The sequence below is a fragment of the Cornus florida genome, unplaced genomic scaffold, assembly GCF_030987335.1.
Source record: "Cornus florida cultivar Cherokee Brave unplaced genomic scaffold, ASM3098733v1 CherokeeBrave_3.0.0_Hap2_Chr07, whole genome shotgun sequence".
Taxonomy (NCBI): Eukaryota; Viridiplantae; Streptophyta; class Magnoliopsida; order Cornales; family Cornaceae; genus Cornus; species Cornus florida.
Window position 1 is genome coordinate 10629832 of NW_026775577.1, and position 72089 is coordinate 10701920.

General features: G+C 39.0%; 5 protein-coding genes across 5 annotated transcripts; 2 read left to right on the top strand and 3 right to left on the bottom strand.

The window, feature by feature from the left end:
• Positions 1–11582: 11582 nt before the first annotated feature.
• LOC132316255 (uncharacterized) lies at positions 11583–13619 on the bottom strand. Its single transcript, XM_059814765.1, has 2 exons — positions 13562–13619; positions 11583–13419 (listed from the first exon to the last, which is right to left on the bottom strand). Exon 2 carries the CDS (start codon positions 12837–12839, stop codon positions 11769–11771), a length of 1071 nt encoding a protein of 356 aa, XP_059670748.1. The 5' UTR covers positions 12840–13419; positions 13562–13619; the 3' UTR covers positions 11583–11768.
• Positions 13620–22980: 9361 nt separating this feature from the next.
• Positions 22981–26450, top strand: LOC132316261 (glycerol kinase-like). The gene is made up of 4 exons (XM_059814772.1): positions 22981–23264; positions 23371–23592; positions 24812–25778; positions 26010–26450. Exons 1-4 carry the CDS (start codon positions 23131–23133, stop codon positions 26253–26255), a joined length of 1569 nt encoding a protein of 522 aa, XP_059670755.1. The 5' UTR covers positions 22981–23130; the 3' UTR covers positions 26256–26450.
• Positions 26451–31028: 4578 nt separating this feature from the next.
• On the top strand, positions 31029–32315 carry LOC132316243 (uncharacterized). Its single transcript, XM_059814752.1, has one exon. The coding sequence runs from the start codon at positions 31029–31031 to the stop codon at positions 32313–32315; it is 1287 nt and encodes a 428-aa protein (XP_059670735.1).
• Positions 32316–39576: 7261 nt separating this feature from the next.
• Positions 39577–41277, bottom strand: LOC132316244 (uncharacterized). The gene has a single exon (XM_059814753.1). The coding sequence runs from the start codon at positions 41275–41277 to the stop codon at positions 39577–39579; it is 1701 nt and encodes a 566-aa protein (XP_059670736.1).
• Positions 41278–58113: 16836 nt separating this feature from the next.
• On the bottom strand, positions 58114–60705 carry LOC132267458 (uncharacterized). Its single transcript, XM_059768618.1, has 3 exons — positions 60607–60705; positions 60159–60355; positions 58114–58872 (listed from the first exon to the last, which is right to left on the bottom strand). Exons 1-3 carry the CDS (start codon positions 60678–60680, stop codon positions 58430–58432), a joined length of 714 nt encoding a protein of 237 aa, XP_059624601.1. The 5' UTR covers positions 60681–60705; the 3' UTR covers positions 58114–58429.
• Positions 60706–72089: the final 11384 nt, after the last annotated feature.

A 72089-nucleotide genomic window follows, 5' to 3' on the forward strand; every position in this document is an offset into this window, starting at 1 on the left:
GTGTGACTTATTTGGAGGCCTTGGTGGGTGCTCCACAATCTGACGATGTTGTTGCCTTGACGTAACAGATAGAATTGTTTGCAGTTGAATTGCAGACAATACGATCAATGCTTGAAGAGTTTGTGGGGGAGACAAACTGTAATACCCCGTAATTTTAAAGAATGTATTTAAATAAATTTTGTGTTAGGTTAATTAATTTTATTTATTTGTGCATACTACATTATTTTATTAAATTCATTTAATTGTGCATGTAAATTAATTGTGTATGTTAAAATAGTAAATGTATTCATTTAATTGTGCATGTATTAGTTTAATTACTTTTATTTGTTGATTATGTTTAATTAAGCAATATTAGTTAATTAGAGTATTATATTTGTGTTATAAAGTATTATGATGATATAATATATTATTTTGTAATAACAATAATAATAATTATATTAGTTTAATAATAATAATAATAAGAATATAATAATAATAATAATAAAAGTTTATTAATAATAATATTAGTAATAATAATAATAATATTTATAATAATAATAATAGTATTAAACCAAAGTCATGATGAAATTAGAGATTAGGATAGGATTGCATCAATGGTTATGGTTGGAATTAAAGCCATATAGGTAGGAATATGAGAAATGGGTGAGAAGTTATTATAAATTAGATATTTGTAATATTTATATTATATATTTTGTCTATAAATTAACTAGCTTGCCTTAGAAAAAAAAAAAATAAAGGGAGTTAGAAGCAAAGTATAAATTCTAGAGAGCTATTTTATAAGAGTGAAAGGAAAAGAGAAAGAGAAAGAAGCTTGGACCGGTGTAGGCAATTTTACCTGACTACGCGCAGACCGGCGGATTTATTTTAAATCCAAAAAGGCAAGTTATTATCTACTTTTCCCCTTTGAATTAATAAATTAATTGTTTAGTTTAGTTTTATGCATAGAGCCAAGGTTTAGAGGTTAATAAATTATTAATTTTATTTTATTCAAATTAATGGAATTTTAATTATATAGGATGGTATATATTTATTTAATGTCCTATGAAATTAATAATGGCTAAAAATAATTAAATAAGACTTTAGGGATTTTTCTAGAATTTTCTAGATTTTTCCGGGCATTTTCTGCAATTTCCGGCGACCTTCCGGCGAGTTTTCCGGTCGCCGGCAGTGGGGGAGACGACCGGAGTGATCCGGTGCGACGCGGCGCACCATAGGAGGTGTACGCGCGCATCCTGGCCATTAGTGGAGTCTGATTGATCCGGTGCATCGCGGTCCATGATACCGCGGTACACCCGGATCTGTGGGCGTTGGATGGAGGGAAGATAGGGTGAGATGATCCGGTGTGACGCGAGTACGGAGTCCGGATGCAGCCAACCAACCAGGAAGTGACACGTCAGCAAGGCACCCTTAGTGCGCGCGTGGCAGCGCGTGCGCGCGCGTGGGAGCGCGTGGCTGATGCCAGACGCGCGTGGAGGCGCGTGGGAGAGTGGGGAAGGTTGGGCTGCGCGTGGGGAGGCTCTGGGAGGCGCGTGAGGGCGCGTGTGGGGTCCCTACAGCTGCTGGAAATTACCAGAATACCCCTAGGGCCTGTTTTGTAAATTCCAGAACCTTAAACTTGGATTTTTAGGTACTGTGTTGGTAATTACGGGTTTAACGGGCCACGAAATTATTATTTTAATACCCGTTACTTATTCTTATGGCCGATTAATCTTTTCTAAGCATTTATTGGCTCGTTCACAGTACAGATACTAATGTGATTTATTTAACGACATTGTTAAATATAAATAGTGTTATTATCGTATTTAATGGTATCAAACATTACTGTTAAATTAAATAAGGCCATGGTTTTAGTCAGATAAATTATCCATGATATCTTATAGGATGTTTATACTGTTAATTGATCTATAAACCATGATTATTATGCTGTGTGCATTTCAGGAAATAAATGGACTGTTTAATTATGTCGCATTTATATTATATGGATGTGTTGCCATATAGAACCATATGAGCTGGCTAATAAGTTTAGACTCATTTATACCTTATGCATTCGTTGCGATAGACAGATGTGTGGCTGTCGGGGTATGTGGTTTAATATTATTGGCATGTGTTGCCTAATTGACATACTCGGTATATTTCTTAATATTGTTGGCATGTGTTGCCTAATTTATATGCTCAGTATATTCATCAGTACTTTGCGAGGTGTTATCACTGTGTAGTTCGTTATAGTCTGTGTTGTCAGTACCGTGCACCATGTATAATAGCTGATTTCCCGGGTAGGGAAAGGCGACACTTAACCACCTAGTGTGAGTCTAAGTGATCACCGTCTATTCTGGTTGAGGTCATGTTATACATCGGATAGTTCCCATAGGATGTATACAGATATAGTACTCATCCGATTCATAATGATTAATTTATTGGATTCTCTGATTTGGGTCATAGTAGAGAGGACTTGCTCGTGGGGTTGACCCACCATTGTTGTTATTTCAGGATACGGTCAGTATCCGTTTCAAGGCTGAGGTTAGCAGTGTGGGACCATCATCCGAACTCATCTACTCCTACGATCCAGTGCAGGGTAGAAGTTTTATGTAGTATTTCAGTTTCAGTTTTTATTTACTTTTGACGTTGAACTCTCAGGGTTATATTTAGGGATCCCTGACGTAGGATTTCCAAGTTGTAATGAAGTACTGTATTAAATAAAGGATGGATGGATGTTGTATTATTTAATGTTTCTTTCCTGTCTAAATTCTTTTATTTCCATCATTTTGTATTCCATGCTTGTATATTGCCAATTGTTTTTGATATCCCTCGTTTTTCGTGTATAAGCCTGATCAACTTATGCGTGGAAAATGTGGGGGTGTCACAGTTGGTATCAGAGCATTCCAGGTTCGAGTGTCTTAGGGATCTGTGATTACTATACTTCCGCGTTGTGTATTCTGATAATTAGAGCCTAAGTATTAGGGTTCTTCGTATTCTTTTAGTCGGTCCATTATAATGTACTGACGTTAGATTTTTCTAAATTTAATAGAAGGATGTCTCGGCGTGGGACAAGGAATGCGAACCGTCATCGCAGTATTTCCCCAACTCAAAATGAGAATCAGGAATTTTCTCCTCAAGTTGCTGATATCATTGCACGAGCTGTAGCAGCAGGAGTAGCATCTGCTCTACGAAACCAGCAACCTCCTCCGATAGTACCTGTTCCTGAACCAGTGGCACAGCCAATGTCATGGGACAAAGTTCGTCACTCGTTCATCCGGGGAAATCCACCGACATTTGCGGGGTCCACAGATGTCCTGTTAGCATATCAGTGGAAACAGGAGAGCGAGCGTCATCTTCGGATGGTAATCTGTACCGAAGTGCAGAAACAGATGCTGGCTACGTTTATGCTGATAGGCAATGCATTGCAGTGGTGGGAGTCTATTACTACTGTCGATGAGAGGACCAGATTGACGTATGCTGAATTTCAGACTCGCTTTGACGGCAAGTATTTTCCTATGTCAGTAAGATCAGCGATGAAGACCGAATTTCTGGATCTGCAACAGGAAGATATGACTGTGGCTGAGTATGAACAGAAGTTCATAAATTTGTCATTATTTGCACCAGAGGAGGTCAATACGGAAGAAAAGAAGAGAGACCGCTTTGTGAAGGGATTAATATGGCCGATTAAAGTGGTGATCTTAGGTAGTCCTGCATATACTACTTATATCCAGGTGGTTAATGCCGCCTTACAGCACTGCCAGATGAGAAGTGATTACCGGAAGTCCAAGGGAGATAAGCGGACTAACCGAGACTACCAGACAATGGAGAAAGGAAGCAGCAGTGGTACCAGGTCCAATGATCGGGGCAGATTTCAAGGACATCAACCTTGGAAGAAAAACAAAGGAAACCTAGATGTGCAGAGGGATGGAGTCCCTAATCAGGGTAGACAAGGTGGGATACCTCAGACCGGACAGGAACAGTGGTCGGGAAATCAACAGAGAAGGCAGGCAGGTCCTTTTACGGGACGTTGTTATCACTGTAGAGAGATTGGGCATCCGGCCAAGATGTGTCCCAAAGCTAAACAGGGACAGTATGGGCAGCCGAGACCTAATCAGCCGTTACCTCTACCGGCCCCACCGATGCCACGTGGGCAAGTTCAGAATTTTCCGGCACTTCCAGCACCACCATTTCCTCCGGGACAACCTCCACAGCAGTTGCATCATGGCAGAGTTTATAACTTCATGCCACATAATGCGCAGGATCCTCAGGCTATTGAGGATATGTTTTCTATACATGGTAGAACTGCTCGTATACTATTTGACACTGGTGCATCACATTCTTTTGTGTCTAGATCTTTTGTTATCTTATCTGGTATGACGACTCAGTTATGTGACCAACCTCTTAATATTTATACACCATTGGGAGTTGGCGCAATTTTACGAGAGTATAGCGGTGATATCCTTATAGATATGGGCCGGCTTCGATTTCTTGCAAATTTGTTAGTGTTAGATATGCATTCGTATGATGTTATACTTGGGATGGACTGGTTATCTCAGTACCATGCTCAGGTTAACTGTTACGAAAAGTCTATTGTATTTTCCATACCAGGACAGGAGATGTATCTTCTTGTTGTACCACAACCTGATAGAGGGCCTAGCACTTATTTATTCGTTCTTGAGGAGGACTCACAGGAAGCGACTGCGGTATCTCTTGACAGCATCCCGGTAGTACAGGAATTCCAGGATGTATTCCAGGAAATTCCAGGCTTGCCACCGAGTCGAGAGATAGATTTCGTTATTGATTTAGCTCCAGGCACTACGCCTATTGCTAAGGCGCCGTACCGAATGGCACCAGTGGAGATGCGAGAGTTGAAAGATCAAATTCAACAGTTGCTCAGCCAGGGATTTATTCGCAGAAGTACTTCACCATGGGGAGCACCAGTACTGTTTGTAAAGAAGAAGGATGGATCTCTTCGTCTTTGTATTGATTACAGAGAACTGAACAAGGTCACTATTCGCAACAAGTACCCGTTGCCCAGAATTGATGACCTGTTTGATCAGTTGAAGGGAGCTACTTACTTCTCAAAGATCGATTTGAGGTCTGGTTATCATCAGCTACGAGTCAGAGAACAAGATGTTCCAAAGACAGCATTCCTCACAAGGTACGGATCTTATGAGTTTCGTGTTATGCCTTTCGGTTTGACGAACGCTCCAGCTGTCTTTATGGACTTGATGAATAGAGTATTCAGAGAATACTTAGATCAGTTTGTCATTGTTTTCATTGATGATATTCTGGTTTACTCTAAGTCGGAGAAGGACCATGCCAGACATTTACGCACAGTATTGCAGACACTTCGAGAACATCAGTTGTTTGCGAAGTTTGAGAAGTGTGAATTTTGGCAGAAAGAGGTCAAATTTCTAGGTCATGTAGTGTCAGAAGAAGGGTTAGCAGTAGATCCAGCCAAGGTTGCGGCCGTTATGGAGTGGGGACAGCCTACCTCACCGACAGAGATTCGCAGTTTTCTGGGATTGGCGGGGTATTATCGCCGATTCATCCAGGGATTTTCCAAAATTGCGGGTCCACTTACTCATCTAACTAAGAAGAATGTACCATTTGTATGGGATGATTCTTGTCAGACTGCTTTTGCTGAATTGAAGAGCAAGTTAACTTCTGCACCTGTCTTAGCCACACCTCAGAGTGGAATCGAGTATTTAGTATTTACCGACGCTTCTCTGAAGGGTTTGGGTTGTGTGTTGATGCAAGAAGAGCGACCAGTTTCTTATGGGTCTAGGAAGCTTAAGCCTCATGAGCTTAATTACCCGACTCACGACCTAGAGCTCGCCGCAGTGGTTTTTGCCTTGCGTATTTGGAGACATTATCTTTTGGGGGAGACTTTTCGATTGTTTAGCGATCATAAGAGTCTACAGTATTTGTTCACACAGAGGGAACTGAATATGAGACAGCGCAGATGGTTGGAGTTCGTGAAAGACTATCATTTCTCTATTCAGTATCATCCAGGGAAGGCGAATGTTGTAGCAGACGCACTCAGCCGCCGACCCTATGTCAGCCTTTCAGCTTTGTTTACAACAGAGTGGGATGCTTTGAAGACGGTTGATGAGTTAGCAGACGCTTTTATGGCATGTGTGGTAGTAACTCCTTCTATCATTCATCAGGTCATTCAAGCGCAACTCTCAGATCAACAATGTATTGATCGGGTTTCGGAGTTAGCCTCCGGAGATGTTCCTTTTTATTCTATAGGGACTGATGGAGGATTGAGGTACAAGGGACGTTTAATTGTGCCTTCAGCTGATAATTTGAGAAATGTTGTGATGAGAGAGACACACACTTCTCAGTTCTCTGTACATCCAGGGGGAGACAAGATGTATCAGGACATGAAACGCCAGTTTTGGTGGGCCGGCATGAAAAGAGATATAGCTATCTTTGTCTCTAAATGTAGCACCTGTCAGATGATTAAGATTGATCATCAGAGACCGCCAGGATCGTTACAGCCACTTCCCATACCAGAGTGGAAATGGGAAAGTATTTCCATGGACTTTATAGAGGGATTACCTACTTCACAGCATAATCACAACTCTATTTGGGTCATTGTTGATAGATTGACCAAGTCCGCTCACTTTCTGCCTGTTCGGTCAAACTTTACGTCAGAACAGTATGCTAAGCTGTATATTGCAGAAATGGTGAAACTTCATGGAGTACCATTGTCCATCGTATCAGATAGAGATCCGAAGTTTATATCGGGATTTTGGAGGAGCTTTCAGCAGGCTTTGGGTACAGAACTATATCTTAGCACTGCTTATCATCCTCAAACAGATGGACAGACTGAGCGAGTTAATCAGATTTTAGAAGACATGTTGCGGGCATGTGTTCTTGATTTTAAGGGCAATTGGGAGGAATATTTGCCGCTTTCAGAGTTTGCTTATAACAATAGTTATCAGAAAACTATTGGTATGGCACCATTTGAGGCTTTGTACGGTAGACCGTGTAGGTCTCCTGTCTGTTGGCTTGGAGTTGGTGAGAACAGCTTTTTGGGTCCTGAATTTATTAAGGACACGTCAGAAAAGATCGCTATTATTAGGGATCGGATGCGTACAGCTCAAAGCAGACAGAAAAGTTATGCTGACCGTCGAACTCGTGCTTTGGAGTTTAAGGTTGGTGATCAGGTTTTGCTTAAGGTTTCTCCTATGAAGGGAGTAATGCGGTTTGGGTCAAAGGGTAAGTTATCGCCTCGTTTTGTGGGTCCTTTTATGATTACAGATCGGATTGGGGCAGTAGCTTATCGTCTGGCTCTACCCGATAATCTTCATAGGGTACATAATGTTTTTCATGTATCTATGCTGCGAAAATTTCTACGGGATGAAGATCGATACCAACACATTGATGTGGGTGAGATTGAGTTGCAACCCGATGCAACCTATTTGGAACAACCTTACTGTATTCTCGATCGTAGGAATCAGATACTGCGCACGAAGACTATTCCATTAGTACGTGTACAGTGGAGTCATCATAGTGCTACAGAGTCTACTTGGGAACGGGAAGATATTATCCGTGCCAAGTATCCAGAACTTTTTTAAGACAGGTATGTAGTGAATTTCGGGGACGAAATTCCTTTATTAGGGGGGGAGAATGTAATACCCCGTAATTTTAAAGAATGTATTTAAATAAATTTTGTGTTAGGTTAATTAATTTTATTTATTTGTGCATACTACATTATTTTATTAAATTCATTTAATTGTGCATGTAAATTAATTGTGTATGTTAAAATAGTAAATGTATTCATTTAATTGTGCATGTATTAGTTTAATTACTTTTATTTGTTGATTATGTTTAATTAAGCAATATTAGTTAATTAGAGTATTATATTTGTGTTATAAAGTATTATGATGATATAATATATTATTTTGTAATAACAATAATAATAATTATATTAGTTTAATAATAATAATAATAAGAATATAATAATAATAATAATAAAAGTTTATTAATAATAATATTAGTAATAATAATAATAATATTTATAATAATAATAATAGTATTAAACCAAAGTCATGATGAAATTAGAGATTAGGATAGGATTGCATCAATGGTTATGGTTGGAATTAAAGCCATATAGGTAGGAATATGAGAAATGGGTGAGAAGTTATTATAAATTAGATATTTGTAATATTTATATTATATATTTTGTCTATAAATTAACTAGCTTGCCTTAGAAAAAAAAAAAATAAAGGGAGTTAGAAGCAAAGTATAAATTCTAGAGAGCTATTTTATAAGAGTGAAAGGAAAAGAGAAAGAGAAAGAAGCTTGGACCGGTGTAGGCAATTTTACCTGACTACGCGCAGACCGGCGGATTTATTTTAAATCCAAAAAGGCAAGTTATTATCTACTTTTCCCCTTTGAATTAATAAATTAATTGTTTAGTTTAGTTTTATGCATAGAGCCAAGGTTTAGAGGTTAATAAATTATTAATTTTATTTTATTCAAATTAATGGAATTTTAATTATATAGGATGGTATATATTTATTTAATGTCCTATGAAATTAATAATGGCTAAAAATAATTAAATAAGACTTTAGGGATTTTTCTAGAATTTTCTAGATTTTTCCGGGCATTTTCTGCAATTTCCGGCGACCTTCCGGCGAGTTTTCCGGTCGCCGGCAGTGGGGGAGACGACCGGAGTGATCCGGTGCGACGCGGCGCACCATAGGAGGTGTACGCGCGCATCCTGGCCATTAGTGGAGTCTGATTGATCCGGTGCATCGCGGTCCATGATACCGCGGTACACCCGGATCTGTGGGCGTTGGATGGAGGGAAGATAGGGTGAGATGATCCGGTGTGACGCGAGTACGGAGTCCGGATGCAGCCAACCAACCAGGAAGTGACACGTCAGCAAGGCACCCTTAGTGCGCGCGTGGCAGCGCGTGCGCGCGCGTGGGAGCGCGTGGCTGATGCCAGACGCGCGTGGAGGCGCGTGGGAGAGTGGGGAAGGTTGGGCTGCGCGTGGGGAGGCTCTGGGAGGCGCGTGAGGGCGCGTGTGGGGTCCCTACAGCTGCTGGAAATTACCAGAATACCCCTAGGGCCTGTTTTGTAAATTCCAGAACCTTAAACTTGGATTTTTAGGTACTGTGTTGGTAATTACGGGTTTAACGGGCCACGAAATTATTATTTTAATACCCGTTACTTATTCTTATGGCCGATTAATCTTTTCTAAGCATTTATTGGCTCGTTCACAGTACAGATACTAATGTGATTTATTTAACGACATTGTTAAATATAAATAGTGTTATTATCGTATTTAATGGTATCAAACATTACTGTTAAATTAAATAAGGCCATGGTTTTAGTCAGATAAATTATCCATGATATCTTATAGGATGTTTATACTGTTAATTGATCTATAAACCATGATTATTATGCTGTGTGCATTTCAGGAAATAAATGGACTGTTTAATTATGTCGCATTTATATTATATGGATGTGTTGCCATATAGAACCATATGAGCTGGCTAATAAGTTTAGACTCATTTATACCTTATGCATTCGTTGCGATAGACAGATGTGTGGCTGTCGGGGTATGTGGTTTAATATTATTGGCATGTGTTGCCTAATTGACATACTCGGTATATTTCTTAATATTGTTGGCATGTGTTGCCTAATTTATATGCTCAGTATATTCATCAGTACTTTGCGAGGTGTTATCACTGTGTAGTTCGTTATAGTCTGTGTTGTCAGTACCGTGCACCATGTATAATAGCTGATTTCCCGGGTAGGGAAAGGCGACACTTAACCACCTAGTGTGAGTCTAAGTGATCACCGTCTATTCTGGTTGAGGTCATGTTATACATCGGATAGTTCCCATAGGATGTATACAGATATAGTACTCATCCGATTCATAATGATTAATTTATTGGATTCTCTGATTTGGGTCATAGTAGAGAGGACTTGCTCGTGGGGTTGACCCACCATTGTTGTTATTTCAGGATACGGTCAGTATCCGTTTCAAGGCTGAGGTTAGCAGTGTGGGACCATCATCCGAACTCATCTACTCCTACGATCCAGTGCAGGGTAGAAGTTTTATGTAGTATTTCAGTTTCAGTTTTTATTTACTTTTGACGTTGAACTCTCAGGGTTATATTTAGGGATCCCTGACGTAGGATTTCCAAGTTGTAATGAAGTACTGTATTAAATAAAGGATGGATGGATGTTGTATTATTTAATGTTTCTTTCCTGTCTAAATTCTTTTATTTCCATCATTTTGTATTCCATGCTTGTATATTGCCAATTGTTTTTGATATCCCTCGTTTTTCGTGTATAAGCCTGATCAACTTATGCGTGGAAAATGTGGGGGTGTCACACAAACTCATATATGTATATATATATATATATATATATATATATATATATATATATAAACACCTAAATTCTTTTTTCTTTTTTTTTCTCCCCTCACACTATATACCTACGCGCGTGTGTGTGTAAACACCTAAATTCTTTTTTTTGCTTTTTTCTCCCCTCACACTATATACCTACGTGTGTGCGCGTGCGCGCACGCTTATACATGGATTCATAATAGAGATATATTGATTAGCAATAAAATTATATTTAAGCCATGTATAATTAATAAAATAAAATTGAGTACAACCACGAGAGGGAGAAAATTCACCATGTAGAATGTGGTTTGAAAGAAGACAGAAAGTATGGTAAGCAAATTATTTTGTACGTGTACTTGTGTAAACAATGAATAAAGTTTTAGGAAACTTTTGCAACTATTAGGTGCTTGTATATTGGTTGTCTAAGTACTCCCTTTTCTTTTCATTGATCCTCTCGCAACCAGAGCAACAGAGCTGTCCTCAATGTAAATTTTCGGATGCAGTCAATGTCATCCCCTTCATACAAAAATATATGTATTTGCGGTCTCTTATCTAAAACAAACAAGACATTCAACACTAGGTTATCAAAAATGAATTCTACTACAAGATATATATTTTATCTAAGGGCGGATTCAAGGGTGGGCGAAGCTGGGCTTCAGCTCACCCCCAAATTTTTTTTTTTTTTATCATACTACTTTAAGCCCAACCCAAAAAAAAAAAAAACAGTAATGGTAGCCCAATCCAAAGTTAGCCCACCCTATTCAGAAAGACTAGATCCGCTCTTGATTTTATCATATGATATACACCATTCTAATTTATCAAAAATGAATTCTACTATAAGATATATACCATTTTAATTTATTTTATCATATGTTATATATATATATATATATATATATATATATATATTTGGGTAAGTCAATATATATATAACATTGATTTGTACGAGGATCAAAATGGTGAAAAGTTAAGGGTACCTTTGTCAAGCCATGCCTTTGCTTGAGCAACTAACTTCAAAAAAATTAATCAACTAAACAAAAATAAGGTCACTTGTCAGAAAGACCTTTCACTGCTAAATTCCAAGAATATAGCCCTAACTATCCCATTTTTTTACCATGCAGAATTTAGCACAACAGCTCATTCTGGTTAAATTCAAACACAAATGGCATTTTAATCAGAACTTTTCAACCCAAATAAAATGAAATGGAAGCACCATATAAGTGACATAAAATGCACACCAAAATAATAAAAATAAAAATAATAAAAAAAAAACCTCCACAAAGAAAGGTGTCAATTAGCTATATATTACTGAAAGAAACTTTGGCAGTGAAAAGGGAAATGAATGAGCCTGGATCTTAACCAACCTTAGCACCTCACAGCAAACCCCCATCCTATCCTTTATCCTTCTCACTTCACTCGCTTGTGCTCAGTGGGGATGATGTTTCTGATGCCACCAGCAGCAGCCAACCTCGATAACTTCTCTGGCACTTCAACTTCGTCCCTCAAACACCTCTTTTTCCTTCTATTCACGATTTCAAGTTCTTGTTCAAGTTGCTCCACTTGATGATTCAAGCACTTGACTTTTTCAATGCAATCCTCACACGTTGCCCGGCCAACAGTGCAATCTTGCCAAACAAATTCCTCATGCTTCGGAGTAAGGAATTTCTCAGGCTTCGGAATAAGAAATTTCTCAGGCTTAGGATTGAAACAGCCCTCCTCCGTGCATTCTTGCCAAGCAAATTTCTCTGGCACTTCAACTCCATCCCTCGAATACCTCTGTTCCCATTTCTTGAAGTTTTCCTTGTTTTGATGACTAAATTCCTCGAATAGCTTGACTTTTTCATTGTAAGCCTCAACTGTTTGGCTGCCAGCCGGGCCTTCTTGCCCAACAATTTCCTCCCATGTTTTCTTTTTGTTTTCCTTGTTTTGATGTTTAAGTTGCTCGGATCGCTTGACTTCCTCAAATGTTTGGCTGCCAACCGTGCATTTTGGCCGAACAAATCCACAACTCAAATACGCCTTTTGCCATTCCTTCACATCTTCCTTGAATTCCTCGAATAACCTCGAACGAGTCTTTTCCCATTCCTTCCTTTCTTCCTCGAATTGACGTCCGAATTCCTCGAATAGCTTGACTTTTTCATTGTAAGCCTCAACTGTTCGGCTGCCAGCGAAGCCTTCTTGCCGAACAATTTCCTCCCATGTTCTCTTTTTGTTTTCTATGTTTAAGTTGCTTGGATCGCTTGTCTTCCTCAAATGTTTGGCTGCCAACCGTGCATTCTTCCCAAACAAATTCCTCGAATAGCTTGACTTTTTCATTGTAAGCCTCAACTGTTTGGCTGCCAGCCGGGCCTTCTTGCCCAACAATTTCCTCCCATGTTTTCTTTTTGTTTTCCTTGTTTTGATGTTTAAGTTGCTCGGATCGCTTGACTTCCTCAAATGTTTGGCTGCCAACCGTGCATTTTGGCCGAACAAATCCATAACTCAAATACGCCTTTTGCCATTCCTTCACATCTTCCTTGAATTCCTCGAATAACCTCGGACGACTCTTTTCCCATTCCTTCATTTCTTCCTGAATTCCTCGAATAGCTTGACTTTTTCATTGTAAGCCTCAACTGTCCGGCTGCCAGCGAAGCCTTCTTGCCGAACAATTTCCTCCCATGTTCTCTCTTTTTGTTTTCCTTGTTTTGATGTTTAAGTTGCTCGGATCGCTTGTCTTCCTCAAATGTTTGGCTGCCAACCGTGCATTCTTCCCAAACAAATTCCTCGGACTTCGGTGTAACGAATTTCTCAGGCTTCGGAGTAAGGAATTTCTCAGGCTTAGGAATTGCACAGCCCTCCTCAACAAATTTCTCAGGGTTTGGAATTGCACAGCCCTCAATGCATTTCTCAGGCTTAGGAATTTCACATCCCTCTTCTGTCCATTCTTGCCAAACAAAGTTCTCCGACTTAGGAATAAGAAATTTCACAGGCTTTGGAATTGCACAGCCCTCAACGAATTTCTCAGGGTTTGGAATCTCACAGCCCTCCCCACACCACATGCTTATCTTTTCCTTCAGTTCTGTAACAAAAATTAATTCGAGAAAATTAAATAAATATCACATCCTAACACTTAACAAGTCAATTTCTTGACTTAAAATTAACAAAAAATAAATAAATAAATAAAATAAGAATTATAAAGACAGGAATCAAAAGTTTCATACACCAAAATAAGCCTTCTTTCTCAGTCTTTGCAAGTAGACTTGTGTATTACTTTGCACTCTGGTAGAGTCAACCAAAAAGATTAGCAACAATAAAAATACCTCTGACTATTTATTAATATTTTCACTCTCAAATTTGATTTCCAAAATCACACAATAGATATATTAAAAAATATATATATCAAATCACACATATATTCGATTCAAAGAAAAATTCCAAACGTCAATATCTTTCTTTCTTTGTTTAAGTGTTTGTATATGGATGTTGATGAGCAATTAAATATCAATTTGGGGAGGGATCTGGAAAATCTAATCCCATCCTACCCCGATCGGAAAGGGAAAATAAATATAATAAAAAAAACGTCAGACAAAGATCTGTAAAAGAGAGAAGAAACTGATCTGATTTTTCTAGATAGATTTGTATCTCTCTCTTCTTTCTCTCAAAAACACTGATCTTCAATTGCCGATACACAAACAAGAAGAAGAAGAAGAAGAAGAAGAGGAGAGGGCTTACCGAGTAGTTGTAGGAAAACCCAACAAAAATTCTGGAGCCATCAATTTGAAAGACACGCGTACTTAAATAGTTTTCAAAAAAATAAAAAAATAAATAAAAATAAAAAAATTGTTTAATAAATATAAAGCCATATATACCCTCAATATTCAACCTTATATTCAATACAACATCCTTCACTCTCTTCCTTCTCTTCCCTAAAATTTCTTTATTTTCTCAATCTAAAACTGGGACTGAAATTCAGTTTCTTCTCTAAAAATTTACCTATCGATCTTTTTCAAATTCTCTTTAGTTTTTCCCTATGATTAGGGACTTACATTTTATTCATTTTCTTTGCCTGAAAATTTACTCAACCTCTCTTTGGCTTTCTCTATGTGAAAAGATTATTCACAATAAAATTTTTGAGTGAAATTTAAGCTCTGCATAATGTTCAAATCGAAATAATAGATCATGAACTTAAACTGAGTAAAAGTGGATCAAATTAGGGTTTCGAAATTGGCCCTAGTAAAGTCATGGAGATGGAGCACGTCCATATATAAAAATATACCCCCACTAAAAATTTTTGTTATTTCATTTTAGACCCTTAAATTTATAGCTTTTTGCATTTATACCTATAAAATTTTAAAATTACCCCCCTTATATAAATTTGCCCCCATGGTGATAGCAATGACAAAAACAGGAAACCCAACCTTCTCTTTCCACTATATTCAACCAACATTTTTTGCCCTTGAATTTATCACGTGACGTAAGTAATAGAATGTTTTATACATTTAGGAATATAAGTCGGATCTTTAAAGACCCTTAAGTGGCAAAATCACATCGGATTCGTTGCCTATTTGAGATTACCTTTCGATGTCTCTATCATTTTCCTTTTTTAAATAGTCGTTTGACCGTGTTCAAACCTTAGCATAATTATTACCACATAATTTTATCTCGTTTGATAGGAAAAAAAAAAAAAAAAAAAAAAAAGTCCAAAAAAAAAATTTACTAAAAAAATTATATCTTTTGTCAAGAAAAAAAAATCTCTATTGAATAAATTATCACTTTTGATAAAATCCCAAAAAAAAATATTTTTAATGAATAAATTATTTCTTTTGACGTGACCCATAAAAATAAAAAGTTACCCATTTTGTCAGGGCTGAAAATAAAAAAAAAAATAAAAATAAAAAAGAAAGAAAAAATAGTAAAGGAAGTAAAAAAGGGCAAAAAAAAAAAAAAACTTTAAAGTTGTATAAATGGTAGTTGTGATATTATAAAATAAGAGAATGTGCATTTGTGAATTTAATGACTTTTTTGTCATTTCCTTTAAAAGAAAAAAATAAACAAAGTGCAATTAGAGAAAAGTGAAGTGCGAATAGTCAATATCGCCTCCCTAAAAATAGAATGATTTGTGTGTGAATTCTAATATGTTTTTCATAAATATTTCATTCTCATGAGTGTTCATTTTATATTTTGATTTTAAAAATTTTGACATTAATATTCATTGTTAAATTGATATATTTCTTTAATAAAATTCATTGTTTTATATATGTCTTTATATCTTAATAAGATATGTCTTTATAATAATATTATGTATAGAAAATATTCAAAGCAAAAAATTTAATATATACAACATTTAGATTTTAGTTTTTGTATTTAACAAAGAATCTTAATGAATTCAACACTTAAAATTAATATAGTGTCAAATAAGTTTTCATATTAATACATTTAACACTTAAAATTTCAGCGCTTAATATTTCGTATCTGAAATTTTCAGTATCAAACAGCATAGTTCACCAAACCCCTACCTAAATTTTAAAATCACAAAATACCCTCATTTTTTATTTTTTTTATATGGAACAACAAACACCCACAACTTACCAACTATAACAAATTACCCCCATTTGATTAATTGAGGACTAAATGGAGTTTAGATATGAATAAGTATTTAAATTCAATTTTTTAATTATATATTTAACAATAACTACATTAAATTTTAATTGGAAATAATTTTTCTTTTTATAATTATAAAAAAAAAAACCTCAGGTTTTCATTCCATGTGTTATACTCTCCATTAATTGGAGAACTGTGAGAACATTTTTTTATTTTATTTTTTTTGAGATATTTTTATATCTCTATTTCACCAGTAAAAGAAATAAATATATTAGAACTTTCTAACTCATGAGTGGCATCAAGTCCTAGAAAATGTATAATTCTCAACTCAAAAAGAGATAGAATACATTAGGGGATAAAAGAGAGAAATTTTTATTATAATTTTGTTTTGGAAAGGTCAGAAAAATTCTTAAAAGTGGGTTAAATGTACACATAACACCTATATATTATGAAATTATTAGCATACCCTTTGAATATTTTCAGAAGAGTAAAAGGGCAAAGTCGACATTACATAATTACTTAATGTCAGATTTTGAAGGATATTTTTGCACAATGTTAACAAAATAAGTGAGTTATTGACACATTTTTTCAAATATGGGGTGAAAATATTATGCAAAATATACATTATACATGTTTTTTGCACTTGACCATATGTGTGTGTACATACCGAATAATTTTCAACACAGATATAAGAAAAAGGGTGGCAAGATCCATATAATTTTGGCCCGGAACCAATCCGAGAATATTTAAGTTTTTTGCAAAACCAATGTTACTAAAACAAAGACATGTTACGTGTACAATCATTGTGTTAATTGATTAATTGGGAATTGAGTTATGGATGGGATGGTGTGATGAATTGCTGGTTTTTGACTATAAATTGCAAGAACAATGCATTTGCTGCTTGAGGTATTTTGCAACTTTTGAGAGGGGGGGGGGGGGGGGGGGGGGGGGGGGGGGGGTTTAGTGCACTAAGGCTTTAAAAAATAATAAGAAAATCAGTAAATACAGGATGTGATTTAAAAATTATTTTTTATTTATTAGCTTTTAGTTTTGTAATTAAAGAGAGGATGTATGTATTTGTGATTGAACTAATATGTAAACATTATTTCTTACAAAAATTCACAATCAATACTATTTTACTTCTATAAAATTACTAGTAGCCCGCCACAAAATAGGTATCTTTTTAGCTTGTGAAATTTATTGTACTATATGATCGTAAAACCAAAATTTAATAATATTATATTAATTCAACAAAATAAGTAAACACAAGATAAACCTATTATTTTATGGCACCCAATTAGTTTTTGTAATTAAAATTCATTTTTATCAATCTAACCGTTTGATCAAATGTCCCTCTCATATACTTTTATATATATTATGGCATCCAATTACTTTTTGTAATTATAATTCATTTTTATCAATCTAACCGTTTGATCAAATGTCACTCTCATATATATATGTAGTATTGATCTCTTACTCCCCATAAAGCAAGAAAATTCTTCCGCACTTTTTATATAAAGTAAAAAAATTCTTCTGCACTTTTTATAGTGACCATTAAATTAAATCTAATAATCACATTCTAAACACATCAATATGCTTTCCTTTTAATACGTCACTATTTTCAGTTTTCAAATTTAATATTTACCAATACAATTAATTATAGTGAGTACTACAAAAATAAAAATAGAAATCTATTCACCTCTCATCACCATTAATTGGAATTTTTTTTTTCTATAAAAAAAATTTATAAGTGTCAGAAAATTGTATCCATAACTTGATATTAAAGTTGACATTGTCTGTTTGGGTGTAAAAAAGAAATTAAAAATTACACTATTGACATACAAAACAATGAAATATCGACTAAAAAATAATAAAAAATTAAAAATAAAATCTTTATTTTTTTATCTACTTGATTAACTTAATGTAATCTGTGATTTGCACTACACTTCACTCATAAAAAAAATTAATAGATTACAATTTAAATTATTGTATACCTCCCTAAATGTATACTATTTAAAAATTAAAAATTCAATCTATTTTTCTCTAACTCTTTGTCACAAATTCTAACTAGTTATAAACACATTTTAATTACTCATTTGTCATAATAAACCTCCCTAAATGTATGCTATTTAAAAATTAGAAATTCAATCTATTTTTCTCTAACTCTTTGTCACAAATTATAACTAGTTGTAAACACCTTCTAATCATTCATTTGTCATAATAAATCACACAATATATTTTTTTCTAGTTCTACTATAATAACAAAAATTTATTGACGTATTATTCTGTGAAATTTCAGATTTCCTTTGTAAATTAGTTATTTTTTTTTTAATATTTTCTTTAATACTGCTATTATTATACTATCATTATTTTTATTTTTTTGGTACTTACCTTTTATTGTTATAATTAATTGTATTAATAAATATTAAATTTGGAAACTAGAAATAATGATAGTGGTTTTGCATTAAAAGAAAAGCATATATGTGGGTTTGGAATATGACCATTAGATTAGTGCGGAAGAATTTTCTTACTCTACAGAGAGCAAGAGACCACTACTCGTATACATATACACGCATTCTTCTTCCTTAGGGTAATATCGGTCCTCTTGATTTTAAATCGTGATAGGGATCTTAACTAAGATATCATAGACATTCTCCTTTGCTACTGAGTTACCAAAATCAGAACTAACGAAATGTATTTTCTCTTCTTTCCCATCGAGAAGCGATCTATCTGTACGGACAAGCTCTTATCTGAAAAGGGTTGGAGGAAAATTCTAATTGGGGTCAGTGGAAATTGGCCAACTTCATTCGCTCAGACTTTCCCTATCCCGACCTCTTTTGGAGAGTGTTCTGTCCCTTAATACAAGAAATTTAGGAATTATCCGATTAACTGCCACTGTGAAACTTGCCTTCTGCCATTGTTATAGCTCCTGACTTAGAGGCCCTTCGTTTGAGAAACAACATTCTTAACGATGTCTCCCTTAGGGTTTACCCCACGAATGTGGATGAGAGCTCTGGTAAAGGTCTTCTTCTAGGTGAGGTTCTCTTTTCTGCTCTTCACTTGAACGTAGTTAGATTCCCTTTACACCCGTTCTTTTGTTATGTGTTCAATAAATTAGGGATTTCCCTTCTTCATATTAACCCTAACTTCCTTAGGGTAATATCGGTCACCACGACTCTTCCTTCCCCTCAGGTAACCATTCTAAAGGGTGAAACATAAAGACTTTACACCAGGGGTTCTAAAGAAGAATGTGGGGATTTTATAAATCAAACTATAATATAATAATATATATAATATTAATAAAAAATGAGATTTTACCTTAAATGTAGTTGCGTGTGCTCATAACCTAAGTCACATAAAGCGGGAGTAAGCGCGAATTCGAGAGCAGGAGCGTGAGAGCGGCACAATTAAGTCATAAGCGATGAGAATTTGAGCACTCCAGCTTTCACGCTCCACGCGCGCTCTACAATAATAATAAATAAATAAATAAAACCCTTACCTACCGTAAAGGTATTCTTGGCCAAAAGTAAAACCCTAAGTTAGATGACTAAGTTTTTTACACCTTTAATATGGAATATAAATATGCTTTAATAGTCATTTAATTTTTCAATTGTGTGCCTCAGTTGTTTCAGGCTCGCCTTGTGCCTAGGCTCCAAAGGACTCTTAGCACCTTAGTGCACCCTGGACCTTTGATAACACTAATGCATACAATTATATGTTGTTCTTTTCCCCACTCTTTAGCATCAACACATGCACACTAAAGGTGACGAAGAACGGTATCTATATGTATAGAACTGTATGTTCTCACCATCCTAAATGAATAAACTGTTAAGGAAACGAAAGTTTTTAAAACTTTATGAGGGCTTTTCAAAATAAAGATCTTGATTCATATGTAGATACAAGTTTTATGCATGAAGAATATGATGATACATTCAATTAGAGATCGAAAACTTACATCAAGGTTTGAGTAAATCTTAAATCTCTCCTCTAAAATGAATGTTCTCACTTATTGTAGATCCCTTTGCTAGATGTCTTTTCCTTGGATCTCCATCTTCTTAGTAATGATCTTACCCTTAGAAATCACCTATAAGCCTCCATGAATGACTTTGAAAAATTAGGCTTGTGGATGCCTCCATTAGATGAGAACACTAACCCTAAAATTTTAGAGAGAGAGAATATTTTTCTTGTCCTCTAAAATTATTACATAAAGCGTCACCTAAAATATACATGGACTCCATGTATATATAGACAACATAAAAATAATAATTAAAGACATTATATTTTTCTTAATCTCTAAAAGGAAATGTGATATCTCAAATCTAATAGGATTCTAATATCAAGTTGGGTTATGAGTGAGTATCATTCTGGCTTATTATTTTATTGGCTACAATGAATTAATAATTGGCCCGGTCCATGGACCCAATTAAATTAATTATAAATTAATTTCTACTCCACTAAAAGAAATTAATTGAACTCCAATTAAATAATAAATAACCTCTAAGTCAATATTGCACTTTAGCCCCTCTATGCATAATTAGTTATAGGATAAATAAAGCTATCAATCCGACTACTTAATTAATATATTTATTTTAGTACCTTTGATTATTTCTAACTGGATCACAATAAAACATTTGTTTGACAAAAATAATAATTAAAATAAATAAATATATAGAAAATTATTTTGTCTAAAAACACACGATGGCCTTCGAATTTACTTTGTGATCAATCATAATCAATACAAAATAAATACAAGTAACAATGATACAAATATTGAAAATATAACTCTCTAACTATTAATTACATAATTACCCAAAGTGCCGGTCTATGGATTCGGAAGAATTCACCGAACAAATCAAAGTAATTACTAATTAATAAAAGAGTCTATACTTCTCTCATACTTAAGAGTCAAATGGCATGCCAATGATAGGGAGAAATTACATACGATAGCTCTCGCAATATATCTCAACCTAACGCGGATCCAGTTCAAGTCTTAGTTAGTAATAAATTCATCCATAATTACTGATTATGAATAATTTATGATTACTATTTATATTCATGTATTAATCGCTATCACATACATATATAAATATCTTTTGTAATCAAGTGGATACTATCAATTCCATAAATAATCGAAATATAATACATTGAATTCACCACTGGTATAAAACATAAATATTTAAGATATGTTAGGTAGACACTATCAATCCCATAAATAATAAAAATAGAATACATTGAATTCACCACTTGTATAAAACATAAATATTTAAGATATGTTAGGGATATATGTCACTTTAATCCAAATAGAAATTTACTATGCCAGCCATATAAATCCCAAGTGGCTTTATTCTATTGATATAAGGGCATTACAATCATGTTAAGTCTTAAGTGACTTATTTGTACTAAATCAAACTATATGGGGATTTTATATTACACATGAACTTTTTTTGCACTATACCGATAGTACATGAGTTTTTGTACATTTTACCCTATTGCAAATTGCCACAAAAGTTTCCCACAAAGGTTAAATAAATAAATAAATAAATATATATATATATATATATATATATATATATATATATATATGAGATTGTGATATTCTGAATTCTTAATTACAATTAACAAGGGTGATCTTACCGTTCGAATATATATATATATAAAATTAACAAGGGTGATCCTACCGTTCGAATACATCCTACCGTTCGAATATATATATTCGAACGGTAGGATCACCCTTGTTAATTGTAATTAAGGAATTCCGAATATCACAATCCCTCTTTAACATTTTTATCCTTATTTCTCTCTCTATTTTTTTTTTTTTTTTTTGTCCTTTTCACTCTCTATATATAAATATGTATCCCCGTATACATATTTGTGTTATAAAAATTAGTAACACATCACTGTAATGATTGGAGTGGTGCATATAACTTGAAACATTTAGAAAAACAATTTCCATCTCTAAAAAATGCAAGATTATCGTCCTTATCACTCTCAATTTATTTATTTATTTATTTTTTTGTCCTTATCTCTTTCTATTTGATGTTGAAAGATTGAAAGGTTAGGAATTTTAATAAGGGATCAAATGATTCTAACCTTTCAACATCAAATCCGCCGTAAGCTTGGGGCATCTATGCACAAGAAGAGTGTGGCGATCGAATTCTCAGATTGAGCAAAGCACGACCTTCCACGTGGACATCAATTAAATTTGCATACCGAAAATGACGTCAGAAATAGAAAAATGACAACCCAAAAACCTCGAAGTTCCCGCCGCCCAAAGATCTCGAACTGAATAAAGTGCGTCTCAGCTTCGTTGACTCCGTCGTAAATGGTCCCCACCTAATAAACCCAATTTTAATACAATCACGGGGAACTGCTATTATTAAAATAATTTATATAATTGAAGAAGTAAATTAATGGGTCTTAATTAGCTATTGATTCGATCAAAAGTCATTTAATTTAATTAGATATTGATTAGATCACAGTCCATTTAATTTGGATACTGTTTAAATTTTCTTTGTCACAACACAAGATCTGTGCTGGCATAGTGTGACTGTACAAAAAATATATATATTTAGTAATTTAAATTGGATAAATTTGAAAGAGGAAAATGTATATTTTCATTTTACTAATTTAAATTTGGATAAATTTGCAAAAAGAAAAATGTCTATCCACATGTTTTTGGTAAGTTTAATTTGGATACTTACACAACATATAATAACACCTCCATCATATTAAAAAACAAATAGTAGTTTGAAAACAAATATATACTTTAAATATTTTACACTGATAAATTTATTTGGCATTGGATAAGTTTCACGAGTTATATGGGAATTTATTATTAATTATATATATATATTTTTGTATTCACGTGATGAAAGTCAAATGATGGTTAATATTGGCATGGAAAATTTAATACTAGGTGGTTGAGCGACAATGAAAAGTGTGAATGTAGACCAAATTAAAAAGATCAGCCAAAGAAAATCAACCTTTTTATAGATATAAAATACCTTCCAAAAGAAAAAATATATGGATAAAATATGAACCGGATAAATCCGGTATAAATTACCTAAGAAAGTGTACTATGCCTTCCTAGTTTTCTTCGCATCAAAACTTTCGTAGTATCACTCTCTGTGTACCCATATTCATACTAGGTACTCTGTTTTGCGAGAGAAAAAAATTGAAAAAAACGAGAATGTCAGGAGAGGAAGTGTTTGTTGGGTCAATCGATCAAGGAACCACAAGCACGAGATTCATCATCTACGACAAGAAAGCTAGCCCAATTGGATCTCACCAGGTTGAATTCACTCAGTTCTACCCACAAGCAGGGTAATTATACGCCTACTCTTCTCTCTATCTCTATATATATAATATATATGTATATATTTATATGTATGTATGTATATTGATGAAGCTTGGTGTTTTCTGTTTGTAGATGGGTAGAGCACGATCCGATGGAGATTTTGGAGAGCGTGAGGGTTTGTCTGACCAAGGCTGTTGACAAGGCAACTGCAGATGGCCACAACGTTGACAGTGGATTGAAGGCGATTGGTGTCACCAATCAGAGAGAGACCACTGTCATTTGGAGCAAATCTACAGGCCGTCCTCTCTACAACGCCATTGTTTGGATGGATGTTCGTACCAGTTCTGTTTGCAGGTATTTTTCTCTTCTTTTTTTTTTTTTATAAAAAAAAAAAAAAAAAAGATTATATTTCTTGGATTTTCTAATCTTAAATTGGGTCTTCCTTATTTCGGGGATTTCTGTTGTCTAATTTTAGATTGGGTTTGTCTAATTTTAGATCATCCAATTGTGGAACTTTTCAATAGATTAAGCTGGGGAAATCTAATCAAAACTACATTTTCATTATTTTTTTTGTCCTTGGATGATCTAATTCTAAATTTTGCTCTCTTTATTTTGCGATTTTACTTCATACACAGTCCTGAATTGGCTAATTCTGAACTTTTTAATGGTAAAAAAAAAATTTATGGAACTATTTTTAATTCCTTATAAGTAATTAATCAAAAACTATTCCGTTAGACAATTAGTATTAGTGTAAGTATCACTACTCAAAATTTAATTAGAGGGGAAAATATTTAATATCTTTATTAATACTCCTGTTTGGGATACTATATCTTTATTAATACTCCTGTTTGGGATACTATACTTAGGTCCTCATAGTACATCGTGATGATGTACACCAATGAGGACGAGGACCTAAATATTGGACTATTCCCATTATCCCAAGTTGTTCCATATAAAACACCTTATATGGAGTGAAAATTAAATGGTCAAATTTAAAAAGTTTAAGATACATATTCAACTATAGTAGTCTAGTGGTTTGGTTGCTCCTTATTCCTTATTTGGGGAAATCTAATCAAAACTGCATTTTCATTATTTTTTGTCATTGTTGCATGTAAAACACCTTATATGGAGTGAAAATTAAATTGTCAAATTTAAAAAGTTTAAGATACATATTCAACTGTGAACATTTGGTTGCTCCTCATTCCTTATTTGGGGAAATCTAATCAAAACTGCATTTTCATTATTTTTTGTCCTTGGATGATCTAATTCTAAACTGTGCTCTCTTTTTTTGGCTAATTCTGGACTTTTTAATGGTAACAAAAAATAAATAAATATCCCAAACTTTTTAGTATCGGTAAACTAAGAATATTATAAAAATAATACATTGGATTTTAATTGGGACACTATATTTTGTAATAGGCAAAAACAGAAAGGTGGACATATTTTTGTGGGATGGATGGATTTTTAGAATTATTATTTTTTTAATTTTTTTTTTTTTTGGGGTCTAATTGTTAAATGCGAATTCTTCAGAAGGCCTGCTTAACTTTTGATGCAATGCTCTATTTTATTTTAGGAAATTAGAGAAAGAATTATCGGGCGGACGAACCCATTTTGTTGAGACCTGTGGTTTGCCCATAAGCACTTATTTCAGTGCAATGAAGCTGCTATGGATGTTGGAAAATGTGGATGCTGTTAAAGAAGCTGTGAAAAAAGGGGATGCTCTGTTTGGAACCATAGACACCTGGTTGATTTGGAATTTAACTGGAGGCAAGGATGGCGGTTTACATGTCACTGATGTCTCAAATGCATCACGAACAATGCTGATGAATCTCAAATCACTTGATTGGGATACACCTACATTGGAAACACTAAAAGTTCCTGCTGAAATTCTCCCCAAAATTGTTAGCAACTCTGAGATTATTGGGAAGATAGCCAAGGGATGGCCAATTCCTGGAATTCCAATTGCTGGATGTCTTGGTGATCAGCATGCGGCAATGTTAGGGCAAGCTTGCAAGAAAGGCGAGGCCAAAAGCACTTACGGAACTGGGGCCTTTATACTACTCAACACTGGTACAGAGATAATCAAGTCTACTCATGGTCTATTAAGCACGTTAGCATTTAAGCTTGGTCCCAAAGCTTCGGCTAACTATGCTCTAGAGGGCTCAATTGCTATTGCTGGAGCTGCTGTGCAGTGGCTGAGAGACAGTCTTGGGTTAATTGCTTCTGCAAGTGAGATTGAGAAGTTGGCATCACTGGTTGACTCGACTGGCGGGGTTTATTTTGTGCCAGCATTCAATGGACTGTTTGCTCCATGGTGGCGAGATGATGCCCGTGGAGTTTGTATTGGAATTACAAGGTTTACCAACAAATCTCACATTGCTCGGGCAGTGCTAGAGAGTATGGCGTTTCAGGTGAAAGATGTGTTGGATTCAATGCACAAGGATGCAGGGGAGAAAGGTGAGGTTAAAAATGAGAAGGGCGAGTTCTTGCTTAGGGTGGATGGTGGTGCTGCTATTAACGACCTTCTGATGCAAATTCAGGTCCATCATTCTCTAATTCCTTATATTTTCTCTAATTTCTTTTATTTTCATAATTATTATGTATATGACTAATGTTCATTCATATAACTACCACAACCAATTTGTTGTGTTCATCCTTAACATCCTAAATTAATCGGTCTTGTTACTATTTGCAGTAATATGACTAGTGTTCATTCTAATGTTCTAATGTCGACCACATATGTATATAATCTGTCTTGTTACTATTTGCAGGCGGACTTGTTGGGTAATCCGGTGGTTAGACCAGCTGACATAGAGACAACAGCTCTTGGAGCAGCCTATGCTGCTGGATTGGCGGTTGGGATTTGGAATGAAGAGGAGGTTTTTGCGTCCGAGGAAAAGATGAAGAAAGCTACTCTTTTCCATCCAAAACTAGATGCGGCAATCAGGAAGAAGAAGTGTGATTCTTGGTGCAAAGCTGTTGAAAGAACTTTTGACTTGGCTGATCTATCCCTTTAACTGTTTTAGGCCATGTTCTGTGCTCATCCTTCTAGTTTATTCTCTTTCTTTTTTTCTTTTTCTTTTTTTTTTTTTATATTTTATTTTTCTTGTCATATGCTAATAATATGTATTGTGAATGAAGGACATGCTCAAATGATTATATTGGCAATGGTTTATATCATAATAAATGGCAGTTTCTAGTTCTTGCGACCACAGCTATCGTTCTTCTATTTCACTCCTCACAACTGTTGTATAAAAAATGGTCTATTGATTGGAATGCTCATCAATTTTACTGTAGAGAACTTGGCATACTCTGAATTTGGTATGGTGTTTTCTGGTAGAAGATCATAGATGTGACACGTTTTGAGTTTTAAGTCTCTGGTTGCAGCTCTTCTTTGCAAATCGAGTCGTGCTTCTGCGAATAACCCTTATCTACTTCGTCTGTCATTTCATCTCCTCTCTGTTCTAGATAAATCCTTCAGCAATTCACATTAATTTGATCAATTTCTAGGTTGAGGATTTGAATCTCTAGCATAACTCATGATTTCAAATATAAGGCATATCATTTTAACTCAAACCTAGGTTCCTGAAATATGGTCAATTGTGGCTTTCTCACAATTGCCAAGAGAATATACTTCCAACTTTTGCCCATCAGTAGTATGTGTGTTTAAAAACTTGAGTGTCTGATCTGCACAAGCTTGATGTCTGATCTTCTCAATTAAAATTTAAAACCCAAGAGGCTTCAAAATATTTTGGTGAAAGGCTAGGCCTATGCAAAAATGAATGGGTGTGCCTGGCTACTAATGGCCGTGTGGGCAAGGGGCACCCCAAAAATTCCGTTAATGCAAGGCCAAATCTAAACAGAAAAATAAAGCTCAGCATAATATATTACTCCAATACACTATATATGTTCATATATATATATATGTATTAAGATATGTTTTGCTAATAAAAAATAAGTTCACGGGCATTTAACACCCTTGTAGTATATAGCTCTTGTATCCCCCAATATACGAGTATTTAACACCCTTGTAGTATGCTTATAGGTCATGCAACCCCCAATATGTTTTGAAAACTCCCTAACATTTATTTTAGGAGCGAACAAGGATCTCCTCTCGGTAGTTAATGGAGTAATAAAAAAATTAAAATGCCTATTTAATACACTTAGTTAGTCATGTGGTTAATGGAGTAATAAAAACACTAAAATGCCTATTTAATACACTTAGTTAGTCATGTGGTTTGTTAACTGCACTTTTCTAATTGTTGACTGCCTAGAAGAGTCCTAATTTGGAACATTTTTAAATTTTCAAGGTTGTTATATACCCAAAATAAAAAAGATGAATGTCATTTGCTCAAAAAGTAAACCTTAGGAATGTTTTATATACGTAATCCTAAAAAATACTTTAGAATTAGTAACTTTTAAATTTGGATAAATTCCACTTATCTCCTTAAGGTTTGTAGTATCCCACATAAACCTCTTATACGTTTTATAATCTCACTTACCTTAGGGATGACCATTCAACTAAGTAACTGTAATAGTATTATTTTTTCCACATATCATACAAGGAAGAAGGAAGAATGCAGGACATTTAAATTCAATATTTGTCAATGTTTGTTAAAGAGTATGAATTTTCTATTTTATCCCAAAATGCAAGGACGAATGCAGATAGTTGCTTAGTTAAAATTATTATGTCAAATTAAAGAAAGGAATCTCCAAGAGGGTTTTTATTTATTTATTTATTATTTTTTCTTTATGGTTGATTAGGTATAATTGACTCGAACCTCTAAACCACATGAAAGTCTCTAACAAATCAAACCAGTAAATTAGACCCAAAGTTTCATGGTTTCTTGATACAGAGATTAGCTGTCAAATATTTCATATCTGAACTTCATTAATTGTTCACATTTGCATAGTAACACACCTTATGGTTAGTGTATACTGTTATTAACAATATCTTGATTAGGTGTTTAAATATTTTTGCTGCATTTAAAAACTTCCTAAATGTACTTCTAAAGCTCACAATACAATGGCACAAAAGTCTTGTGATTCTGACATTGAAAGCCGGCCTTCTTGGCTTGGAATTGCAATTAACTGTATGGCTTCTGTTTTTGAATAATAATATTAGTATTATTGATTTGTGGTGAAAAAAGTAATTAAAAAAAAAAAAGAAATTCTATGGAGATTTTTCATCTTCTTCTCAATTTGATTTTAACTCGTGTCCTAGTAAAATTTTCTTGTAGTCCAGGAAGGATGTTTGTGAAGAATAATATTGTCCTGTGAAGAATAATATTGTCCCAGAGCATCCTCAATAATAGGTGTTTGTAAGGACTTTTTTTTCATACAGTGTTCCATACAATTCAAAAGTTAAGAATACAATTGAGAATTTGTTAGGTCCTCAAATTTATTTATTTTTCAATTAGAAAAAGAGTATTGTATTTGCAATTTTTGTTAATTTAGAAATATCTAAAAAGTAGGGCACATCTAATACTTATAAATAAATGGAAGAAATAAATAATTAAGTGGAGTGCATTATTCTTTATTTTCTTAGTTCAAAATACTTATTTTTGATACACAACTAAACATATTTATGAGTTTTTGTTTTCTCAAAACTATTTTGTAGTTTTCCTAACGAAGTGGATTTTCAAATTACAAATATTAAATTATTTTTTGTTTTGATTTTTTGAAAACTATTTTTAAAAATTATTTTGAGAGTTACAAACTAAGCAAGACCCGATTTTTAAATAATTTTTTCATTTTTAATTCTTTGAAAACGAAAATTTGTTCTTAGAAAATTGAACGAAACAAGTTTGTAAATCGTATTTTCTTAAGTACATATTTTCATTTTCTGCTTCATACCTATCTCTCACTACTCACTACTCTCACTATTATGCTTTGTACTTCTCTCTCACATTCTCTTCTATGTTCTCTGCTTATCTGACATAGTCTCTGACACTGAAATTGATAAGCCAACACTATCAAACATTGTGATGGTGCCATTGCCGGTCCACTTAGTATCCGAAATGTGTTCGAGGAGGGGAGAGATTTTTGGGGATGGATTTGAAGGGGTTTGTGTTGAGAGGAGATTGAGAGGTGTGGGATATAGTGCGGGTACGTCTTTAGTTTGTGGGTGTGATTTTGTCCGAATCATTTTGTTACGCATGAGTTCGGGTCATATTTAGAGTTCTGTGTTTTTGTTTGTGTTCGCGCGGTTTTTGTTCCCTACGCCGGTCGATGGACTCTTCGCGGGCGTGCCAGAGTATTTGTACAAAATACCCAAAATATGTAATTGAACACCAGCCTATCCCTTTTTCCGATGGCTGACTCTCAGGCGATTGTGTGGGAGAGAGACTAGTAAGAACTCCCAGCAAGGTTCTTTTATGCCTTGTTTGTAGCAAGGACTTTTTAGAGTGTCTAAAGAAATGCAACGGCTGATGAATGTTTGAATGGATGGAATGGCCGAGTGAAGACAGGCGGCAAGAACTTAATCGATCGCCGGCCGAACGTGATGGCGAGAACTTAATCAATCGCCATCAGCCAAACACAATGGCAAGAATTTAATCGATCGCCACTGAAACGTGATAGCAAGAATTTAATTAATTGCCATCAGCCAAGTAATGACAAGAATTTAATCAATTGTCACTACGATTCAATGGCAAGAATTTAATCAATTGCCATTGAATTGAAAGCCTAACTAAAATTGCGTAATTAAAATTGGCATAATTGAAATTGAAAGAAAGTAAATGGCTGAATCGAAATAGTTGACGAGGATCTAATCAATTGCCATTAAATTGAAATAAAGAAATTGATAGGAAAATGACGTAGAGTCAATTGAAAACATTTTTAGTTGAAATGCATGTTTTGTAGTGGTGCTGGACGAATTGGAAATGGAATACAATACTTCTATTTATAGAAGTTCTATCTCAACTTATTTTCCTAATTACTTGCTATAAAATCTCTTTGCTCCTTGATTTTCTTCACTTTATTACTCAAACTAAACCACGTTCCAGTAGTCTTTTGTGTTTCTTCTCTTCTTGCTTCAATAGGAAAGTCCTTGCTGAAATCTCTCCTTGATCCAGTCAAATGCAAGTTGCCGAGAAATATGCTGAAAAGTTGCTGGATAGTTGCTAACTTTTAGCAACTCCTTTCCTTAAGTTAGGCTGAAACCTTCCCTTAAATGGCTGGAAGACCATTCATAACTTTTGCCCAAATTATCCCTCACGTGACGGCCTCTCTTTTGAATTCCTTATTCCTTTGCAACGAAATTCCTATTTCATAGGAATCTCATTCCAACTAAATCTCTTCTATCCAAACTGAAATAATATATTTGAATTAACTCAAATATTAATTACCAAATTTCAGCAACAACCTTATTGGATAAGGTGGCTAAATAACAAGATTTTCTCCTCTTGTTTCTCAATTGGCCGACTTTTCTTGAAACCATACTAAACAAGTGTCGGCCTATCGCTGGTCCACGTCACCACTGAGGTGGCTGCCAAGTTTTGGTGCCAACAAATGCCCCCTGAATTTCAAATGCTTTTATCACTTATGATATGAAGCGTTTGGAATTTGAATCGGCCTAAAATTGTAATTCAAATTTTGGTAATAAATTCTTTTTCCAACTACTTGCTTTAATGGTTATCTTTCCCAATTAAAGCAGTGACTACACTAATCCGCTATTACATCCAGCAAGTATTTAGCTTGATGCCCTCTAATCCCTAAAATCATTCTTCTTCCATTAAACTTTCTATCTCTGAAATTCTGTCTCGGCAAAATCGTTCCTGACGTCTTCTATGGCTCCTAAGAAAACTAAATCAACTGATTCCACCTCTATCCCTCAACCTTCCGATCCTTCAACTCATGGCAACATCATAGAAAAATCCCTAAAAACTCTATCTCCTTACAAATACTGTCTCAATACCCTTATCGATCTTCGTACTGACTTCAAAGGCTTAGGTCCTGCTTTCCTTGATGAAGCTCCTTCATCAATCTCACCTTTCTATCCTTCGGCCGACATTCTTCCATTCCTTCAAACCTTCCCTCCTAATAAAAATGACAGTTTGCCACACTTTCATTTTAGAACATGGCATAGTCCAAATGATGCTTGGATCAATTGGGTCGACCGGGTTGGAGCTGTGAAGGGAGAAGTATGGAAGGATTGTGGCATATATGATGCCATTCAGCTAAGTAAAACTAACATCGCCCAAGACAGAGCCTTGATGATAGCAGCCATGTTTAATTGGTCGACCACCACCAACTCCTTACACTTGAAGTGTGGCATGATGGCTCCAACCATTCAAGACGTGTGCTATCTAACCGGCCTCAAACCCTTTGGGATTGATGTAAGTACCTTATTGGTAGAAGAGGATTCTCCTTTCATCTTCCCTTCAAAGCAAACTGGAACCAAGTCATCTGAATCCTCTTATGGCAAGTACTTAACTTCCACCATGGATCCTCGCGTCCCTGTGAATGATGCTGAACATATTGCCTTCTTGTTGGCCTGGCTGAACAAGTTTCTTTTATGTGTACCGGCCTTTCAAGTCACAAAGGATTTCATTCATGTGGCCGTTGCCCTTTCAAGAGGTAAACACCTTGCTCTTGCTCCCTTGGTGCTTTCTCATTTATATAGAGGGATTTATGACTTGCTTATCTCCAACTTCGGACGCTGTGGCGGTCCCCTCTGGTATTTTCAAATTTGGCTTCAAGTGTACTTTCCTGAGCTCGGACCTGTGGTGAGGCCTTCGGCCAATGACCCATTACTTTCTGTAAGTTACGCATCGGCCGTACCTAAATCCCATTCGTTTGGAGATTGCTTCAATTTCTTTTACTCTGGTTGTGAACAGAGGACTATCAGCCAATTCCTTCCATTTTCTCATTACTCACAAGCACCTCGATGGCTGACTCCTCCTCAAGGAGTGTCTACCAAAAAATTAGCTGATAAGCATTCGGCTATGTGGGCTAGTTTCTTACTTTCAAGAGACCTTCACTTCAACACTGGCCCTCTAGGCACAGTAAACTCAAAAGTTGGAATTGAGTTCTACAATCCAAACCAACTTGCTAGGCAATTTGGTCTGACTTAAATGATCCCCATGCCCCCTTATTTCTCTTTTAACAAAAACTTCCATAGGCGTGTGGTATTTCCAGATGACTCCTATGTAAAGAACGTGTCCTCCCGGTTCTCAAATCTGCAAGCCGGATTCCAATTCCAACCCTTCATCAAGAACCCAGCCTCAGATTCTAGTTTTGATCAATGGTGGTCTTCTTACATTACTTCTACAAGGACGGCTGATAGCCAGTCACTTGTTGTTAAAATATTGGAATCTTTCAAGTTCATATCTGTGGCCTTTGAAGAGGCATTCGTAATTTCCTGGGCCGTTACCCCAAAGAAGATGCCTCAAAAAGATCCTCCCAAAGGTAAAAAAACAAACGGTCAAGAAACTCCCTTTCTCTCAGCCAGCAGATGCTCCAACAAGGACCAATAAAGAGATAAAAGCTAAGGCCAAAGCCACTGCCAGCCTTCTCAAAGGTACGATTTTCCTTTACTTGCATATATATGTTTTAAAAAAAACTTTTAATTGAATTTCTCTTACCCCCCCCCCCCCCCCTTTTTTTTTTTTTGCAGATTCAGACAGTGGAACTTTATCAGCCTCGCCTAATCCAGAAAACGTTGAGCCCCAAGATGATGAAATTTCCTCCAGCCAACCTCCTCAGCCTTCAATAACTGAATCAGCCATCATCCCTGATGTTCCTCCAATTCCTCCAAAGGTAAAAGTTTTTATCTATTAACATACGAAGATAATCATATCGGCCCAATTGTTAAAATACTTGGCCAATATTGATTTCTAATTCTCGGCCACAACTATTATTGGCCGAGACAAACTTTAATAAAGCTTCCATCTCCAGGGAAAAAGAAAGAAATCAACTGCTCATGGCACTTTAAAAAAGACAAGATTGAGCAAACGTAAGAAATATGAAGTAGAAGAAAATCTAGAAAGCCCTCATCCTACAGAAGACGTGGCCGATGATCCCGTAATTAATGTGGCTGACAATCCTTCTGATCATTCCTCAGATGAAAAAGAGGTAAAGATAACTGTACTTGAAATTTCCAAACTTTCCAATTAATATGGTCCTTAATTTCTTCTCTTTTGCAGCAATCTCCTCTTCTTGACTTGGTCTATAGCCCAGTTAGAAATTTCAGCCCTCTGAAGGATTTTCATGATCCCATTGAGGTGCCCTTCAATGTTCAAGTCACTCCTGCTAAAACTTCATCCCAGGGAGATAGCACAGCGGTTCAGCCAGAATTTCCTCCTCCAGAAACTAGTCATCAGTCACTCTTAGTGACAGACATGGCCGAATCATCTAAGGTATTGACTATCTCATATCCCAAAACAAAAAAAAAAAAAAAAAAAAAAAATATTAAGATCTAATCTTTCCTCATTTTGTCAGGTTGTGTATGAGAAAACTCAAATTGTTCCTTTATTTCCTCCACAAAAAGCTCCTGCGTCATCTCTACTGGCCTTGAGCAATTTCTTTAAGGATGTGGTGGCTTCAGTGACCGAAGAGAAAGAAAGTGAATCTTCTGGAGCCACTCCAATCACTTCAGCCAATATCCCTATACAATCCTTAGAAGAGACCAAAAAATCTTTACTTGAGATCTTGAAAAGAGATGCTGCTGATCTTCCTAATTTTGAAAGTGAGCTCACAGCAGTGCTTTCTACACTCAGCCAGTACCCAGACTTTCCGGTTGATCTTCAAGCCACTATCGCTACCTTTAAAGGCCAACTACCAACTCTGACCGATGATATTTTCCAGGCCAATGAAGCAATCAACCAATTCAACAAGAGTAAAAACAGGAAGGATACCCTTACTAACCAATTGTTAATTCAAGCTTCCTCCTTTGAAAGAGTGAATACAGAGTTCATCGGCCTTGAAGAAAGAGAACATGTCCTTCAGAAAAAGATCGACCAGATCCATGCTCGTAAGGCCATCTTGTCTGCTGAAGCTGCCACATTGCAATTTGAAGCTCAAGACCTTGCTCACGAGCATGCAAATCTTCGTAGAGAATTACCTCAATTGGAAGAGTCAAAGAGGCAGGCCATGGTGGCCTTCAATCAGTCCTTAGTTATTTAGGCCGATTTCAAGGAAAAATTTGCAAGCATATGAATTTTTTTTTTATTTTTATTTTTTATTTTTTTTTTATTTTTTTATATTAGCTTCCTTTTGTGGCCATCTTAGTGTATGATCTTTAAATGATGTAATCTTTTACACTTCAATGAATAAATGGCCTCTTTTGTTACTCTAAACAAGTATCAACATTTTAGCAAGAAAAAAATTATTAAAATAGCCAAATCAGCCTAGAAAAATAGGCCGAATTTTATTACATAAAGGTACACATGGTCAGCCATAAGTACTGGCTAACACTAATTTTCCCTTTCAAAGATTGCCGGTACGTACCTCTTGAGGTACTTGCCATTAATGGGATAGTCATGTAATCGGCCACTGAAATACTTCAGTCTATATGCTCCTCCCCTTAAGACTTGATGGACTAAGTATGGCCCTTCCCATTTTTGGGACCACTTCCCATATTTCCTATCGACTTTACCCACTGGCAAAACAACTTTCCAAACCAAATCTTCTTCAGCAAAAGACTTAGGTTTTACCCTCTTGTTGTAGATCCTCATCACCTTCTTCTTGTGAGCTATGACATGATCCAAGGCATCCCTTCTAACTTCATCCAAATCTTCCAATTTTACCAACATTGCTTGAGTATAATCAGCTAGAGTTAGATTATTTTGAAAAGCAACTCTGGCTGATTTAACCTTCATCTCCATAGGCAGAACAGCATCATGACCATAAGTTAACATGTATGGTGTAACTCCTGTGCCTGTTCTTTTTGAGTTCCTATAGGCCCATAAAGCTTCAGACAAAGTCTCATGCCACCTTCTTGGCTTATCTTTGATCATTTTTTCAATGATCTCTATTAAAATTTTGTTTGAAGATTCGGCCTGGCCATTTGCTTGAGCATAGTATGGCGTAGAGGCTGACATATGAATATTCATGTTATGGCCGAATTGTAGTACATCAGTTGCCCTAAATACTGTTGCATTGTCTGAAACAAATGTTTCTGGAATCCCAAATCTGTGGATGATGTTTTGTTCCATGAAATTAATCACTGTTTGCTGATCAACCGCTTTGCAAGCCTTGGCCTCAACCCATTTAGTAAAATAATCTGTGGCAACAATCACCCAGTGATGGCCTTCGCTTGATGGTGGATTAATTTTACCAATAAGGTCAAGGCCCCAACCTCTGAATGGCCAAAGTTTGATTATTGGCTGTAATTCTTTTGCTAGTACATTTTGAATCGGCTCGTGTCTTTGACAAGCTTGACAACCTTTTGAGTAATCTATGCAATCTTTTCTCATTCTCGGCCAATAATATCCATACCTGCGAATCAGCCATCTCATTTTAATCCCAGCTTGGTGAGCCCCACAGCTGCCCTCATGTTCCTCGGCCATAACCTGAAGTGATTCCTCCTTGCTTATGCATTGTAGTAGGAGCCCATCTTCTAACCCTTTTCTGTATAGATCCCCATTTAGAAGCACAAAGTTGATCGCTTTTCTTTTAATACTTCTATCAGCCTTGATGTTTGGATTTCGAAGAAACATTATAAATGGTATCCTCCAGTCATCGTCGGCCAAATCTTCTACATCAATTGTCCAAGTATCAAACAACATAGTATTTCTCAATTCGGCCTATGGCAAAGATCTTCGTGTTATCTTTATCAACTGATCTTCTATTTCGGCTGGTACTCTTATTCCATAGGCTGCTTGGGCCATGCTGTTGGCCTCCTTATTCTGCCCTCTCGGCCAGAACTTAAGTTGAACATTATCAAATTGATTAATTAATGAAGTGGCCAGAGAATGAAACGGCCTTAATTGCCAACTTAAGCACTTAAAATCTTCAGAAATTTGACTAAGGACTAAGTTTGAATCTCCCAAAATCTTTACATCTCTAACAGCCATTTCAATTAAAATCTCCAGGCCGATTATAAGCGCTTCATATTCGGCCTGATTACTTAAACATTTAAAATCTAAAAAGAAAGAGAATGAAGCCTTTCTGCCAGCTGGCGAAATAATAACAATACCTGCTCTTGCTCCATCAGCCATGCTTGATCCATCAAACATCAAGATCCAAGGAGTTAAGAATATAGCTGATGACTCCAATTCATCATAAACCCATGAATCAATATCAGTTGAAGGATGATCGGCCAAAAAATCAGCCAGAACCCTTCCTTTTACTGATTTTTGTGGGACGTAGATAAAATTGAATTCCATCAAAGCCAAAGCCCACTTACCTATTCGGCCAGTGATCAATGGCCTTGATAGCATATACTTGATCACGTTAGTCTGATAAAGAATGTAAACATCAACAGGCCGCATGTATACTCTCAACTTCATGGCCGAATAGTACAAAGATAAACAAAGCTTCTCAATTGAGGAATATCTGCATTCTAGATCAGTTAGTACTCTACTCAGGTAGTAGACAGCCTGCTCCTTTCCATGTTCATTGTCTTGTGCGAGCATACTACCAATTGATTCTTCTGCGGCCGATAAATAAAGCTTTAACGGCCACTTCTTTCTTGGAGGCATTACAACCGGGGGGTTTGCCAAATACTCTTTTATTTTGTCAAAGGCCTTTTGATGGGATTCGTCCCAATGAAATTTCTCATGTGACTTTAATTTCACTAAAGTCGAAAAGACATGCACTCGGCCAGCATGGTTAGAAATAAATCTTCTAAGAAAACCTACCTGGCCGAGGAACCTTTGCACTTGTTTTTTGTTGGCTGGGGCCCTAACATTTATAATAGCTTTGACCTTGTTCTGATCAACTTCAATACCTCGTTTGTGTACCAAGAACCCCAAGAAATTCCCGGCTGAAACTCCAAATGCACACTTCAATGGGTTCATTTTCAATTTGTGAATCCTCATCCTTTCAAAGGCCCTTTTCAAGTGTTCCAAATGCTGTCTCTTGGCCGATGATTTCACAACTACATCATCTATATAAATTTCCATGAATCGGCCAATCATATCATGAAAGATAGAATTCATTGCCCTTTGATAAGTAGCCCCAACATTTTTTAGGCCAAATGGCATCACAATCCACTCAAAAGTACCAATTGACCCAGGACATCTAAAAGCCGTTTTATGAACATCTTCCTCGGCTAAATAGATTTGATTATAACCTGAATGGCTATCCATAAAAGACAATATTTCATGCTTAGCGGCCGAATCAATAAGTTGATCGGCCACAGGCATTGGATATTCATCTTTTGGAGTGGCATTATTTAAATTGCGAAAATCCACACAAACTCTAAGTTTGCCATTCTTCTTCATTACCGGAACAACATTAGACAGCCATTCAGCATACCTAACTGTTCGAATAAATCCTGCCTTAAGAAGTCTCTCAATTTCTTCTTTAATTTTGAGCATTACTTCCGAAGACATCCTTCTTGGTGGTTGTTTATATGGCTGAAAATCTTTCTTGATAGGTAATCTATGTTCTACCAATTTTCTAGACAGGCCAGGCATCTCTTCATAACTCCAAGCAAAGGAATCCTTATATTCATATAATAATTTAATCAAATCGGCCTGGAATTTAGGCTCAAGCAAAGCACTAACAAATAATGGCCGATTATTTTTTTTAGTACCAACATTTATTTCCAATAAAGGATTTTGCACCTCTGCTTTATTATCTTCCATCCTGGAAGGGGCTGACTCCAAATCTTCAAGTTGGATTGCATCCAGCTTTTCGAAACCTTCTTCAATTATATCGGCCGTGCTGGCCGATACCTCTTCATATAGCTGTTCTTCTCTGGCCAATCTCTTCTCAGCCAGATATGCTTTCAGTCTTATGCAAGCGGCCCTGAAAGCTTGCCGCTTCTTTTCTTCATTGGTTTTGTGATCCATCAGTAACATCTTCAATGTCCTTGATGGTCAACCTGAAAATATCAATTTTCGGCCGAGCTGCTTCTGACAATAATTCTTTAATATCAGCATTAATTAAATTCTTCTTCATTGTTGCAGCTGCTGGTCGTCCCATCCTGTTAATGCCAACAAATTTGATAGGTACAACAGTTTCATCATAAAGTGCAGCCTCAGCCAAATACACCCTAGCTATAAAGGGTTTGTTATCGGCCTCAACAATTTTTACCTCATTTCCATCCCAAAAAATCAACATTTGATGCAAGGTTGATGGGATGCACATGTTAGGATGAATCCAATCTCGGCCTAAAAGGAGATTATAGGCCGCAGTTGAATCAATGATAAAGAAAGCCATAAAGGATGTCTTACCACCAATAGTAATTTCCAAAGGTAGAATACCTTTGGTGTTACTAGATCCTCCATTAAAACCACTGATGGCCACGTCGGTTGGAACTACATCGTCCATGGTTTTACCCAATTTCTTCAAAGTAGTTGCTGGAATGACATTCACCACCGAACCATTGTCAACCAAAACCCTATTGATTGGCTGACCCTCAACCCATACTTTAACATACAACGGCCTCAACTGCTGTGTCATGGACAAAGGTGGTTTTTCGAAAATGATTTTATCGGCCTTAGATGGCTGATCCTGAGAGATCAATCCTATCCCGGCCGATGAACTTGTCGAATCGTTCTTAATTTCTGAAGATTCAGCCTTTTCCTCCTGCTTGGCTGACTCAACATCCCTGTTCATCGTTGGTTCTATCCTTGCTTCAAACACAGAAGGCAAAACAAATACCATGTTACAATTTACCTTATCCGGGAGAGAACCAAAACGAATTCTGTACTTGGCCGCATGCTTTGGATCCTGGTCGGGCTGATCATCTTTTTCTTCATAAAAACATGCCTTATTCTCAAAGGATATAGCGACCTCCATGTCTTCAGCCACCACTGGTTCATTTTTCCTTTCTAGTTGATCATGGTCGATCTTGTCTTCTTTCCTTTTGAGTTCTACATTTTTCCTTTGCATCCTCCTTTTTTGGGTACGTGTAGGAGGTTGCTTAGGAAACTTTGGGTGACTTACTCGAGTCCATCTGCCATGGTCAACCAAAGGAGGTCTAACCGTTCTTACACGGCTAGATTCTTCTCCTTTTTGAACCCATATTTCTGACTGAATTGTTGGTTTCCTTTTGAAACTAGGATAAAAATGTTGTTCTGGCAGGACTCTATCGGCCACCGATGACCGAATGATTCTCACTGCCCTCGGCCCATTTTCTCTAAATATTGATCGATTGATTTCTTCGTGATTCTGTCTAGGCTGATGGCCTAACCTTTCATGGACACTGCGCTTTCTGGTTGATTAGAAATAGCCCCTCTTGTCTGAGTCATTCCTTCGGCCTTTGCAATTTGGACAACAACCATGGTTGATGAGGGCAATTTGAGCTTCTCTTAACTGAATTTCCAAGTCCTTAACTTTCTGCTCATCATTACTGGCCGATGAACTACCAAGAACTTTTGGTAATCTTTCTAGTCTACCATTATCAGCGGCTTTTTCAGTTGCCAGGCTGATTACATTGGTACTGACAATATTAGGAAATGGATCGCCATCGACCCCCATTACATCTGGCTTCTTTTCAGAGAATTTCAATACACCTTCATCGATAGATTTCTGCAATACATTTCTAAATACATAACAATTGTTAGTAGTATGATTCCATGAATTATGAAATTTGCAGAACTCTCTTCCTTTTAAATCATTGGTCGATGGTATATTGTGTCCTTTTGGCAAAACGATTTGTTTGTCGGCTAACAAATGATCAAAAATTTGTTCTGTTTTGGCCAGATCAAACGTATAAACCTTACCAGTATCAGCCGTACCCTTCCTGGCCGATGAAGTCGATGGCTGAGTACCACTGGTGGATACATTTGGTTTTGTTAAAGCGTCACATACATAAGGCTTCTTTAGAATGACTTCGGCTAAATTAGCTTCAAAATCTTCCTCTTCAACCACATCAGTTGAATAAACTTCATAGTTGGGGTCCCTATAGTACGTACCTTTAGAGGAATTTTTTCCTTCTTTCTCCTCTTTGAGAACCAACTCATACCTGGTAGCTTTCTCGGCCAGGTCATACATGTCACGAAATGGAACTCCTTCAAACCTCTTCCGAAGTTCAAAATCAAGGCCGTTCAAAGCCAAACGAATGTACTCCTGTTCTGGAAGAGGTACACGACATCTTAATCTTGCTCTCCTGAATCTTGCAATGAATGTCTCGACCGATTCACTAGGCAATTGACTTAGCCTGGATAAATCGACCAGAGTAGGTTCTGTCTCCGTACGGTAGAACTGATTGTGGAATAATTCCTCCATCTGTGGCCAATTAAAAATAGAGTTAGGAGGTAGACGAATATACCATGAAAAAGCTGCCCCTGTCAAAGAGTTAGGAAAAAGTCTCAATTTCAACCACTGGCTAACACTGGCCTCTCCACATTGAACCGTGAATCGGCCAATGTGTTCCACGGTCGATTGATTCCCCTCTCCACTAAAGGTTACAAAGTCAGGGACTTTATATCCTCTAGGGAACTTAACTTGGTCTACCACTTCTGGATAAGGAGTTCTATAAATTGGTCGGCCGGCACCTCTAAGTTCCAGGCCATATTCTTCTGTGAGTAAATCAGCTAATTGTTTTCTATCTAACATGACTTGAGGTGGTTGATTTAATATCGGTGGTACCTGATTAAAAACTGGCGGCTGATTAGCCGCTGGTTGATAGCAATTCGGCCAATCATGTGGCTGATTAGCCATATTCTGCCCCCCGAGCCCTACCTGTGGCGGCACATGAGTATATAGTGGGTTCGGTGGCCTCCACCTGATCTGATTGCCCCTCGAGTTCAAAGGCATCTGAGGAGGGTTTGGTGGAATTACCTGTGGCTGCGAACCTACTACTGGTGGCTGATTAGATCTGCTAACGTAGGCTGAGGATAGCTTTCTGCCCAGGTGAGTAGCGTATGAACCGGCTAACTTGATGTTGCACCTGGTTGGAGTGTCACTACTGGCGGCCATGGCTGTGATGTTTCAGCGGCCCTCTCTGGCCGAGCAGCTTGTGATAGATTCGGCTGAGAAGCCGATTCCTGATTGTTGGAGCTGCTAGCTTGAGTCGGCTTGTTCAAAATAAAGGCTGAGAGTTGGGACATATTTTCATACAAGTCGTTGTAGCGTGCTCCCATCCTTCCTATTGCATCTACCAAGGAGCTAACCTGTGCTTGAAGTACGGCTAACTCATTAGTAGGACCTGCTGCAGAGTTCTCAGCCTGTACTGGCTGATCGCATTCCTCCAAATCTTCATCAGTAGCCACGGCCTAAGAATTTTTTGTGGGCCGCGGCATATTTGCCTCTTTTATAACACTCTAGTAGTGGTCCCACCGGGCGTGCCAAAACGTGTTCGCGCGGTTTTTGTTCCCTACGCCGGTCGATGGACTCTTCGCGGGCGTACCAGAGTATTTGTACAAAATACCTAAAATATGTAATTGAACACCAGCCTATCCCTTTTTCCGATAGCTGACTCTCAGGCGATTGTGTGGGAGAGAGACTAGTAAGAACTCCCAGCAAGGTTCTTTTATGCCTTGTTTGTAGCAAGGACTTTTTAGAGTGTCTAAAGAAATGCAACGGCTGATGAATGTTTGAATGGATGGAATGGCCGAGTGAAGACAGGCGGCAAGAACTTAATCGATCACCGGCCGAACGTGATGGCGAGAACTTAATCAATCGCCATCAGTCAAACACAATGGCAAGAATTTAATCGATCGCCACTGAAACGTGATAGCAAGAATTTAATCAATTGCCATCAGCCAAGTAATGACAAGAATTTAATCAATTGTCACTACGATTCAATGGCAAGAATTTAATCAATTACCATTGAATTGAAAGCCTAACTAAAATTGCGTAATTAAAATTGGCATAATTGAAATTGAAAGAAAGTAAATGGCTGAATCGAAATAGTTGACGAGGATCTAATCAATTGCCATTAAATTGAAATAAAGAAATTGATAGGAAAATGACGTAGAGTCAATTGAAAACATTTTTAGTTGAAATGCATGTTTTGTGGTGGTGCTGGACGAATTGGAAATGGAATACAATACTTCTATTTATAGAAGTTCTATCTCAACTTATTTTCCTAATTAATTGCTAGAAAATCTCTTTGCTCCTTGATTTTCTTCACTTTATTACTCAAACTAAACCACGTTCCAGTAGTCTTTTGCGTCTCTTCTCTTCTTGCTTCAATAGGAAAGTCCTTGCTGAAATCTCTCCTTGATCCAGTCAAATGCAAGTTGTCGAGAAATATGCTGAAAAATTGCTGGAGAGTTGCTAACTTTTAGCAACTCCTTTCCTTAAGTTAGGCTGAAACCTTCCCTTAAATGGCTGGAAGACCATTCATAACTTTTGCCCAAATTATCCCTCACGTGACGGCCTCTCCTTTGAATTCCTTATTCCTTTGCAACGAAATTCCTATTTCATAGGAATCTCATTCTAACTAAATCTCTTCTATCCAAACTGAAATAATATATTTGAATTAACTCAAATATTAATTACCAAATTTCAGCAACAACCTTATTGGATAAGGTGGCTAAATAACAAGATTTTCTCCTCTTGTTTCTCAATTGGCCGACTTTTCTTGAAACCATACTAAATAAGTGTCGGCCCATCGCTGGTCCACGTCACCACTGAGGTGGCTGCCAAGTTTTGGTGCCAACAGTTTGTTCTCAGGATCTGGTTTGTTGTGAAAAAAATTATGCTCGACCTTTGTAGTGCAGCATTTCCCAGGGAGAAAGATGAATATGATACTGTCTAAACATGGTAAAGTGGAGGGAAAGAGGGATGAGAGAGGCTTTAGGGATAATTAGATAAGGGGTTATTGTTTTTTCGTTTATGAAAAGTTGAAAATGATTGCAAGAAACCGCTATTGAAGCTTGAATAGCACCCTACCCCTCACCCATCCCACTTCCCATATAACTCAGCGTTAAGGTTATATAATGGCAATTGTTTGCATTATGTCTTGTTCAACAGAGGATTTAGATAGTGGTTATTTTTTACTTTTCATAATTTTATGACAATATTGTATTTGTGAACATTCCCAATGGTTTGTTGAAGCCTCATCTCATGCAGATGCTATACATTGGCTTCCAAATACTAATAATCCTAGAAAATTCCCGACTCATCTACAGCCTCTCTAACATAATCTTCAAACTCTATTTAGCTTTGTACGCCCCAGTTATTACTACACTCTACAAATTTCTACGTACTTCATCACATTATAAGTAGTCTTCTCAGCTGAAGATATAAAGAAACACATTTACAATATCGAGACACACATTGTTACGTCACTCATTAGCAATCTGTTATTCTCACCCTTGTAGCTTCCTATTAGAGTTTCTTAGTTACAAATGACACCTCCCTCTATTTATAAAGAAATCCCAGCTAATTGTTTAAACATTTCCTACACTCTAAAATATAATCCTAGAAAATTTTCAACTCATCTAAAATATTCTCTATCACTGGATAAATATCTCTAAACTCTCTAACATAGTCTTCAAACTACTCATCTAAAATATTCTCTACACTCTATAAATATGTACAACCTCTCTCGTTTTAAGTCCGAATTGGTCCGTTCTTGAGTCTAAATTGACCGCGTCGAAATGAGCTTTCCAATGGTACCAATTAGAGCTTCAGATTCCATTTGTAACTCAAGTTATTCATGTTTTAGTGAATACTCATCTAAAATATTCTCTACACTCTATAAATATCTACAACCTCTCTAACGAGCTATTAAAGAAAAATAATAAGAAACGGAAAAATAGGGGAAAAAACAAAACACTTCTTCAAAAGACTTCCTTTGACTTTTGAGTTAAAGGTATAGTCTCTAATAAAATTGTTCGATGTTCTGTAGTAACAAAAACAGACATATAAGGGGACCCTTCCCCATGCTCAACTTATTTTTAGTGTGATTTTTTTTTTTCTTTTAATGTTATTTGATATATCGTATAGCTAATAAATCTTTGCATGTGTCTGGTTCAATATGCAACCATTCTTTCTTTTCTTATATATTTTTAAAAAAATTGTTCTCTAATGGTGTAGTACACCCCTAAATATTTGAAGGCTTCTTAATTGCTACATTAACTCCATAGTTTAGGAAAGAAGCCAGCCTGTCAATAATCAGTATTTTCGTCCATTAAATATTTTTTTAAAATCTTGTTATGAAAGTGGATTGTTTTTTAATGAAATCATGCAGTGTTATCAAAGGTTCAAGGAGGCTAGGCACAAAGCGAGATGTATGTGTTTGCCTGCGCAGTCGCGCTCTTAACGATACTGATATCAATAGTGATCTCTTGAGCATAAGAAGGCTTTTTTTGTAGCATTTTTTTTTTTTTTTAATTGTTGGAGGCATCACGGCCTTACAATGGCCCATTTACCCAAAAACTTAAGCTGATGGGTAGTGCTGCATATCCATCCATTTATACCCTTTTTATTTTCAATTCGGATCAGACGTGAGACAAATACCTTTTATAACATTTTTTCCCATCCGAACTCGCAACGCCCTCATTGGGGTCAAACCACCTTGCCTACTTGGGTGGCTCATCCGGATGCCTTCCAGGCCGAATTAAGGATTGGGTCTAACTTTGATACCAATTGTAATTAGTGGGCGTTTGCTCATTTATCCAAAAGTTTGTTTTTGGATAATGCTACTGAAGATGTAAGAAATTCATTCTCCTTTCTCTCTCTAGAATTCTTACACTTCAATAGAAAACAAACTCCAAAAAAATCCCCCCCTTATCCACTCGTAATGGTCTATTTATAGACCATTACAAATACTCTAACCAACTTATTACATAGGGCTCCTACTCAAGGGTTTTCTTCCTTTTGGGCCTGACTTTCCAATGGACTTGGTCTTCTTCAATGGATCCTTCAAGCTCGGCCCATTTCGTGGTGCCTTTGTATGGGCCATACTTCAATTGTTTGACCCGATCCCATGCCAACGAGCTATAACTGGCCCATGCCACTTTTTGCATCCTCAACTGCCCCCATAATTACTCCCTATTGATTAGGGGGTAATTATTAGAGGTTGCTAATCATGACCTGACGGCTCGAGAAGGTCGCATGGGAGAATGGACGGTTAGATTTAGGGGTCGGCGCTTCGAGATTCAAAAAACTCCTCGCTTTCCTGACTCCTCGGCCCTCGGGCCCACCTTGTCTTTATAATCTCACTTTCTGTTGCTTGAATCTTCTCCGGCAATTTCTTACAAAAGCTCCTCTTTCCAGCGACCTTGCAGTACTCTTTGACGTTCTCACTCTCTGAGGTTAGTTTCATTTGCCTTTTTCTTTCGGAAGACCTCTTTCTCTTGCTTAAAATCTTCATTCATTCTCACCATGACTGTAGATCTAGATGTTCTTCGCATGAAACTTCACCTCCCTAACGATATACAAATTAGAAATTGCCTTACAGAGGTGAATATTAGAACCGGTGCTGGCCTTCTTCCTGGCGATGTTCTGTTTTCACACCTTCATCTTAACCTTCTTAGGTTCCCTTTGCATCTCTTCTTTTGCTACATTTTTAATAAACTGAAACTTTCCCCTTTGCAAGTAAACCCAAATTTCCTTAGGATTTTATTTGTTATGCTGCTTCTGATCCGTGACAGAGGTCTAGATCTGGACCTCGTAGATCTTCTCCTTTGTTACAAGGTTAGCAAAATCAGAACTGATGAACCGTTTTACCACTTTTACCCTATTGAGAAGAGGTCCACCTGCACAGACAAGATCAAATCCGAGAAGGGTTGGAGGAAAAATATAATTGGGGTTAGGGGAGCCTGGTTTTCTCTAGCTGCAGAGGATTTCCCTATCCCGAGCGCTTTTAGAGAGTGCTCTGTCTCTTCTTACAAAAAATACAAAACCCATAAGAGTGACTGTCCTTGCGAGATTTGCATTCCTCGTTTTTGTACTTTCTTGTGCCGTTCCTTAGGCATTCCTTGTGATGATTTGAGCTACGGTGTGTGCAGAGATAGGGATAACTACCTGAAGCAGTACGTTCTGACCAACATTCCCTCCTGCTCAAACCTCCTTACTTCAGACAACCTCCTTGCTCTCTCAGCCCTCGGCAAGACAATGAGTCAACTCCAGATCCCTTCCTTTGGCAGGAGGAAAACTGCCCCCAGGCCTGTTATCACCCCTGCAGTAACTTCTTCTCCAGCTTCAGTATCTTATTCTGCTACCATTTCTGATACCACTCATTCCACCGATCCGATTGTGACGGCTATTGACCCGATCTCCAACACAGCGACCGCTAGTCCGAACGTGACCCCCTCTGTCAGCAATCTTCCCAGCCCTACTACTGCTTCCGCGCGGGAAAAGGCAAGAGGAAAAAGGCATCAGCCCGATAGTGCCCTCAACCTCGATGATGTTCCTTTGTCACAGAGGGTTAGGCCTTCTGGGCCGAATGTGTCCGTGCTACCTCTAGCCAGGCCTCTTCTGACTAGGCCCCCTACCCCTTCTGGGCATGCCTCTGCATCAGGAACGACACCATGGAATCCTCGCTTCATTCAAATAGACGGATCGTCTGTAAAACCGAACGAGACCATGTTCAAGGATGGTCAGACCGCTATGGCATACTATAGGAGCATGTGGACTCCTAAGGACATTGAGGTTGTTAAGGGTCTGTCTCAGAAGGAAGTGTTCAGCCGATTTCCCTTATCTGCCATCGAGGTAACTTCTGCATCTTAGCCAATGAATCTTCATACAGTCTTTACACTTGATTTCTTCTAACCATCTGCTCGGCTTAACCAGTTGTCATGTATACCTCTACAGACCTTGTACGGGATGATGGCTATGCAAAAGCAGGTTGAGCTTGTGAACGCCAAGGTTCGCACGCTCTCTGACAACCTTAATGCAGTAAACAAGGAGAACGATGCTTTGGCTGCTCGGAAGACCGGGTTGATGGTTCAACTTTGTAAAGTTGAAAAGGAGAGAGAGTCCCTGAAGAAGGAGACAGATTCTCTTCAGGATGAGAGGAATGCATTGCAGCTCGAGAAGAGCGTCTGGCATACCGAGCGGGAATCCCTTAAGGCTGAAAAGGAATAATTGCTATGCCTTCTGAGTGATGAGCAATCCGCTCGGATGGCCTTTGAGAAAAGGGCTTTGGATGAGCGCAATGCTTTACTCGACACCATTAGTATGGTAAATGGTGGTATGTTAGCTCTGCACGCTCAGTTTTCCAGAGTTGGGGCCCTCAGATATACTCAAGGGTTCCGAGAGGGTTATGCCCATCGTGTTCCGGGTGAGGGTCAAACTAGTTCTACCCCTGATGAGGTTGACAGGGAGCTAGAAATTGACCCTCCGGGTACTTATGCCGATCCAGACTCCACCGCTGCTGAGGGCATATTTGATGAGTGCCAAGAGATTGCCTCTTCCCGGATAACTCCTACTCCTTCTGCTGCTCTGACTTTGGACGTTCTTCCTTTGTCCACCGTGACTCCATCTGTTACTGCTGCTAAAGCTAACCCTCAGCGGAATGATTCTTCCAACGCTATTGAGGATAGGACTCAGCAGAATGATTCTGTCATTCAGCTCGACTCTCCTCCCCGTGGGAATGGTAACACCAACAATAATGAGGAGACCGTTTAGCACCATCAAGAAGCTGACGAGGCAAACGCTTCTAATTAGAACTTTTTTGATGTATTGACTTTCCTTCTTTTGTATTTTTGCCATCTATATACCTCATCATTTTTGTAACTCTTTAAACTTCATTATTAATGAAATGGCCGACTTTTGATCAAACTCTTTCTGTTGATTTAATGATTTAATGCTATCTGATCTGGTTCTTCCCTGTATGTCAATGGTTGGCTTTCAGCTAGTGTGTCACAGCAAAAGTAGTTTTTTGTGCAAGTTTCTGGCGTTCGGCTCATGGTGCCAAATGCCACTTACTTTGCTGAGTGGTTGGCGCTCGGCTAGAATACCACTTTCCACTTTCATTTTATTTTTTGACAAGTTTTTGGCGTTCGGCTCATAGTGCCAGCTGTCACTTACTTTGCTGAGTGGTTGGCGCTTGGCTAGAATGCCACTTGCCACTTTCACTCTTTTATTTTTTTGATAAGTTTTTGGCGTTCGGCTCATAATGCCAGTTGCCACTTATTTTGCTGAGTAGTTGGCGCTCGGCTAGAATGCCATTTGCCACTTTCACTCTTTTATTTTTTTTTTGGGCAAGTTTTTGGCATTCGGCTCATAGTGCCAGTTGTCACTTACTTTGCTGAGTGGTTGGCGCTCGGCTAGAATGCCACTTGCCACTTTCACTCTTTTATTTTTTTTGCAAGTTTTTGGCGTTCGGCTCATAGTGTCAGCTGCCACTTACTTTGCTGAGTGGTTGGTGCTTGGCTAGAATGCCATTTGCCACTTTCACTCTTATATTTTTTTTTTGGCAAGTTTTTGGCGTTCGGCTCATAGTGCCAGCTGCCACTTATTTTGCTGAGTTTTAAACATTCAATTTTTTCATAAGAAGATATCTCTTTGTAGATTTCAAAATTTCATTCATTCGTGCATACACAATTTGAGAATGATCAATGATAAAATTGGAACTCGCTTTTCTATTGATAATACCTTTTCAGAGACGTAGCATTCCATGGCTTGTTGACCAACCCTCCGGCCATGGTTTCTAAAGTGTAGGCTCCCTTCCCTAAGACTTCTGCAACTTTATATGGGCGTTCCCAAGGTGCCACCATTTTCTTTACCATTCCTACCTTCTTCTTCAGAACCAGATCACCTTGTGCGAAGTCTCTACGCTTTACCTTTTTGTTATGGCTATTCATAAGTGTCTGTTGGTAGGATGCAAGCTTTACCACCGCTGCATCTCTTTTTTCCTCCAACAAATCAAGGTTAAACCTCAACATACTATCGTTATGCTCTCAGTTCTATGCTAAGCTTCGGACAGTCGGAACCATATGTTCGACCGGTATAACTGCCTCGGTACCATATGCCATGGCAAATGGGCTTTCTCCGGTCGGTCGCCTTGGGGTCGTTCTATAAGCCCACAAGACGTTTGGCAGTTCGTCTAACCACTTTCCTTTCTTATCTTCAAGCTTCTTCTTGATGCAAGCAAAGATTGTTCTATTCATGATTTCTGATTGTCCATTAGCCTGGGGATGATTTACTACCACCAACTTTTGATTAATTCCATATTCCTCCAACAACTCTCTTACTTGCTTGCTGTCAAGGTTAGTCCCATTATCCATGACGATTGACCTCGGAACGCAAAACCGGCAGATAATATTACTCCAAATGAACCGTCTCACATGAGTTTGAGTTACGCTCGGGTACGGCTCTGCTTACACCCACTTAGTAAAATAATCTATAGCCAGCATCACATACTTGTTCTGAGCTCTTGCAGTTGGCAGAGGACCAACCACATCCATCCCCCATTGTGCGAAGCCATGGTGTGGCCATTACGTGCAAGTCCTCAGGTGGTTGGTAGATCAGTGGTCCGAACCTTTGGCACCTATCACACCTTCTGGATAATTCTTCCGCATCTCGCGACATGTTCGGCCAGAAGTACCCTTGTGTCATTGCTTTCTGCGCTTAAGACCTTTCTCCTGAATGGTTTCCACATACAACTTCATGAATAGCTCGCAGTATATGTCGTGCCTCTGTGGGGGTGACGCACTTTAAGTACGGCCCGGAAAAAGATCTTCTATACAACTGGTTATGCACTATAGTGTACTTTGCAGCATTAGATTTGATTTTCCTAGCCTCATCTCTTTGTTCAGGCAGAGTACCATCCCGGATATAAGTTATGATCGGATCAATCCAACTTGGCTCATATGGAATAACATTCATTTGCCAAGGATCTGAGCTCGAAGGTTCTTCAAAAATGGATGACTGGTTTAATATTCCTACTGGAATCACCCTTGCCAATGTTTCTCTAGAACCCGAGGCACTACATACTAGCCGATCGGCATCCTCGTTATGCTCCCTCAGAATTTAAACGAATTCAATTTTTTCAAAGTTTTTGGCCTCCCGCATAATAGTAGAATAATATGCTTCCATCGTTTTATCTTTGGTTTTATACTCGCCATTCACCTGCTGAACAATTAACTCCAAGTCACTAAAAACAGTCAAATTTCTGACCTTCAGCTTCTTGGCAAGCTTAATTCCTGCCAGCAGTGCTTCATACTCTGCCTTATTGTTGGTAGCTCTGAATTCAAGCTGGAGCGCTTGACTTAAGGACGTACCTTCTGGCTTCTGCAGTTTGATCCCAATGCCTGCACCCATCTGGTTTGAGGATCCATCGACAAAGAGTTTCCATAAGCAACCACGAAGGTCTTCCTTCATGTCCTCTGAATCACATTCTAGTAAAAAATTTGCCACCGTTTGCCCTTTGACTGCCGTTCTGGGTTCGTATGTGATATCAAATGAGCTTAACTCTATGGCCCACTTCGTCATCCTTCCTGAGGGGTCTGGTTTGTGCAGGATTATTCTGATAGGGAAAATGGTTAGAACGATGATAGGATGGGATTCAAAATAATGCCTGAGCTTTCTTTTCGCATGCACTAGGGAGAGTATCACCCGCTCCGCTTTTGAATAACGTCTTTCGGCCTCAGTCAGTGTCTTGCTAACGTAGAACACTGGATATCGCTTCCCCTCTGCACAGCGAATCAAAACACCACTTGTTGCGATGTTGGATACTCCAAGATATAAAAATAGCTTTTCGCCTGGTTCTAGAGCTGACAGGATCGGAAGGTTCTGCATATACTCTTTCAGAGCAGTTAATGCTAGGCGCTATTCATCCCCCCAAACTTGCCTGCTATGGCTTCGTATTGTGTCAAAAAATAGTTTGCAGCGATCTGACAATTTAGAAATGAACCGGCTCAGTGCAGCGATCCGTCCCGTAAGTGTTTGTACTTCTTTGACTATCGTCGGCTCGGCATTCTTAGTCAGAGCTTCCGCTTGGGCAGGTCTTGCCTTTATGCCTCTATGATTAACCACGTGCCCCAGAAATTGGCCAGAACTTACACCGAATGAGCACTTGGTTTGATTGAGCTTCATTCCATATTGCCTCAACACATCAAATACGTCTCGTAGATGTTTCAGATGGTCAACTTTCTTCTTATTTTTTACCACCATGTCATCAATGTAAGCTTTCACGATCTTTTCTATTTGGCCCTTGAAAATTTTGCTAATAAGTCTTTGGTAAGTTGCTCCGGCGTTCTTCAGTCCGAATGGCATGACTTTGTAGCAATATGTCCCACGTTCGGTAACGAAAGAAGTTTTTTCTTCATCAGCAGGGTCCATGGGGATCTGATTATAACCTGAATAAGCATCTAAAAAGGTCAAACGTTCATATCCAGTAGTTGCATCCACCATTTGATCAATCTTTGGCAGCGGAAAGCTATCTTTCGGACAGGTTTTGTTTAAATTGGTGAAATCAATGCACACTCGCTATTTCCTATTCATCTTCTGCACAACAACAACATTTAACAACCAGTCAGGACAGTACATTTCTTTTACAAATCCCGCATCAAGCAGCCAGTCAACCTCCTCGGCAATGATCCAATTGCGCTCGGGAGCAAACCGTCACTGCTTCTGCTTTACAGGTTTTGCATTGGGATTAACGTTCAAGGAGTGACAAGATACAGAAGGATCGATCCCTGGCATGTCTAGGTGACTCTATGCAAATACATCTACGTTTTAAGACAAGAAATTAACTAACTCCTGTTTCTCCTCCTCAGCGAGTCGTTCCCCCACTCTGGTTGTTCGTTCCGGTCGGAACTGGTCGATCTGCACATCAACGAGGGGCTCTTCGGTCAAGTCCATTGGCTCCTCCTCCCCATTCTGCTTGGAGGGAGGCTCCTGTAATTGCTATCTCGGACTTGCTGAACAGATGGGAGCTTTCCCTTTTCCGGCATACTTCAGCATTACTGAATAACATTCTTTAGCTGCAACCTGGTCCTCATGAATGTCAATTACCTTAGTTTCGTCTGGCCCCAGGCACCTCATTACTTGATGCATAATGGAAGGAACACCATGAACTCTGTGGATCCACCCTCTGCCCATCAGAAGGTTGTAAGAGGGATGAATTTTGACAACCACAAAGGTTTCCATCAGAACCCTCTCGGCAGCATGTACCGCTACCTCCACCGTACCGATGGGCTCCACTCGTTTTCCATCAAACCCTAGTAGAGGATTCCCGGTGGATTTTAGCCGATCTTGCTTGATCTCGAGCCGATCAAATGTATCCCTTGGCATGACGTTCGCACTTCTTCCAGGATCAATCAGAACTCCGCGTACCAAACATTTGGCCACTGTCAAACTGACGACAACGGGTCCTCATGAGGGATCTGAACACGCAATAGATCTATTCCGTCAAACTTTATCTGTGTTGATACGCTTTATTGGTGCAGAGTGTTTACACTGCCTATCATTCTCTTCATCCGTGCCTGGCAAAGGCGTGTTCGAAGCAGTTCATCTGACTCCTTAGCAGGCTCAGGCCGACCGTGAATTGCATTGATTATTCCGACTGGTTGCGTGTTGTGAGAATTCGACTTCTGATTCCTCTTCACATGCTCCATTGGTCGATTCTGTTCCACCGCCGGGCCTTGAATATAACTTGCGAACTCCCTTCTGGCTATCAGCATCTTTACCTGTCTCCTTAGGTTCCTGCATTCGTTAGTCTGATAGCCAAAGTCAGAATGAAATACACAATGCTTAGACTGATCCCTCTGTTCAAGGGGTTGTCTAATTGGTAAAGGAGGTCGGAACTTATCTTTATTTTCTTGGTACAGTCTTGCTAAGGTAACTTTCAATGGAGTAACCAACTCTTCCTCTCTGGGCCTCTTCTCAGATTTCCACGAGGAACGCTGTGGCTGAACCTGCTTTTGTCTGATCTTTGCTTTGGTTTTTTCCTCCGTGGATATGACGGATGTCTTCCGAGCGTTTGCTGCCTCTTCTTCTTCCAAGCGCACAAATCCATCGGCTCTTTCATTAAGTTCATCCATAATCTTCGGCGTGTTCACTACCAAGCTTGTGTGGAATGGAGTGCCACGAGTCATGGTCAGTATAAACGTTTGAACCACCGTAAAAGGGTGACATTCAATCACCATGCTCTTGGTAAGGTTAAACCTAGTTAGGAAAGCTTGGAGACGCTCATCTTCATACTGCTTCATTGTGAATAGGCTCAAAATGTCCTTCGCTGGACGCTTATTTCCATAATATTGGCTTATGAACCGATTACACAAGCTTCGGAAACTATCCACTGAGCCCCTTGGCAGGTTCTTGAACTAATTGAGCACTGGTCTAGCTAGACTCGTAGGAAAGCACTTGCACATCAAAAAGTCATTCTCAGTGTTCAGAGCCATTTTCAACTGGATGTGATACACATGATCGATCGGATTGGTCGTTCCGTCGAACATAATGAAAACGGGCATGGAAAATTTCCTCGGACTCGGAGCATTCAGAATCTCATCGGTGAACAATGAATCAACCGTTCGAGCTGCTGAATGGAGCGCTTCATTTTCCTTCTGGAACCCCACGGTTGCTCTCTGGTCTACAGATCTCCTCTCTGAGCCGTGATAGTCGAACGTCGCCATGGAAGGCCGATAAGTCGGATCGAACAAACTCTCTGCGCCATGGAGGCATAGCTTTGTGATGATCAAACTCTATTGCTTTACCTCAGCTAAGCGTTTCTTGATGTGGATCAAAAGTCATGGTTTTGTTTCGCCTGATCTGCTCACGCCGTGGATCCACGCGAGTTGATCCTTCACGATCATCAATACGACAAAGATTTGGCGGCAAACCGTTTGGCCGGATTTCCTCGCGGTGAAGATCTATCAGATTGTTTCCGACCTCCTCACCGTGATGTGCCGCATTGGTACGTTCAACTTCTTCTCCTACCGGGAGCGGTAGCGGAATCACCGGAGCTTCTTGAAGCTGCATTTCTGTCCTTAGATCTGCATTTTCTCTCCGGAGAGCTTCGATCATGCTCATCAACTCATCAAGTTTCACCTGCTGGACGTTCTCTACCGTATTGGAGTTCTTACCCCCTATCATGATTCTGGATCGAAGCAAAGGCATGAATTACGAACTCCGAAACAGATCTGAGCATCACCGATGCAAATTCCGTTAGATCTGGACTCAACTTCACTGAATCGTGGTCACCGTTTGCTAGATCTGAGCTTTTCTAACTTTGAACTCACCGGATCTGACTGCAATTGAACAAATCACAGTTGCGTAATTCCGAAGCAAATGCCTCAGAATCAACAATAAGCAAGAATTCTCTTTGAACAAACTACAATCTCACTGATCTGGATTCGACTTCCAAAAATCAAACTGTGTGTTCACAAATCTGATTGAACTAACATGATACTGATCAGGCTCGAATCGATCTTCTTCGTCGTTCCTACAGACGGTGCCAATTGAAGATGCAAGAAATTCATTCTCCTTTCTCTCTCTAGAATTCTTACACTTCAATAGAAAATAAACTCCAAAAAATCCCCCCCTTATCCACTCGTAATGGTCTATTTATAGACCATTACAAATACTCTAACCAACTTATTACATAGGGCTCCTACTCAAGGGTTTTTTTCCTTTTGGGCCTGACTTTCTAATGGGCTTGGTCCTCTTCAGTGGATCTTCCAAGCTCGGCCCATTTCGTGGTGCCTTTGTATGGGCCATACTTCAATTGTTTGACCCGATCCCATGCCAGCGAGCTATAACTGGCCCATGCCACTTATTGCATCCTCAGCTACATACCCACCCATTTATATCCCTTTCATTTTTTAGGGACAAATAACTCTGGTAACAATACGACTAGTCCTTTTTACCATGAGAGTAGCATAGAGTCTGCCAGCTTAGTATGTCTTTGAGGTTGATTGTTTAATTAAGATTCAAGGATCACAAGGGGAATAAATGAAAACTGAACCGCTGAAACAGATAAGCTTCTTTGCTTGATTCTTTTTAGCTTTTCATGCTTCCTAAGTTGAAATGGTATTCAAAACTCCCTCTTCCTCTTGTTTGGTACAATAAGAGCTTACTAGTGCATGATTGGGTTGGTAACATATATATTTTTTAATTTAAATGAATTGTAATTAATAGTTAATAACTTTTAGGATTTTTACACATAAATGTACTTATGGACCTGTATTTACAGTATTGTGCAGTCAAAGTCCCAATGTTTCAGAAAAATGAAGCGGACCAATTTAATGACGTGGACATGAACTTTTTTACTGTTCACCACAATTTGTTACCTATACTAACCTTTCACTTTTTAAACTCAATTACTATACTACCCTCATTTCATAGAAACCACTTTGATTTCTCTCTCCACGCCTACCTAACTCTGACTTTCCTATATTGAAACCATCGGCATTGCCCAACTCATTGCCGCCCGCCGCTTCCATGCTTCTTCGCCAGAAATATTTAATCTCGAATCCCCACAATCCTTTTCTCTTTCTGTCTCCGCTGTCTCTCCCTCTCCCTCTTATCCTTCTACTGCCTCCTCTCCAATTCCCTCATCTCAGCCTCCATTGCCTTCCTCTTCTTCTTTCTCCTATACTCTTCATAATCATTCGGCCTCGCTGGATCATATTCCTCGATAACCGTCGACGTGACACCAATAAGTGCCAGCTGGAAAAGGGCTCCTCGCCGTGTCTTCAGCCACCAACATAGGCGACAGAGCCACCGATGCACTAACAATCTTTGGTTGCGCGAAAGTTAAGGTTTTGGGTTTGTTCTGGGCCTTCAAAACGGTCTGTGGCGGGGGAAAGAGCGACGCCGGTTTGTGTAGCGTCGGGGGAGCCATTTTAGTGCTGCTGGACCACACATTGGACGAATTGTTGATTCTTTCGTCATCTGTAGATGTGGATGAAGGTGGTGGGAGATCTCCGTACAATCCGCCAAGCATTGCACAACTATCGATTTCAAACAGTGATCTTCGTAAGCCCTAGAAAATTGATCTTAGCTTGAAATCAGAGTGCTTCAGAGAGAAAATGGGTGAGAAGAGGGCAGTATAATAATTGAGTTCGAAAAGTGGAAGGTTAATTTAGGTACCAAATTGTGGTGAACAGTAAAAGTTCATGTTGGTCCACCTCATTTTTCTAAAACATTGGGACTTTGACTACACAATACTGTAAATATAGGCCCATAAGTACATTTATGTGTAAAAATTCTGAACTTTTAGGATTTTAGGATTTATTTCTAATTAATTCATAACTTCAATCACTCTTTTCCTGCTTTTCATACAAATTAGTTTCCCTTTTCTTACTGGGTGCATATCACTTAAGTTTATTTTTTCTTATTATTGGTAGTGTCGCTCTTAATTTCTTCATTATGTTTGTATACATCCTCACTCTTATTTTTTCTTATTATTGATTGTGTCACTTCTTTCTCTCCCGGTAAGAGCCCAAGAAACCACCACCACCACCACCATCTCTCTCTCAACTCATTTTCTCAATCTCTCTTCATACCCATCTCTCACAACTCACTACCCTGCTATAGCCTCTGACACTGAAATTGATAAGCCAACACTGTCAAACAGTGTGATAGTGCATTGGCGGTCCATGGAGTCGCCGGAAATGTGTCCGAGGAGGAGAGAGAGTTTCGGAAGCAGCCGGATGAAGACGGGCACCGGCCATGCTTGGATTTTGGGATTGAGTACAGAATAAAATCAGCAAAGATTTCTAATTAGAAGAAGAGGTTCTTGGTGGGTTTTTTTTTTTTTTTTTTGGGTACTAAATCAATAGAGGATTCAGATAGTTGATGCAGTCCTTATCATGAGAATTCGGATTGAGATAGTTGATGCAGTCCTTATCATGAGAATTCTTGAAGTTCCATTGGTTGTGTCAGTTTTGCAGGTTAATTGCGTTTGGGGAGGACAAGCAAAATGTACCCCAATTGAATTTTCAGAATTGCATTCTATGTTAGTATTCTATGTTAAATTTGATCATGGCTACAGGCAAATTGTTAGAGAATCTTCATCTTAGAGCTTTCTTATTTTTTTTTTATTCTTTTGTATCTTCAGAAAAGATGAAATCAGAGATTAAGAAATTTCAAACTTTCTATTACATATGCGGTGCAACTATTATTTTGGTGTTTCTGCTTGAATTGTACAAAGCGAAATTCTCATATACGGTTCTCGGAGGGAGAATCCCACCTATCTCAATAAAGTCTATGATTGGTTCAAAGAGCACCTTGAGATTCAGGCGATGGTAGATGATATAACTAATAAATACGTTCCTCCCCATGTCAATAAAATTATATAGGAGGAATTATGCTTGTTTTTTAGTACGAGTAGCTACGGGGTTTGCTATGACTTTTTACTATTGTCGGATCGTTACTGCAGGATATTATGCCAGCCCTGTGCAATTTAGCTTCCCTTTTCCCCCGCGCGCGTGTTATAAATGAGGTGGGGACCCTTTCCCGCCCCAGCCCCGTGCGTGCGGGGTTTTATCCTTTACTGCATGCATCCCAACCCTAACCCATTCCATTGGTAATGGAACAGGACCAACAGGAATGGGGCAAATTATAATCCCTATGCGCCAGATATAGAAGCAAACCCAGCAACTTTGTTAAATGTAGTTTAAGAAAGTGGTTCTCTCTCCCCCCCTTCCTCTCTGGGGGAATGTGCGACATCAACGCCTAGCAACCAACGATCCAAAAATTTACTAAATGGTGCAGGAGAGCCTAAATTTGATTAAGCTCATCAGATTGCCATCATGCTTCATGACCCCAGTTCAACTAACCAATCTAAATAACCGCAGCACTGATCCTTCCTTAACGCAACAGAGTAATAATAAGAGGGTAAGATTTTACCCAAGTCGTGCAACGTGCAAAGGTAGAGTGCTCTTAAAGGAACATTACATGGCATGGCACTTTTTAGGTTATAATTGATTTTATATAGAAGTTACCCCACCGGGTATTGGAAGGGGAAAAGAGCTGAGTTGCCCAAAAAAAGACACTTACATAAGCATACACAAAACTCAAATTGCAGGATTCCTCCAAGAATGTACCGTGTAACCAAATTCAGCATTCGATATCCTCCGGCGCTTGAGGAGGTGGATTTCCAGGGTTTTGCAGCTTCCTGCATTTTGCATCCTCTCCTGAAGGAGTAATAACTAATAACCACACTTTGTTTTTTGCAGTCAATTTTGAGGAATTCAATCTGAGGTGACCAATGTGACTTCGTCTCTTAGATAGAATTGACGGAATCACCATCACTGCTTTCACTGTCACTACGACTGCTCCCACTGCCACTGCCACTCCCACTACCACTACTCTCACTCCCGATGCTGCTCGAGCTTGAAGTTCGCCCATGTCTTCCCTCTGCATTTACCTGTGCTCTAAGGGCTTCTGCTGCATTATGGCCCTTATCCACTTCATCGTCACTGACATCTACATCCGCAATCTCATCATCCGTATCATTTTGATGTGGCAAGTTTATATCAATACCAGTTTGTATCTCTTTGTCAGCAGCATTCCCTCTATCAGCTGCTCCACTGCCATCATCGTCGTCGTCATTAAGTATATCTAACTGTTCCTCCAGATCGTCATTCTTAAGGTCTGGTGATGTGGTTGATGGATTTGGATGAGCAGATGGATAATCAATAACCTTCTCATTCTTTGGTTTCGGATCTGGTGCATAGAGATAAAAGTGAAAATTTTTGACCAAGTAACACGAAGTTGCACACCAAAGTTTTTTTTTTTTTTTGGGAGGGGGGGTAAAAACTAGAATAAATATCTCACCATGAATAACATATCTTGGCACGTTGTGAATGGAAAATAATTGCAGTGGAAAAGAAAATGAGTGATAAGAAAAAAATGCAATCAATAAAAATAAAATCATTCCATCCTGTTTTGCAAAATATTTCAGATGATTCCATTTTATTTTTCATCACAAATAAAAATAGTCAACAACCATTCCTTGTCACGACTCCATATGGAGGATGAATTTCAAGTGCAAATGATGTATAGACAACAATGTTGATTAATTCATGATCAAGGGTCATCCAAACTCTATTATAAAAAAGTAATACTAAAAAAAATAGAGGTCATCCAAACACAATCTTTAAAACTGGATTTGCCTTTTAGCATGTAGAGGATCAATTTAATAATTCTTCATGATGAGTTCATTTTTGTGATAGATTTTACCTTCAAAGACATGTATCAAAACATATCCAAAACAAATCCTTCCATTATAAAACCGAAACAGTGAATTCAGAGATGTGGTACATTTTATTGCAGTTAAAAAAAGATTGCTGGCCTAGTTCACTTACTAACTGTGCTTCATAATATAGAATTTCTAGAGAGATAATAAACAATAGGAATTTTACCAATTGGTCCAGGACCCAGCAACCGAACATCAAATGGCTTACATTTTGTCAAAACATGCTCACTTCCATTTGGCTTTCTCATTTTTCATTTTACATTAAACTATAAGCACAAACACGCTTTAGAACAAAGAAGATGAAAAGTGGTTGACATGCCACAGTAAATTGCAGGACACCACAAAGATTGAGTCCAGAGGAACTCACGCGCAGTTGGCCTGTAGAACTGTAAAATGTGGGGTGGAAATGGGGAATTTTTTTTTAATCAGGAATGCGAAAAGAGTAGCAAGCCAATAATTATTCTTTTTTGTTTACTAAGGCAATAATTAATTTATTTTGGTAGGGCCACTATAACTTTGTTTTTTGTATTTAATCATATGTGCTTCTTGAATGTCAAATTATGAGCCGAGAGTAAAAATTTCTAGAGTAACTCCAGCTTTAATGAACAACAAGAATAAACAAAAAGGTACGTGACCCCCTATACATCGCAATATTGGTCACTTAAAAGCACGTGACCCTCTCGAGCATGAGTAAAAGCATTAAAGATGTGTAATCATAAAGAATATTATCGAATAGAAAGGCCATAAAACTTACAAATTTTGACGTACTTGATTGGCCATGCAATTGTAGCTGCTTCAACATATGACTCTTTCAAATCAAAGCAACGAATTTCAAGCATATACAAGGGCACATTGACATCAATGACTTCATTGATCCATACTTTCCAACATTCAGAACCAAGTGGAGCAGAACCTATGAGAGACTTTGGATCCGTTGAATCAATCTCACCCCTGGCAAAAACTAATTTTGTCCCATCAAAATGCAATAACTCCTGCATTGGACACCTAATTATGTTGAAATGACCAAGGTGGTAAACTACTAATAGGCCAACAGAAAGATTTGCATTTTGATTGACCCCAAAAATACTAATTCTGCGTGAAATAATTTTGGGGTTGGATTGACCATTAAATTGCATAACTATCAATTTAGTGTCTTCAGCATAAGAAATAATCTGGTCAAAAAATAAAATGATAAAGCTTACCAAAAAATATTTCCACGGGCTTCCAGAGAGTTTAAAAGTATACCATCATCATAGCTGCAAAAGGCATATACCATGATCAGAAAGACCAATCTGAGAGAAAATAATAATAATAATAATAATATGCAAACTACCAATAATGATATTGTATCAACTATACAACAACACTGATGAGATATTCAAAAGTGTTTAAATTATTCTTTATGCAATGTTACACGAGACTAGTTGATGACCAGATTATTCCTTATGCTGAACAAGTGGGAATTTTTTTTGGTGAGCTTTATCATTTTACTTTATGACCAGATTATTCCTTATGCTGAAGACACTAATTTTTGCATCAGAAGGAACTTGAACAAAGGTCAGAAAGAGTTAAATCGGTGGATTTCCACCCAATAGAGCCATGGTGATTATAATTTTTTTTTTTATCAGCCTTGTTGTACCTTCCAAATTGCTAGTTAGTTGCTCAATAAAAAATAAAAAAAAATAGTTAGTTGCTCAATAAAAATTCCCGTTCAAACTATGCATTGGAAATAAGGTACAATCAAGAAGAATATTTGTATATCATAAAGTGAGAATTAGGTTGAAAATTGAATAGCAGGTTAAATATTCCTGTGTTCTCAAGGAAAAGGAATCAAGAGAAAGAAATTGAACGGAGAGAAGTTAGGGTTTGCTTACCGATCAGGCAAAGAATGAGAGACGTCAGAGAAATTGAAACACAATCTTCAGACTGAAGGATTCTCACACCTGTCAGTGCCCTCACCAACCGAAAAAGGAAAATATGCGCGCCCTCGGCCTTCTTTTTAATCCCCAAATTCTTCTATTCTCTTCCCATGGAGGATTCCATACGTAGGGTTTCGACTCTTGGATTTCCTGGTCTTCTTCTTTTCCTCAAGCAAATCCACAGTTTCTAAAAATGGATGGCAACTCCAAGTGCAACGTCAATTCACACATCAAAGATCCTCCCAAAAACTAATTGAGGATCCTGCCCACTTGATTTATTGATGATTCCACAGACGGATTGAATTCGAGTCAATGCTTTTATAATTCTCTAAAAATAGTGTTATTTGAGCATAGGTTTTTTTTTTTGTTTGTTTTTTTTTTTTTTTGGAGTTCATGAGAACTATTTTAGAGAACTGAACAAACAAACCCTAAATTTTTTAGGGAAGGGTAATACGAATACCAAAAACTGCAAAAGGAAATGACTAGGTATCATGGAGAAAGTTCTTTTTTCCTAGTATTTCTCAATATTGGTCAGCCTAACATAACTTACAGTGAAGGCCTGAAGGGTAAATAAAGGACTGACCTATGGGAGGTAAAGAGAGACTTATATACCCAATTGTCAATTTGTTACAACAAGAAAAAACTCAAATAAGGCGGGAACGTGGTTTTCTAATCTTTTTTTTTTTTTAATTCATTAGAGATGGTTGGCAAGCCTTTCTTCAATCAGCTACAGAGTTTGTCAGAGAAGTCAACAATCTGAGTTACATAACTGAGTTTGTTTCTTCCATAAAGAATGAAAATGCCATGGAGACTCTACAAAAACTAGACTTCTCTACGTAAGGGATGCTAAAGTTGTAGAAGCCAAAGATTTCAAGTGTTCTATAATCCTAATAGAAAAGTATGTTCCGTGCTGCTGGCCATAAAGAAAGCTCCCGAGGAGCAAGTAGTAGAAAGTCCTGCTAGAGAGCTTTGCATTTTGACCACACTAGCTCGAAGTGATCCCCCAGCTCTTTCAGAAGCTTTGGAGAGAATGAGAGTGATCCGGGAAATGGAACTGTTAGAATCGAATGACCCAATAAAAAAATGGACCCTTCTGCTGAGGAAGCTTTGAAACATCTCTTGTGATTATCTGATTCCAAGGCTGCTGTTTATGATGCTGCTTTAGGTCTCAAAATTTTTTGCAGCTTCTTATTGTGTTGGGTTGGGTTGGCCCAGCCCGATGTCTCCTCAGATATGGGCTTTCAAGTAATCCAAACCCAAATTTTTTCGGGCTGGACGGGTTGACCCCCTTTTTTTTTTTTTTTTTTTTTTTTTTCAATCATGCAAATTACATCTCCGTTTGAAAATAACGGCCCATTGGTATTATAAATTAAGTATTCAATTATTAATTTTTGGGTACCTTGGAGTTTGCATGATCTCGTAGGAGGAATATAGATGCAATATGTATGTGTGTGTGTGTGTGTATATATATATATGTTATATATTATGTTAGGCGTGGTTGTAGCTTCTAATGAAATATCTCTTCATGAATGTTGTAAAAACAATATAAACATAAATCCTATGAATATAACAAAAGACAATTCAAGTTGGGAAGAGGTTTTCCTGATTTGAGTAGATGCATCATCAAAAACAGTGTCTTCCTTCATGGCGGAGATACAGACTGTGGAGGGAAAAAACTCCCTCCAATAAGAAGCGTACACGTCATCACTACACATATCTACATTCCAAGGACATATAAGGCCCATCATGCTCAAGCCCAAATTGAGGGTATTTTTAGCCCAAGACCATTGTTATTTGTCTTCTAACCTCCATCAAGGCCGAATCAAGAGGTCATCAGCCCAACTTGTTAATATTTAACATCCGGTCCGTTACTCAAGCCCAGCCGGATCAAAGTATGTTCAACCCAGTTATTCAAGAATGCACAAGTCCTACCAGTTGAAGGATTTACCGTAGAAGGAAAATTCCGAGATAGGAAGTTCTGTACAAGGCAAGTTCTATGTATGGAAAATTAGACAATGGAAAGAACTCTATTAGTAAAGAATGTTTATATAGAAAGAATTGGAAGACAAGCAAAGCGAGTCCTACCATAAATTTACAATATTTTGTATATAAATAGAGGCTGAGACCTCCAATAAAGGGATCAAGCAATTCTACGCTTCGAGATATATTGTTCTTGTTTATTTTTACTATTGATTGAGTGAGTTGTTTTATTTTTCTTAATCATTATTGGTTGAGCGAAATTTTGCACCTACACTTTGGCGCCGTCTGTGGGAACGTATAAAAATATACTCCCACTTATTCTTCAAATCAAATCCTTAGTCGTATCTGGAATTGTCAAACGGAGAGTCAGCAATGAATCAACAGATAGAATTGATGCAAAAGATGCGAAAGGAGTTCTTGCACCAATTTGAGACACTCCGGCAAGCAAACGATACGAGTGTCGCCCAGATAGCTGCGCTTCAGCAGCAAACTCATACGCTGCACACGGCAATGGCCAGGCTAATGCCACAACTACCACCAAGCGATGCTGCAGCACCACCCCCCACCTAGAATTTACCTCCAGTTCACGAGCCTCCGGCCAACGGGACACCACCCAACGGGGCTTGACCTAATGAGGTTCAGCAACAGCAAGGGACGAGGTCTGAGGCGGTTGCTTCGGATAATCTCCCGCGTCGCACACAGGACGAACAGGCCGAGTCTAGCCATAGGCTTACGGTATGGTCCAATAGCGTTCCAGATGGCGCACGCGTACAAGATGCCTTCGACGAAAAGAAGCTATTAAGAGTTCAGACACCAGCCGAGATGGCTAGAGAGCACAAGAACTCCTTGGTCAAGACCCCCTTTACTGACGATGTGTACCTTGTGGAGAGACCAAAGAAGTTCACTATGCCATCCTTCACCCAGTTCGATGGGGCAGGAGACCCCTCTTGGCATCTCGATCGTTATGCACAAAAGATGGCACTGGACGATCATAACGATCCGTGGATGTGTAAGGTTTTGCCTACCAGTTTAACCAGAGCAGCGTTAGAATGGTTCAGGAATAGGCCACACAAGTCTATCCCTGATTATGAGACCTTGTACACTATGTTCTTAGCCCAGTATTGCGGAAATAAGAAGCAGAAGAAAAGTATCACCAGCCTTTTCACCATAAGGCAAAGGAAGGGAGAAACTCTGTAAGATTTCTTATCTAGGTTTAACATGGAAGCCTCGGAGATAACAGATTGCCACCCTGCCACGGCAATCGAAACATTTAAGTTGGCAATGATCCAGGGAACCAAGTTTCACACATCCTTGATCAAATATTCCCCCCCGGATATGCAGACTTTGAACGCTAGGGCACAAATCTACATTCGATTGGAGGAAAACGTAGCCCACCGCGCACAGCACGCTACCCTCGTCAAAGTAAAAAATAAGTCTCGAGAGAAAGCTGCAAGCACAAGGATGCAGAAGGTTCCTCATGCCGCCACACAAGTCACCCAAGCGCCTGAGAAGAGGCAAAGGACAGAGGACAGGCTTACCCCTCTCCGTACTACCTTAGCGTGCCTATTCCAAGAGAATAAGACGAGGTTCGCAACTCCTCAGCCCATGAAACAACCCTTGGAGCAGAGGGACAAAAGCAAACATTGTGCCTACCATAGAGACTATGGGCATACCACCAATGACTGCAGGTCCTTTCAGCGATAGGTAGAAAGCATGATAGCGAGAGGAGAGTTGGTGGAGTATCTCGCCACGAAGGAGTACGTAAAACCTCTGGAGGTTAACCCTCGACGGGTAGAGGGCGGTCAGGTAAAGGTTATCCATGCCATACACGGAAGGTCAGAGGATGATGAAGAGTCTGAAGAGTTGTACAGATCCAGGCTGAGAGAGGCTCATAAGTTACGAAGATTGTCTTCGGTAAACACGGTTGCACCAGGCAGCATCAACATTGGATTTGGTAACAATGATCTGTCTAGAGTCCAATGCCCGCATGAGGACCCCTTGGTCATTAGCCTCCTAGTAGCGAATTATATAATCAGGAGGGTGCTGATAGATTCGGGAAGTAGCGCCAACATCATTACAAAAGCAGCTTTCGATTAGCTGGGGGTTTCACCATCGTCCATCAGGCCAACTTCCAGCCCCCTAATGGGGTTTGATGGTACTAAGGTGAATCCGCTTGGGGTGATCGATCTATCCGTTACTGCAGCAAAGAGGACTCTGAAGGAGAATTTTGTCGTGACGGAGATTCATCCATCTTATAACCTAATTATGGGGAGAGGTTGGATCCATCGTATGAACGGAGTCCCCTGTACCCTTCATCAAGTAATGAGGTGTTTATCCCCAGATGGCAGGAAGGTCATCGACCTCTGGGGAGACCAGGTTACTGCAAAAGAATGTTACATGCTAACGCTACATGAAGTAAAGAAGGCGTCGAAATCACTTCAGTTAGAGGCGAATCCCAAAGACGCAATCAAATAGCAGTTACAGTATCCTCTGCCCAAGTATCTCAAGGCAGAGGAAGAAGCCGAGGCTGAAGCACCTACCGAGGAATCCCTCGAAGCTATAGAGGTAGTCCTCGGAGACCCTCAGAAGGTCACCTACATTGGCTCATCTTGCACAGCCGAAGAAAATGAAGCATTGATCAGGGTCATTCGGTGCAATTCGGATGTCTTTGCCTGGGATCACTCGGACATGGTAGGGATCAATCCTACGGTCTAATGCCATAGTTTGAGGGTTAACCCAGAATTCAGGCCAGTAAAGCAGAGGCACCGACGGTTCGCACCTGAACGGAATCGCATAATATCCGAGGAAGTAAATAAACTATTACAAGCAGGATTCATTCGAGAGGTGCAATACCCACAATGGCTCTCAAATGTAGTAGTCGTTCAAAAGAAGAATGGGAAATGGAGGGTATGCGTAGATTATACCAACCTTAACAAAGCTTGCCCAAAAGATAGCTTCCCTCTGCCCAAGATTGATCAAATGGTGGATGCTACGACAGGTTATGAGAGGCTCACATTCCTCGATGCATACTCCGGCTATAATCAGATTCCCATGAATCCTGAAGATGAGGAGAAAACCGCTTTCATCACAGAGACGGGCACTTACTGCTACAGAGTGATGCCCTTCGGTCTAAAGAATGCCGGAGCCACCTACCAGCGACTTGTCAATAAAATTTTCAATAATCTACTGGGGAATACAGTTGAAGCCTATATCGATGACATAGTGGTCAAAAGTATACGGAAAGAGGATCACCCGAAGCACCTCTAGGAGGTCTTTGATACTCTCAAGAGGTACAATATAAAGTTGAACCCCACCAAGTGCTCCTTCGCCTTCTCTTCAGGATAGTTCCTCGGGCACATTGTAAATAAAAGAGGAATAAAGTAAGCCCAGCTCAGGCAAAGGCACTCATACAAAACCAAGAGCCAAAAACCCGCAGGGAAGTGCAAGTTCTAACCGGCCGAATTGCGGCTCTCAGCCGGTTCATATCCCGATTATCTGATAAGTATAAACCTTTCTTTGATGCTATTCAATCCAAAAACAAAGATATGTGGGGACCTCAGCAGCAGGAAGCTCTCAATCAATTGAAAAGCTCCATGACAAAACCCCCAATCCTTTCTGCTCCAACGCCCGGAGACACTCTCATCTTGTACTTGGCAGTATCAGCTGTAGCAACAAGCGCAGTGTTGATCAAAGAAGGAGGCAAGGTTCAGCGCCCAATCTTTTACACAAGCAAAACGATGACGGATGCCAAGACACGGTACAGCAAGACGGAAAAGGTAATCCTGGCGTTAATTTATGCCAAGAGGAAACTTCGACATTACTTCGAATCTCACAGCATAGTGGTACTTACAAATCACCCTATACGGGCTATCCTAGCTAAACCAGACTTGTCTAGTTGAATTATAAAATGGGCTATTGAACTTAGCTCTTTTGATATCACCTATGCACCAAAGGTATCTCACAAGGGGCAGTCAGTAGCGGATTTCCTACTGGAGTACGAGGATCAATCTGAGGAGCCGACACTTCAAAAGCCGTACTGGGAGTTACGGGTTGATGGCTCTTCCAACCAGAAAAGGGGAGGGGTCGGGATTGACATCACAACACCTGAGGGTACCAAGTTGCAGCAGTCAATTTGGCTAGATTTCCCAGCTACTAATAACGAGGCCGAGTATGAGGCGTTGCTTGCCAGACTTCGGCTAGCTAAACAGCTAGAGGTACGGTGCTTAAAAGTTTTTAGTGACTCACAGCTTGTGATCAATCAAGTGACAGGGCACTATTATCCCAAGGAGGAACGTATGAAATCATACAAAGATGCTGTAGAGAATGCCATCCGGGAGTTCGATCAAATCGAATTCCATCAGGTACCACGAGATAAAAATGCCGAAGCAGATCGATTGGCCGCAGCCGCATCATCTTCAGACGAAGAGTTGATTTGGCTTGTTCCAATCGATGTCCTCGAAGAACCTAGCATTAATCCCCAACAAGAGGTGATGGTGATCCCGGAAGTTCCACGCGAGCCATGCTGGATTGATCCAATCGAGGCCTACCTCAAGGAGGGAGTTCTCCTAAATCAAAAAGCTGAGGCAAGGAAGCTTAGGCTTACCGCGGCTAAATACTCAATCATCAATAACCAGTTATACCAAAGGTCATTCTCCGGTCCTTATCTCAAGTGTTTAACCCCTACTGAGGCTCTCACAATTCTAAAACAAATTCATGAAGGAGATTGTGGAAATCACTTGGGAGGAAGATCCCTTGCACACAAAATTCTAACCCAAGGCTATTTTTGGCCATACTTGGCTCGGAATGCCGAAGAATACTCAAGAAGATGTGACAAGTGTCAGTGCCATGGTCCAATAAAGCATCAACCTGCCGAAGGTTTGCATGCCATGGCTAATCCATGGCCGTTCGCCCAATGGAGGATTGACGTAGTAGGACCGTTACCCAAAACCGTGGAAAAAAAGGAGCATGTGCTTCTGGCTACGGATTACTTCACCAAGTGGGTAGAAGCTGAAGCCTTCTCTAGCGTCACCCACGAAGAAGTAAAGCATTTCATTTGGAGCAACATTATTTGCCGGTTTGGGGTACCAAAAGTCATCGTAATGGACAATGGTAAGAACCTCGATAACAGAAGTACAAGAAAGTTCTTTAACGAACACGGAATCCTGCAAAAATTGGCTGCAGTTAGTCATCCACAAGGCAATGGGCAAGCTGAAATAACTAATCACACGATATTTGGGTGCTTAAAGAAGAAATTGGAGAAATTGAAGACAAAATGGTACGAGAATCTCCCTCAAGTGCTCTGGGCCTATCGAACCACTCCAAGACGACCCACGGGAGAAAGCCCATTTGCTATGGCATATGGATCCGAAGCTGTCATTCCTACCGAGTCCATAATTAAAACCCTTCGGACATCCTTGGTACTGGAAGGGAACAATGAGCAACAACTCGAACATAGCCTTGATCTTGTGGACGAAAGGAGAGATGCAGCAGCAATTCGGCTCGCGGCATACCAACAGCAGGTGTGTAACAGTTATAACAAACGCTTCAGATTCAGGAGCTTTGTGGTAGGCGATTGGGTTTTGAAGCAAGAGACAGCTCATGTAAAGAAACTGGAACCTAATTGGACCGGACCCTACAGGGTTACCGAAGTAGTGGGGAAAGGAGCATATCGTTTGGCCAAAGCTGGCGGACGTCCCATTGCGCGTCCTTGGAACGCAATACACCTTAAAAGGTATTTCCATTAGTTAAGTTTGTCAATTTTGCTACAAATTCTTCACAAATAAGGCTGAGTATGTCCACAGTCAGCCAAACTTTTCTTTATTTTGCTTCTATATTCAGTACAACTCTACTCTATTTATTTCTTTCTATAAAAATGGGGGCCATACTACTCTATGATTATGCAACTTTTATGCATGCGTCGCATTAGGCAATTTTTATGCATGCGAAGTCGCACTATGCAATTTTTATGCAATTAGAAGCAAGCTGCTAAAAAGCATTCGTCACAATGATTTTTAAGAAAAAAAACATGAGTTATGGCCTATGCTTAAAACTTTCTATCCCACATCGACAAAAAAGTATGTGCTACATTCTGTTATATATGGGAATATTCAAATAGTTAATTACGGTGTAAGGAGGGCCCACTGGTATTTAAGGCTGTCAAGCTCGATACCAGAGGCATTCCTTACACCGACCTTTTTGACAAAATTTAGTCTATATCCCACATCAGATAGAAATAGAAAAGAAATGCGGTTCATATATGCGTGGTCCACTACATTTGGTTGCCAAGAAGGGAGTATCAGTGGAGGAGGAAAGTCTCCAAAGTCAACAAATAGGAAACTTCACAGCCACTGTTACTCGCTTTCTTGGCCTCTTATCATTTTTGAATCCTCGGCCTCATGACAAGTTGTTTGAGAAAAAATATAAACAAACCTCCCCTCAGGCTCAGCGCCGGGGAGTAGTTCATTCGCCTCGGACCCTAAGTGTCCGGCTCCGCAAAAATCTCGCCTCGGACCCTAAGTGTTCGGCTCGGCAAAAATCTCGCCTCGGACCCTAAGTGTTCGGCATGGCAAAAATCTTGCCTCGGACCCTAAGTGTCCGGCTGGGCAAAACCTCCCCTCAGGCTCAGCGCCGGGGAGTAGTTCATTCGCCTCGGACCCTAAGTGTCCGGCTCCGCAAAAATCTCGCCTCGGACCCTAAGTGTTCGGCTCGGCAAAAATCTCGCCTCGGACCCTAAGTGTTCGGCTCGGCAAAAATCTCGCCTCGGACCCTAAGTGTCCGGCTCGGCAAAACCTCCCCTCAGGCTCAGCGCCGGGGAGTAGTTCATTCGCCTCGGGCCCTAAGTGTCCGGCTCCGCAAAAATCTCGCCTCGGACCCTAAGTGTCCGGCTCGGCAAAACCTCCCCTCCGGCTCCGCGCCAGTGAGTATTTAATTCACCTCGGATCCTAAGTGTCCGAGACAGCTTCGGACCCTAAGTGTCCTATTCAGCACTATTCCTCCACGACTCAGTGCCGAGGAACAATTCGCCTCGGATCCTAAGTGTCCGAGACAGCTTCGGACCCTAAGTGTCCTATTCAGCAATATTCCTCCACGATTCAGTGCCGAGGAATAATTCACCTCGGATCCTAAGTGTCCGAGACTGCTTCGGACCCTAAGTGTCCTATTCCTCCACACTCAGTGCCGAGGAACAATTCGCTTCAGACCTCTGGTGGCCGGATCCGAACTTTTTCCTCCGGACTCCAAGTGTTTAATACCCTGTGGGTGTGGATATATCATAAGTTCATCATGATCCACCCCACATCAGGAACACACGAGAAAGAAAGAGTATGTATACGTCCACTGCAGGCAAGTCAAATGCAAGAAGAGTTCACGTAACAATTACATCATTATCCATATGAATCATCCTGAGATATCAATTAAACTGTTAAAAGGATCTCCTTCTTCCCACCATCCTTGCTTTTTCTCGGATAGCATAAATCCGAAGCATAAAGACAATGTGTTTTGTTTGTCATAAAAACGTTACCAGTCAGAAAAGTATGAACAATATTTAAAGCATACAGCAAAAACAAATTAGGTATTGAAAGCCTAAAACAAAAATTATATTTATTATCCCAAACATACTGTTAATAAAAACGAAATACATAGTTCTACTTCCTCTTCGGATCGAAGGGAGTAGATTCAAAAGCATCCACTACAGTAGGACTTAGGGTAGGAGGAATTGAAGCCGCAGGGGCAGAAGAGCTAGAAGTACCCTTCAGGTGCGCCTTCACCATCTCGGCAAAGCGGATTTCAGCCTCCAAAGCCTGTGGCCCTTCATTATATGGGAAGTGCACCCCCACCTGCTTGTCAAAGGCGTCCGGATCCATCGTCCTAGGACCTGAGCCCTGATTATAGCCAGACCGGAACGCTTTAGCACTAGCTAGGTGTGCTAGACAGGAGTAGCGCCCTTACATTTGCTTCCCCGCCTTGAAACAAGTAGTAAGAGCCTCGGTCAGGCGTTGAATTTCGGCCTGAAGAGAATCCACCTTAGCCTCAGAGGCAGCCAACTGCCTTTTATACACATCCTTGGCTTCAGTAGCTATCTTCAGATTGGTAGAGGCAGTGGTGGCTCTCTTCTCTGCATCGTCAGGATCCTTCTCCAGCTTCTTGATGGAGAGGGATTGGGCTTCAGCAGTGGCGCAGAGGGCCATGGTGTGGTATAGACTCTGTATAACAGAGGAACAAATATGAGCATAAATGGAAACATGAGTAAGCAAGAGTAACATAATTCTGAAGGAGCAATACGAACCTCTATGGCCCGGACCGGGGCAGAGGGGAGTAGTTGTTCCAACCCCATTTGGCTGATGGTTTCCTCGTCCTTTGGGAGCCACATCCCTCGGGCCACAGCCAGTGCAGCTGAAGGGTCTGTGATCACAGAATCCCCTGAATGCAGGACTGACTTGTCAGCCCTGATGAAGGAAGGAGTCCAAGGAGCCCCAGTTTCAGCCAGAACAAATGCCCTGACTTTATCTTCAGGTTCAGCCTCTCCAGCCTTTTTTCCTCTACTTTTAGAAGGGACCTTGCCCTTGCCAGAGGATGGGGGGTTGAGGCGAGATTTCTTCATTGGTGGTTCCTCAGCCTCCACCTCACCCTCGGTAGACCTAATAACGACCAAAGGTTGGGCATCTTCGGCTTTCTTTTTTAAAGCCTCAGCCCTCCGTATCTCCTCCTCAGTCATGGGGAAACTATCAAAGGATGGTAGAGACAGATCCATGAGGTCTGCAGCAACAGCATTGGAGGCAATATCCTTG

Coding starts and splice junctions, on each gene's coding strand:
- LOC132316255 (XM_059814765.1), bottom strand. CDS start 12,839: ATGGATTTGTTCGGCCAAAATGCACGGTTGGCAGCCAAACATTTGAGG.
- LOC132316261 (XM_059814772.1), top strand. CDS start 23,131: ATGTCAGGAGAGGAAGTGTTTGTTGGGTCAATCGATCAAGGAACCACA. Junction 23,593..24,811: donor CGTACCAGTTCTGTTTGCAG/GTATTTTTCTCT, acceptor ATTTTATTTTAG/GAAATTAGAGAAAGAATTAT. Junction 25,779..26,009: donor ACCTTCTGATGCAAATTCAG/GTCCATCATTCT, acceptor TACTATTTGCAG/GCGGACTTGTTGGGTAATCC.
- LOC132316243 (XM_059814752.1), top strand. CDS start 31,029: ATGGCTCCTAAGAAAACTAAATCAACTGATTCCACCTCTATCCCTCAA.
- LOC132316244 (XM_059814753.1), bottom strand. CDS start 41,277: ATGGCCGCCAGTAGTGACACTCCAACCAGGTGCAACATCAAGTTAGCC.
- LOC132267458 (XM_059768618.1), bottom strand. CDS start 60,680: ATGGTATATGCCTTTTGCAGCTATGATGATGGTATACTTTTAAACTCT. Junction 60,356..60,606: donor GCCCGTGGAAATATTTTTTG/GTAAGCTTTATC, acceptor AGTTTTTGCCAG/GGGTGAGATTGATTCAACGG. Junction 58,873..60,158: donor AATCAAGTACGTCAAAATTT/GTAAGTTTTATG, acceptor TCTATGCACCAG/ATCCGAAACCAAAGAATGAG.